We start from the raw sequence: 71,838 nt of genomic DNA, 5'->3' as shown, positions 1-71,838 counted from the left end.
TTACTCTTCTAGTCAGCGCCAGCCTTTGCACAGAGATTGAGCCACAGCCTCCCAGCAGGGAGTAGTCAGTGAACCAGCTCTATCCATCAATCACCGTCCACCGCTGTGTCCATCCAGCAGGAGAGCCCAGTAATCTGGCCTTGGGATGTGAGTACACAGACTGGCAAATGGGCACACCATCTGGCAAATGGGCGCACAGCCTGGCAAATGGGTGCACAGCCTGGGGAATGGGCACACAGACTGGGGTGAGGGTGCTGACACTGGGGAATGGGGACACAGACTGGGGAAAGGGTACACAGACTGAGGTGTGTGTACACATACTGGATAATGGGTACACAGTTTGTGGAATTAGTATACAGACCGGGGAATGTGTACACAGATGGGGTGTGAGTACACAGACTGGAGAATCGTTACACAGATTGAGGAATGGGTACACAGACTGGGGAGTGGGTATACGGACTGGGGGAATGGGTACATGGACTGTGGTGGGTGTCCACTAAGTGGAGAATGAGTACACAGTCTGCCAAGTGGTACACGTTCCAGGCTGTCAAAACACAGGCAGGGAATGGGAACACAGACTAGGGAATGGGTACACAGAATGGCATGCAGGTACACAGACTGGGGGATGGGTGCAAAGACTGGGAAGTGGGTATACAGACTGGGGAGAGGGTACAAAGACTGGGTAGTAGGTATACAGACTGGGGAGAGGGTACAGAGACTGCTGTTTGATACGCAGACTGGGCTATGGATACACAGTCTGTAGAATGGGTACACAGAGTGGGGAATGGGTACAAAGACTGGGAAGTAGGTATACAGACTGGGGAGAACGTACAGAGACTGCTGAATGTGTATGCAGTCTGGGCTGTTTGTACACAGTCTGTGGAATGGGTACAACAGAGTGGGCTGTTGGCACATAGACTGGCAAATGGGTACACAGACTTGGGAGTGGGTTCAGGGACTGGAGAATGGGTACACAGACTGGGGATTGGGTACACAGTCTGCCAAGTGGGTACAGTCTGGGCTGTTGGAACTCAGGCTGATGAGTGGGTCCACAGACTATAGTGAGTGTACACATACTGGGGAATGAGTACACAGACTGCCAAGTGGGTACACAGTCTGGGCTGTCAGAACACAGATGAGATGGTTACACAGGCTGGGGAATGTGTACACAGACTGGGCCATTGGAACACACTGGGGAATGGCTGCACAGAGTGACGAATAGGTATAGGGATTGGGATGTGTGTACACAGACTGAGGAATGAGTTAACAGACTGGGCAATGGGTACATAGATGGGGTGTGTGTACACAGACAGGAAAATGGGTACGCAGTTGAGGTGGGGATTGGGTAGAGAGACTGGGGTACTGAGTACACAGACTGCTGAGTGTGGACACAGATTGGGCTGTCAGAACAGACTGGAGAGTGGGTACAGGGACTGGGGAATCGAAACACTGACTGTGGAATGGCTGTACAGAATGAGGAATGGGTATAGAGATTGAGGTGTGTGTACACAGGCTGGGGAATGTGTACACAGTCTGTGGAATGGGTATCTGGACTGAGGAATGGGTACACAGAATGGGGTGTGGGTACACAGTCTGGAGAATAGGTACACAGATAGGGTCTGTATACAGAATAGGGTGTGTATACACAGGCAGGAGAATGGGTACACAGATAGAGTGTGTATACAGAATAGGGTCTGTATACACAGGCAGGAGAATGGGTACACAGATAGAGTGTGTATACAGAATAGGGTGTGTATACACAGGCAGGAGAATGGGTACACAGATAGAGTGTGTATACAGAATAGGGTGTGTATACACAGGCAGGAGAATGGGTACACAGATGGAGTGTGTATACAGAATAGGGTGTTTATACACAGACAGGAGAATGAGTACACAGATAGTGTGTGTATATAGAATAGGGTGTGTATACACAGGCAGGAGAATGGGTACACAGATAGAGTGTGTATACAGAATAGGGTGTGTATACACAGGCAGGAGAATGGGTACACAGATAGAGTGTGTATACAGAATAGGGTGTGTATACACAGGCAGGAGAATGGGTACACAGATGAGGTATGTGAACACAGACTGACAAATGGGAACACAAACTAGAGTGTGTATACACATACTGGGGAATAGTACACACTCTGAGGAGTGTGTATACAGACTCAGGAGTGGGTACACAGACTGGGGAGTGGATACATAGACTGGGGAATAGCCACAGAAGTTTGGGAATGGGTACACATAGGAAGTGAGGGTACTGAGAATGCGGAATGGATACACAGACTGGGGTGTAGGTACACAGGCCGAGGAACGGATACAGAGGCTGGAGAATGGGTACACTGACTGGGCTGTACGTACACAGAATGACAAATGGGTATGCAGACTTGGAAGTGAGTTCAGGGACTGGAGAATGGGTATATGGACTGGAGAATGAGTATACGGACAGTTGAGCGTTCTGACTCTGGGGAATGCATATACGGACCGGCGAGTGAGTACATAGACTCAGGTGACAGTACCGAGACTGAAATTGGATACAGAGGCTGGGGATTGGGTACACTGACTGGGGTGTGTGTTCACACACTGGATAATGGGTACACAGATTGGGGAATGCATACACAGACTGGGGAATGGGTACACAGATTGGGGAGTGCATACACAGACTGGGCAATGGGTACACAGACTAGGAAGTGGGTACACAGACGGGGGAATAGATACTCAAAAGGGGGAATGGGTACACAGACTGGGGAATGTTACATAGACTGGGGAATCGGTACACAGATTGGGGAATGGGTACACAGATTGAGGAATGCATACACAGACTGGGGAATGTTACATAGACTGGGGAATCGGTACACAGATTGGGGAATGGGTACACAGATTGAGGAATGCATACACAGACTGGGGAATGGGTACACAGATTGGGCAATGCGTACACAGACTGGGGTGAGTGTACCCAAACTAGGGAATGGATACAGAGCCTGTAAAATGGGTGCCTATAAAATGGGTACACTGACTGGGTTGTAGGTACAAACACTGGATAATGGGTACACAGATTGCGGAATTAGTACACAGACTGGTGTGCATGTATAAAGACTGATGAGTGGGTACACAAACTAGGAATGGGTACACAGACTGGGGAATGGGTACTTTATATTTATATATATATATATAGGCATCCATTAGTCTCGTGAGACCATGGATTTGCGCCTTGGAAGGTTTCCAGGACGCAGGCCTGGGCAAGATTGCATGGAAGACCGGCAGTTGTCCATGCTGCAAGTCTCCCCTCTCCATGCCACCGATGATGTCCAAGGGAAGGGCACTAGGGCCGATACAGCTTGGCACCAGCGTTGTTGCAGAGCGATGTGTGGTTAAGTGCCTTGCTCAAGGACACAACACGCTGCCTCAGCTGAGGCTTGAACTAGTGACCTTCAGATCACATGACCGATGCCTTAACCACTTGGCCACGTGCCAACACAGGGTACACAGACTGGAGAATGGGTATACGGACTGGGGAATGAATACACAGACTGAGAAATGAGTACATGGACTGATGAGTGGCTAAATAGACTGTGGCGAGCATACACAGACTTGGGAATGAGTACACAGATTGTGAATGAGTACACAGACTGGGCAGTGGGTACATAGACTGGGGAATGGGTACACAGTCTGCCAAGTGATTACACAGACTGGGGAGTGGGTAGACAGACTGTGGAATGGGTACACAGACTTGGGAGTGTGTACAGGGATTGGAGAATGGATATACGGACTGGGGAATGGGTACACCAACTGGGTTGAGGGTACACAGATTATGAAATTAGTACACAGACTGGGCTGTGTGTACACAGTCTGATGACTGGGTATACAGACTTTGGTGAGTGTACACAGACTTGGGAATCAGTACACAGACTACCGAATGGGTAGACAGACTGGGGATGGTTTCATGGACTGGGGAATGGGAATACAGACTAGGGAATGATTGCACAGACTGCCAAGTAGGTACAGAGATTGGGCTGTCGGAACAGACTGGGGAGTGGGGAATCAGAACACAGACTGTGAAATGGCTGCACAGACTGGGGAATGGGTACAGAGATTGAGGTGTGTGTACACAGACTGGGGAATGGGTAAACAGACTGGGGAGTAGGTACACAGACTGAGGAATAGGTCACAAATGGTGTGTATGTGTACAGAATAGGGTGTGTGTACAGACAGGAGAATGAGTACACCAATGAGGTGTGCGTGCACAGACTGGGGTGAGGGTACGCAGACTGGGGAGTGGTTACACAGACTGCTGAGTGGGTCCACAGACTGGGGAGTGGATGCATGGACTGGGGAATGGTTACACAGCCTGGGGAATGGGTACACAGACTGGCGAATGAGTACACAGATTGGTGAATGGATACACAGATTGGTATGTAGGTACACAGACTTGGGAATGGGTACACAGATTGGTATGTAGGTACACAGACTGGCATGTGGGTACACAGACTGGGGACTGGGTATTGGGTACAAAGACTGGGAAGTGGGTATACAGACTCGGGCGAGGGTGTAGAGACTACTGAGTGTGTACGCAGACTAGGTTATGTATACACAGTCTGTGGAATGGGTAGACAGAGTAGGCTTTTGTTATACAGACTGGCAAATGGGTACACAGACCTGGGAGTGGGTACAGGGACAGGAGAATGGGTTTATGGACTGGCACATCAGTACGCAGACTTGGGAGTTGGTACAGGGACTGAAGAATGGGTATACGGACTGGAGAATGGATACAGAGGCTGGGGAATGGGTATGCTGTCTGGAGACTGGTTACACAGACTGCCAAGTGAGTCTACAGACTAGGCTGTGTGTACACTGACAGGGGAAAGGTTCACAGACTGGGGAGTGGGACACGGACTGGGAAATGGTTACACAGATTTGGGAATGGGTACCCAGACTGTGGAATGAGTACATTGACTGGGGAGTGGGTAGAGAGACAGAGGAATGGGTACACAGTCAGGTAAATGGGTACACAGACTGATGTTGGGGTACCTAGACTGGTGAATGGGTACACAGACTGGAGTGTAGTACACAGACTGGGGCATAGTTACAAAGACTGGGAAGTGGTATACAGACTCAGGAGAGAGTACAGAGACTGCTGAGTGGATACGCAGACTGGGCTGTGGATGCACAGTCTGTGGAATGGGTACACAGACTGACAAATGGGTACGCAGACTTGGGAGTGGGTACAGGGACTGGAGAATGGATATACGGACTGGGGAATGGGTACACTGACTGGGGTGTAGGTACACAGACTGGGGAATTGGTTCACATACTGTGGTGTGTGTACACACACTGAATAATATGTACACAGATTGTGGAATTAGTAAACAGACTGGGCAATGTTTACACAGACTGGGGAATGAGTATACAGTCTGCGAAATGGGTACACAGACTGGGGAATGGGTAAAGAGACTTGGGAATGGGTGCATAGGCTGAGGTGTGTGTACTGAGACTGGGGAATGGGAGCACAGACTACCAAGGGGGTGCACAGACTGGGGAGTGGGTAGAGACACTGGGAGTTGGGTACACAGACTTGGGAGTGGGTACAGGGATTGGAGAATGGGTATACGGACTAGGGAATAGGTATTTTATATATATATAGGCATCTGTTAGTCTCGTACACAGATTGTGGAATTAGTACACAGACTGATGAGTGGGTACACTGGGAATGGTTACTTTATATATATATAGACATCCATTAGTCTCGTGAGACCATGGATTTGCGCCTTGGAAGGTTTCCAGGACGCAGGCCTGGGCAAGATTGCATGGAAGACCGGCAGTTGTCCATGCTGCAAGTCTCCCCTCTCCATGCCACCGATGTTGTCCAAGGGAAGGGCATGAGGACCCATACAGCTTGGCAGCGGTGTTGTTGCAGAGTGATGTGTGGTTAAGTGCCTTGCTCAAGGACACAACACGCTGCCTCAGCTGAGGCTTGAACTAGCGACCTTCAGATCACTAGACCAACGCCTTAACCACTTGGCCACGTGCCAACACAGGGTACACAGACTGGAGAATGGGTATACGGACTGGGGAATGAATACACAGACTGATGAGTGGCTAAATAGACTCTGGTGAGCATACACAGACTTGGGAATGAGTACACAGACTGGGCAGTGGGGACATAGACTGGGGAATGGGTACACAGTCTGCCAAGTGAATACACAGACTGGGGAGTGGGTAGAGAGACTGTGGAATGGGTACACAGACTTGGGAGTGTGTACAGGGATTGGAGAATGGATACACGGACTGGGGAATGGGTACACCAAATGGGTTGAGGGTACACAGATTGTGAAATTAGTGTGCAGACTGGGCTGTGTGTACACAGTCTGATGAGTGGGTATACAGACTTTGGTGAGTGTACACAGACTTGGGAATCAGTACACAGACTACTGAATGGGTAGACAGACTGGGGATGGTTTCATGGACTGGGGAATGGGAATACAGACTAGGGAATGATTACACAGACTGCCAAATGGGTACAGAGATTGGGCTGTCAGAACAGACTGGGGAGTGGGGAATCAGAAAGCAGACTGTGAAATGGTTGCACAGACTGGGGAATGGGTACAGAGATTGGGCTGTGTGTACACAGACTGGGGAATGAGTACACAGACTGAGGAATAGGTCACAAATGGTGTGTATGTATACAGAATAGGGTGTGTGTACAGACAGGAGAATGAATACACCAATGAGGTGTGTGTACACAGACTGGGAAGTGGTTACACAGACTGCCGAGTGGGTCCACAGACTGGGGAGTGCATACGCGGACTGCGGAATGGGTACACAGTCTTCCAAGTGGGTCCACAGACTAGGGAGTGGGTAGAGAGACTGGTGAATGGGTGCACAGACTGAGGTGAGGGTACCGAGACTGGGGGTTAGGTACACAAACTGAGATGTGGGTACATAGACTGGGGAATGGCTACACAGATTTGGGAATGGGTACACAGACAGGCCCGTGGGTACACAGACTGGGGAATGGGTACACAGACTGGGGAGTGGAGAAACAGACTTGCGCGTGTGTATACAGACTGGGGTGTCGGAACACAGAATGGGGTTTAGGTACAAAGACTTGTGTGTAGCTACAGGTACTGGGGAATTGGGAACACAGGCTAGGGTGTGGGTACACAGACTGGCCTTTGGGTACACAGACTTGGGACTGGGTACACAGACGGGGGAGTGGGGAATTAGACTGGGAAGTGGGTACCCAGACTAGGGTGTCGATACACAGAATGGGGTGTTGGTAAACAGACTGGGCTGTGCATGTGTAACAGTGTCTATGTGACCTCCCCCTTGCCCTCTCCACCCTTCTCACCCTCAACTCTGTTCGCAGGACAATGAACTGGATGAACACTACGAACATGACGAAAGACGAGGTCCTCCGCCTCCCCTTCACGGTGGTCTACGCCATCATCATCGTGCTGGGCCTGGTGTTCAACGCGGGCGCCCTGTGGGTCTTCAGCTGCTACATCCGCCTACGCTCGGGCACCACCATTTACATGCGCAACCTGGCCACTGCCGACCTGCTGCTGGTTTGCTTCCTGCCTTTGTACATTGCCTCCTCCTACCAACCGGAACTAAAGAAAATCTGCAAGCTCACCTTCCTCATCTTCCTCATCAACATGTACACCAGTATCTTCTTCCTGGCCTGCATCAGCATGGACCGGTGCATTGCCACCCTGTTCCCCCTCCGCTTGCCCATGCGCCAGCTTCGCCGGGCAGCCACGTGGGTCAGTGCCCTGGTGTGGATCTTTTCCGTCAGTGCCAGCCTCCCTCCTTACCTCACCTGGAAGTTAAACTACTCCAGAAACACCAGCATGGATGGTGATTGCCTCCAGTTAGAGACCATTACCAAGAAAACGGCCGTTGCAGTCACCCTCAGCCTCGGCTTCGCGCTGCCATTCTGCCTTCTGCTGGTCTCCTCTCTGGTGGCACTGTGGGCACTGCAGAAAGGTCAGAAGAATGGTTCGCAGCTACAGAAGGTGCCAAAGGCGCAGGGCATGATCCTGGCCAACCTGCTCATCTTCACCTTCTGCTTCCTGCCCTACCATGCCCTCCTCTGTTTCTACAAGAGACTGCTCAGTCACTCGCCTGAGCTGGCTCTCCAGCTCTTCCGGGCCTCCCAGCTGCTGGCCAGCTCCAACGCTGTGCTGGACCCCGTTCTGTACTACTTCACCACTGAGGCCTTCCGGGAAACGAGGCCAGTTAGCGCTGTGCGCAGCGTGGCGGATTGTGGGTGCTGGAGGGCAGCCGAAACCTCTGAAGGGGATAACAGGATGAGACCTTCAGAGACAGTTACCTTCCTCTCGGTGGCTAAGGTTTCCTGACCTGCCATCCGGTCAATGGCTCATGTTTGTTTATTTATTGATCACACATGGGATGAAAGTGTATGTGTTAATGTCAGAAGCAAAGGAGTACCCAAATGGGCCTGTTATTAAGCAGGGAGAGATGCAAGAGTAAAGCTCTCTCCACACTGTCCCATCACACACTCTCAGGGTCAGACACAGAGTGAAACTCCCTCTACACTGTCCCATCACACACTCCCAGGGTCAGACACAGAGTGAAACTCCTTCCACACTGTCCCATCACACACTCCCAGGGTCAGACACCGAGTGAAGCTCCCTCTACACTGTCCCATCACACACTCCCAGGGTCAGACACAGAATGAAACTCCCTCCACACTGTCCCATCACACACTCCCAGGGTCACACACAGAGTGAAACTCCCTCTACACTGTCCCATCACACACTCCCAGGGTCAGACACAGAGTGAAACTCCCTCCACACTGTCCCATCACACACTCCCAGGGTCAGGCACAGAGTGAAACTCCCTCCACACTGTCCCATCACACACTCTCAGGGTCAGACACAGAGTGAAACTCCCTCCACACTGTCCCATCACACACTCCCAGGGTCAGGCACAGAGTGAAACTCCCTCCACACTGTCCCATCACACACTCCCAGGGTCAGGCACAGAGTGAAACTCCCTCCACACTGTCCCATCACACACTTCTGGAGCATGGATTAGACACAGAGTCATGTTGTGTTCAGTATAGGCTTACCTGGGGGTTCCAGTTTAGATGGAAGAGACAAAAGAACAGACACAGGAGGGGAAGCAGAGGAGGGCCAGTGGGCTTCACTGTATTTACTTGAATGTGCAGAGACGTGTGTAGGGGGAGGAGCTGAGAACATTGCTCAACAAGTGGGATTACAATATTGTCACCATCACAGAAACATGGTTGAGGGGAAATGTGGTTAATAAAGGAAGGCTTGATAAGAAATAAGGAACCATGTGTCAGATACGGGCCTTTGGGTTTTGTGGAGTGAGGTAGCAGAGATGATAGTAGTTTGGAGGGAAAAAAATGGCCTTGAAATGTTCTTTTCAAGAAGGATTAAGGAGAATCCCCAAATCTTGTATAACCTTGTAATGTATCCTGGAATTATATTAGAAGCTTGAGACTGTCTGGGGAATGATTTGTCCTTCAGGGATAGAGGGGTGAACAATATCACAGAGGGGTAACTGATGGGAATGAGTGAAGTTTGAAGTGGACACATTTCGTGACTAACCACCAGGGAGAGGGATAAGGAGCATGGAGAGTTAAGGGAGGAATCCGCTAATATTTTGGGCCAGGAGGGAGGACCTGTTGGAGTGATTAGCACACACTGTTGGACATAACTCCAGCGTTATATATGATAAATGACCGCAAGAGAAGAAATTTATGGGGCTCTGCTGGAGATTTCTGTGCTTTAGCCTAGGGCAAGATGCCAGTAGATTGGATAACTAACCTTGTCTCTTTGCTCAAAAAATGCAAAATAAGCCTAGTAACTACGGTCAGCCTTACGTCCACGCTGTGGAAATTATTGCAAGAAATTCAGACTTATGGTAGTGGACGGCTGTTCATCTGACTGGAATTTTCTAACTGGTGGAATACCACTGGGACCTTTATAAATGGCTTGCATGAGGATTTAGGGGTATGATAAGTAAGTTTGTGGATAGGATGAGAATTGGGGGTTTAGACATAAGGTTGTCTAAGAATACAGCACGACATAGATCAATCAGAGAGCTGAGCAGAGCAGTGGCAGATGAAATTTAACCCAGGCAAGTGTGAGGTGGTGCACCTTGGGACGCCTAACGACAGGACGTGTGCAGTAACTGTTAGGGGTCTCCGGAGCATCGACGTACAGAGGGCCACTGGGTTGCAAGGTCATTGCTCCTTGAAAGTGGTGGCACTGGTGGATAGGATGGGTGAAGTGGTGTTTGGTATGTTTGCCTTTTTACACTGAAGCATTGAATATATGACCTGGAACATCATGATGGTGTCATATAAAATTGTACAAACAGCTGGAGTTTTGTGTGCAGTTGCAGACAGCACACTATAGACCTGATGAAGGGCCTCGCCCCAAAACGTCGGTGGTCCACGGGTTCCTCAAGTGCCTTTGTGCGTTTCTCCAGATTTCCAACCATCTGTAGTCTCTCTTGTGCCTCTAATGGAAAGATGCAGTAGCAATAGGAGGCAGTGCCGGATGTTGCCTGGAATGGAGGCCTTTATAAGGCTAGGCTGGGATTGCCTCTTGGGAGGGTACAAGGCTGAGGGGTGACTTTATAGAGATCTACTGGGGGAGGGGCAGAGATAAAGGTAAGGGGTGAAAGTCATTTTCCTAGGGCAAGGGAGTCTCGAACTCAAGAACACACGTTTGAGGTGTGAGGGAAGGAAAACAGATCTAAGGAGTAAATTTTTCAGACAGTGGATGGTGGGAAGCCTGAGGGAGAGACAGTGACAACTTTTTAAAGCCATTTGGACGGGTTCATGGATAGGAACGTTGTGGAGAGGCATGAGCCAATCTCAGGCAAATATGACTCACACTGATAATAGTGGAGGAGGGGGGAGGAAATACACCAATATCAATACAAGACTTGTTAGATGGGAAGCTGATATCAGCGTACTTGGCTGCAAGAGCTATAGTGTCACCGGCCACTCAGAACCATAAAAAGTCAGATCGGCAGTGCATTGAGAGTCCTTGCTGGATAAACTTAATGTACAGTTGAAGTCAGTAGTTTACATACACCTTAGCCAAATACATTTTAACTTTCCCCACTCACCTTAAAAGGATGTTCTCTGGTATCAGCCTTTGCCCCTGTCCTTCCAGGAAAAAGACACTGGCAGTCCACTCTGTCTTTGCCTGTCTTACTCTCATACATCTCCACCATGTGGCCTCTGATCATCCTTCACTCCAAACAGAAAGCCCCAGCTTGCTCAGTCTTTCCTCATATGACACGCTCCCCATCCAGGTAGTTTTCCGGTAAACCTCCTCTGCACCCTCTGTAAAGTTTCCACATCCTTCTTTCAATGAGGCAAGCAGAACTGAGCACAATATTCCAAGTGTGACGGGGGCAGGAGGGTGCAGGGTGCAGGGCGACGGGTGGGTATACTTACCCTTCCTGGTGGTCCATTTGTAACTGTGTGGCACTGGGTCCTTCAGCTGACTCCCCGCATTCTGGCAGATCCAAGGACAGACAAAGCCTCCGGGCTCCAGTTCCTGAGGGTCGAGAGGGGAAAGGGGAGGTGGGAGGGTAGGGGTGGATGGAAGTGCAAGGGTCAGGGATGGAAGCTAGCTGGAGATAGTGAGGAGGGAAGAGAGGGTGATGATGGAGGGGAGGTGGAGGGAGAGAGTAGGGAGTGGAGGTAGAGGTAGAGTGCAGGAGGGAGGAACAGGACAGGGGGAATAGGGCAGATGGGTCAATGAGATGAGGAAACATCAAAGCAGGAACAAAAACAGGCCCTTCACCCCATCTGACCTGTGGTTCTTATCACTGATCTGGATCTGAGGGATCTTGGAGTCCATGTCCATAGATTCCATCAAAATTGCCACACAAGTTGATAAGCTCGTTCAGAAAGCATATAGTGTGCTGACCTTCATTAGTCAGGGGATTGACTTTAAGTGTTGAGGTATCAAACCCTGTTTAGACCACATTTGGAATATTGTGTTCAGTTCTGGTCGTCTCATCTTTAAAGAGGGTGAAGAGGAGATTTACCAGGATGCTGCCTGGATAAGAGTATCTCTTATGAGGAAAGGTTTAGCAAGCTTGGTTTTCCTATTTGCAGCAAAGGAGGATGATAAAGGTATACAAGATGACAGACAGAGACTTTTTTTCGCGGGTGGATCTTAGATTAACAGGGCAGCACAACATATTGGCTGAAGAGTCTGCACCCTGCTGTGGTGTGTATATTTAATAACCATTTAACTCAGTCACATGCTCCCATACTCTTCTGGTTAACATCCGGTCGACTGTTGCTTTCTGAATAAACCCAGTGACTGAGTCTCCACACCCTTGGTGAAAAGAATTTCAAACAATCACCACCTCCTGAGTGAGGAATGTCTCCTCATCCCATCCTGAACAATCGAACCCTATCCTCAAACTGCGAATTCCCCTATGATAGGCTCCTCAGTTAGTGGAAGCATTCTCCCACATTCTACCTGTCAGACACTTCCAACAATTTTGTATGCTTGAATAAAGGAACAAATATTCTGACTCAATTGCATCTTTGTCTGTGGGTTCTACTGAAATTGTGATTTCAATGGCTCATTTGAATGTAAGCTGCTCTTCAGTTAAGAGCTGTTTTTGAAAGCTTTCTTTTGAGATTCCACAAAGTAAATGATCTCTCAGTGCATCATTAAGCCCATTACTGGACTGACAATGCTCAGGCAATCTCTTAATTCACCCACGTACACTGAGATAGACTCCCCTTCCTTATGATTCCACTATGAAAAACCTAAAACATTCTGTAAACAACAATGGCTTTGGGTCTAACTTCGATGATATCAACAAATCGAATTTCTGATGGTTTGGTTGGAGCAGTCAAACTTCGAAGCAAACTGTATGCCCTTAAACCCAATGAACTCAGCAAAACTGATGCTCACTTTTCATTGGCTATTTCATTTGCTTCAAAATACTTTTCTAATAGCTCAGCATATATGAGCCAATTACCCATTGTGTAATCAAACTTGCCAATCTTTCCGATGTAGCCAGCGATTTCTGATTTTTTTAATAATTATTATCACACAGTACTTTCTCTTTATGAACCCTGAATTCTTCTGCTTACGGCCTTTTTTTAAAACTCAATGTCTCTGCACGTGCTGGGCTGCATTTTTCACTCACCGTGTTTTTTTCAGTTGGAATGCCTTGCTGCCCTTTAACAGGTCAGTACCAGTCTTGGGTTAGTTTTAAAAATATCTCATTGCCAATATTAAACTAATTGAAAGGAAGGCACAGGAGTCTGAAATGTGGGTCGAACTTTGTGTTTTTTTTAAGCGAGGCATGCATGGATCTCGTGGTAGTGTGATAATGTATGTAATTCATGTATTTATACATATAACCTATAACAAATTACTTAAACAGGAATGCTTAATCAACTAATATATATACAAGATTACTCAAATATTACTGAAACTTTAAATACACAACACAAACCAGTTATTCCATCGACCTGCACTGGGTCCATAGCCCTCCATACCCCTACCATCCATGCACCTATCCAAACCTCTCTTAAACATTGAAATCCAGCTCGCATCCACCACTTGCACTGGTAGCTCGTTCCACACTCTCATCACCCACTGAGTGAAGAAGTTTCCCCTCATGTTCCCCTTAAACCTTTCACCTTTCACACTAAATCCATGACCTCTAGCTGTAGTCCCACAAAACTCAATGGAAAAACCCTTCTTGCACTTACCCTACCTATACTCCTCATAATTTTGTATACCTCTATCCAATCACCCTCAATCTTCTACATTCCAAGGAATAAGGTCCTAATCTATTCAATCTTTCCTTATAAGTCAGGTCCTCCAGACCCAGCAACACCTATGTAAATTTTTGTTGGACTCTTTCAACCTTGTTTAGATCCTTCTTGCAGGTAGGTGATCAAAATTGCACACAGTACTCCAAATTAGGCCTTGCCAACATCTTATGAAACTTCAACATAACATCTCATCTGCTGTACTCAATACTTCGATCTACGAAGGCCAGTGTGCCAAAAGCTTTTTTTAACGACCCTATCTACCCATGTCACCATTTTCAATAAATTATGGACCTGTTTTCCCAGATCCTTTTGCTCTACCACACTCCTCAGTGCCCCACCATTCTCTGTGTAAGACCTACCCTGGCTGGTCCTACCGAACTGCAACACTTAGCACTTGTCTGCATTAAGTTCCATCTGCCATTTTTCAGCCTATTTTTCCAGGTGGTCCAGATCCTGCTGCAAACTATGGTAAACACCAGGAAATCTGAAGATGCTGGAAATTCAAGCAACACACACAAAAAATGCTGGTGAACGCTGGTGAATGCTGCTGCGTTCACCAGCATTTTTTGGGTGCGTTGCAAACTATGGTAGTCTTCCTCACTATCCACTATACCCCATTCTTGGCGTCATCCACAAATTAAACACATTATCAAACAGATCATTGATATAGATGACAAACAACAATGGTCCCAGAACCGATCACTCTGGCACACCACTAGTCACAGGTCTCCAGTCGGAGCCAACCATCTACTACCACTCTTTCGCTTCCCCCATAAAGCCAGTGTCTAATCCAATTTACTCCCTTATTTTGAATGTTGAGTGAATGAATCTTCTTGACCAACCTCCCATGTGGGACCGTGTCAAATGCCGTGTCAAAAGTCCATGTAGACAACATCCACTGCCTTACCCACTTTCCTGATAACTTCCTCAAAATACTCTAAAGATTGGTTAGACATGACCTACACACACAAAGCCATGGTGACAACCTGTAACTAGTCCGTCTATCCAAGTACTCATATATCTGGTCCCTTCGTCATCGTCATGCCTATCCCTCGAGGTCAAGGATGATGGTCTTTGTCTGAAGAGGTGGCCCACAGAGTGAAGGCGCCTCTGCCTGTATTTGTTTAACATGTACTTGATGTTGCACTCCAAGAAGCACACGATACTTCACAAACCAACCAAATGATTCCAATGGCATGGAAACCACGACAATTACTATCTAATGACTTTCCCACTACTGATGTCAGGCTGACCAACCTGTAATTTCCTGGTTTATTTTGGAGCCTTTCTTGAACAACAAAACAACATTTGCTGTCCTCCAATACCCCATTACCTCACTTGTCATGAAGGATGATTTAAATATCTCTGCTAGGGCCCTGCAATGTTTGCACTTGCCTCCCATAGGTTCCAAGGGAACCTCTTGTCAGGCCTTGGGGATTTATTAGATTAGATTAGATTCAATTTATTGTCATTGCGCCGAGTACAGATACAAAGCCAATGAAATGCAGTTAGCATCTAACCAGAAATGCAAAGAATAGTGTTATTTACAAAATAACTGCGAATAAAAAGTAAGTGCTACAGCACACAAATATAAAAGTATTGAGACAGTACAATACGGGTGCAATACTGCTTAGCGCTGTGTTGTGAGGTTCAGCAGGGTCACAGCCTCAGGGAAGAAGCTCCTCCTGTGCCTGCTGGTGCGGGAGAAGAGGCTCCTGTGTGCCTACTGGATGGGAGGAGAGTAAAAAGTCTATGGTTAGGGTGAGATGTATCCTTGATAATGCTTTTTGCCCTGCCCAGGCAGCGTTTATGGTAGATGTTCTCAATGGTGGGCAACTGGGTGCCGATAATCCACTGGGCAGTTTTCACCACCCGCTGGAGTGCTTTGCGGTCTGATATGGGATAATTGCCATACCACACTAAGATGCAGTTGGTGAGTATGCTCTCAATGGTACAGTGGTAAAAGTCCGTCAGTATCCTGGGACAGAGGTGAGCTTTCTTGATGCTCCGCAGGAAATAAAGGCGCTATTGCGCCTTTTTAATCAGGATAGAGGAGTTTAGGGACCAGGTGAGATCCTCGGAAATGTGGACACCAAGGAATTTGAAGCTTGATACACGCTCCACTACAGCTCCGTTGATGTAGGTGGGGACGTGAGTGTGGCTCCTAGAATGCCTGAAGTCCACAATGATCTCCTTGGTCTTCTGGGTGTTAAGAGCCAGGTTGTTGTTGGCACACCACGTGGCCAGGTGCTGAACCTCATCCCTGTAGGCCGTCTCGTCATCCCCTCTGACCAGGCCAACCACCGTGGTGTCGTCTGCAAACTTGATTATGGAGTTAGAACCATGTACAGGAACACAGTCATAGGTGAAAAGGGAGTACAGAAGAGGGCTCAGCACACAGCCTTGAGGCACACCAGAGTTCAGGGTGAGAGTGGAGGAGGAGAGGTTGTGTAACTTAACTGATTGGGTCTGTTAGTCAGGAAGTCCAAGGTCCAATTGCAGAGGGATGAGCTGATACCAAGCTGGCGAAGTTTGGCGATCAGCTTGGAGGGGATCACAGTATTGAATGCTGAACTAATGTCAATGAACAGCATTCTAGCGTAAGAGTTGGGGCTGTCCAGGTGGGTCAGGGCAGAGTGAAGTGACGTGGAGATGGCATCCTCTGTTGACGTGTTGGTGCGATAGGCAAATTGATGGGGGTCCAGGGTAGTGGGCAGACAGGATTTCAGATGTGATAGAACCGGTCTCTCAAAGCACTTTGCAATGATGGGGGTGAGTGCAACTGGACAGAAGTCATTCAGGCCCGTGGCAGTGGAATGCTTCGGCACTGGCACGATGGTGGCAATCTTGAAGCTTGTGGGGACAACTGCCTGGGCCAAGGAGACTGAAAATGTCCGTGAAGACCCCGGCCAACTGCCCTGCACAGACTCTGAACACACGGCCAGGTATTCCATCTGGACCAGCTGCCTTCCGTACATTCACCCTGCTCAGGGTGGTGCAAATATCGGAGGTGGAAAGTGAGAGAGACAGTTCACCAGGTGGGAGATCCGCTTTGAGGGTGACCTCCTTGTTCTCTCGGTCAAAGCGAGTGTAGAAGTAATTGAGCTCATCAGGGAGGGAAACAGAGCTGGAAGGGGGCACAGTACTAGGTGGTTTGAAGTCTGTAATGACCTGTATGTCATGCGACATGTGCCGGGGGTCCGAGGAGTTGAAATGCTCCTCGATTCTCTGTTTGTATGTGTGCTTAGCCTGAGAGATTCCCTTCCTCAGGTTGGCCCTGGCTGAGCTGTAAGCCTCCTGGTCTCCAGACCTGAAGGCTGAATCTCTGGCTTTGAGCAGGAGGTGAACCTCTCTGTTCATCCATGGTTTCTGCTTGGGGAAGACTTTTATTTGTTTTTGTGATGTCACTCTATCTACACACTCGCTGATGTGCTCAAAGACAGAGTTGGTATATAAATCAATGTTAATCTGAGAGTCTGTGATGGCATGGGCAGCAAACACGCTCCAGTCTGTGTGCTGGAATTGGTACTGAAGAGCAGAGTCAGCACCCTCCAGCCAGATCTTAATAGTCTTCATTGTGGTTTTCACACATTTAATGAACAGGCTATACTTGGGAAACAGAAACAATGAAAGATGGTCAGCCAGATTTGTGTAGACATGATCTAAGAAGGTATCCACCCTGATTTGCCTAAAGATAGCAAACACTTCCTCCTGAACGGTACAAAAGGGACAGGTTGCACCTTAATAAGCGGGGCACCAGCATTCTGGCAGGCAGGTTTGCCTCTGCAACACGGGTGTGTTTAAACTAGGTAGTGGGGGGGGGGGGAGGGAATGAACTGGAAACATAAGGATGGAGATAAAGGGAAAGTGAGAATAAGAAAAGTTCAGAAAGGCAGCAGAATCAACAGAGCAGAAAGCTCAAGAAGGGATCGTACAGTATGGCCAAGTGAAATAGGAATTGATATGGGAGGTGGGGGGAGTAATGAATTAAAAGTATTGTATATGAATGCACGGAGTATAAGAAATAAAGTGGATGAGCTTGAGGCACAGTTGGAAATTGGTAAGTATGATGTTGTGGGAATAACAGAGACATGGCTTCAAGTGCACAGGGCCTGGGAAATGAATATTCAAGGCTATACGTCCTATCAAAAGGACAGACTGATGGGCAGAGGGGGTGGGGTGGCTCTGTTGCTGAGGAATGATATTCAGTCCCTTGCAAGGGGGGACATAGAATCAGGAGATGTAGAGTCAGTATGGATAGAACTGAGAAATTCTAAGGGTAGAAAGACCCTAATGGGAGTTATCTACAGGCCCCCAAACAGTAGTCTGGATGTAGGGTGTAAGTTGAATCAAGAGTTAAAATTGGCATGTCGCAAAGGTAATGCTACAGTTGTTATGGGGAATTTCAACATGCAGGTAGACTGGAGGAATCAGGTTGGTACTGGACCCCAAGAAAGGGAGTTTGTGGAGTCCCTCCGAGATGGATTCTTAGAACAGCTTGTACTGGAGCCTACCAGAGAGAACACAATTCTAGATTTACTGTTGTGCAATGAACTGGATTTGATCAGGGACCTCGAGGTAAAGGAGCCATTGGGAGGTAGTGACCATAATATGATAAGTTTTAATCTACAATTTGAGAGGGAGAAGGGAAACTCAGAAGTGTCAGTATTACAGTTGAACAAAGGGAACTATGGTGCTATGAGGGAGGAGCTGGTCAAAGTTCAATGGAACAATACCCTAGCAGGGATGACAGTGGAACAGCAATGGCAAGTGTTTTTGGGAATAATGTGGAAGGTGCAGGATCAGTTCATTCCAAAGAGGAAGAAAGATCCTAAGGTGGGTAAGGGGAGGCCGTGTCATGGTCCGGTCCGTGAAGTCCGTATTTCGGTTCACGGTCCGGTCCATTGACCCTTGCTCCAGGTTTTCCTGTTTACCCTGTTTCTGTTCTTGTTGAGCACTAATTGAGGCAGCTGATGCTCACTGGGGCTAGCTGCATAAATACCTTCAGAGTCCAGGACATGGTTGCTGGATTGTTCTTGTCCTTACTCCTTGTATCCCTTCCTCTGCCTTCTGTTTCCTTGCCTGAAGCCCTGCCTTGTCTTGCCGGTAACTTTCACCTCGCCTGAAGTTCTCGTCTCACCTTACTTTGCCAGAAGCCATGTCTTGTCTTGCCGGTAACTCTCGCCTCTCCTGAAGTTCTCGTCTCGCCTTGCCTTGCCTGAAGCCTTGCCTTGTCTTGCTGGTAACTCTCGCCTCGTCTCGCCTCGTCTTGCCTGCAGTCTTGTCCTGGAGCCACCCTGTACCTAGCTCCCTTCCTGTCCCTTGCCTCCACCCAGGTAAGCCAGGCCGTCTTGCCGTTACCTGTGGTTGGTTCTGTCCCTTCCTGTCCCTTGTTTCTGTCGGGTGGTGATCCGCGCCCTGCCCAGGAGGAGCCTGCCTAGCCTCAAGCCTGAAGACTCCAGCCTCCTGCCTAGCCTCAAGCCTGAAGTCTCTAGCCTCTAGCCTCTTGCCAAGCCAAGGCAAGTCTCTAGCCTCTAGCCTCTTGCCTAGCCAAGTCTCTAGCCTCTAGCCTCTTGCCAAGTCAAGCCAAGTCTCTATCCTTTAGCTTCAAGCCCGAAGTCTCCAGCCTCGTCCTCCCTGCCAGCCAAGCCTCATCCTTGCCTAGTTCTGGGGTCCGAGCCATAGGCAAGACCCAGGTACTGGGTCCTTGTCCAGTCTCTGGCTCGGAGTCCAAGCCCAGGCCCCTAGCTCTTTTGTCCAGTCCTGTTCCAGGTTCCTGGTTTTCCTGTCCATGTCCTTGCCATCTCCCAGTATCCTAGTCCCGTCCCTAGTACATCAGTGTCTGTGTCTTGCACTTGGGTCCGTTCCCAGCCCCTGCCTTATGATAGGCCGTGGCTGACAAGGGAAGTAATGGACAGTATAAAAATAAAAGAGAAGTGTAACATAGCAAAGACGAGTGGGAAGCCGGAGGATTGGGAAACTTTTAAAGAGCAACAGAAGGTAACTAAAAAGGCAATACGCGGAGAAAAAATGAGGTACAAAGGTAAACTAGCCGAGAATATAAAGGAGGATAGTAAAAGCTCCTTTAGGTATATGAACAGAAAAAAATAGTTAAGACCAAAATTGGGCCCTTGAAGACAGAAACGGGTGAATTTATTATGGGGAACAAGGAAATGGCAGACGAGTTAAACAGGTACTTTGGATCTGTCTTCACTAGGGGAGACACAAACAATCTCCCAGATGTAATAGTGGCCAAAGGACCTAGGCTAATGGATGAACTGAAGGAAATTTATATTAGGCAGGAAATGGTGTTGGATAGACTGTTGGGTCTGAAGGCTGATAAGTCCCCGGGACCTGATGGTCTGCATCCCAGAGTATTTAAGGAGGTGGCTTTAGAAATCGTGGATGCATTGGTAATCATTTTCCAATGTTCTATAGATTCAGGATCAGTTCCTGTGGATTGGAGGATGGCTAATGTTGTCCCGCTCTTCAAGAAGGGAGGAAGAGAGAAATCGGGGAATTATAGACCGGTTAGCCTGCAATCGGTGGTGGGAAAGAAGCTGGGGTCAATTATAAAAGATGAAATTACGACACATCTGGATAGCAGTAACAGGATCGGTCTGAGTCAGCATGGATTTATGAAGGGGAAATCGTGCTTGACTAATTTTCTGGAATTTTGGACAAGGGAGAGCCAGTGGATGTAGTGTTCCTGGACTTTCAGAAAGCCTTTGATAAAGTCCCACATAGGAGATTAGTGGGCAAAATTAGGGCACATGTTGTTGGGGGAAGAGTACTGACATGGATTGAAAATTGACTGGCTGACAGAAAACGAAGAGTAGCGATTAACGGGTCCCTTTTGGAATGACAGGCGGTAACCAGTGGGGTACCGCAGGGTTCAGTGCTGGGACCACAGCTGTTTACAATATATATTTATGATTTAGATGAGGGAATTAAAAGTAACATTAGCAAATTTGCTGATGACACAAAGCTGGGTGGCAGTGTGAAATGTGAAGAGGATGTTATGAGAATGCAGGGTGACTTGGACGGGCTGGATGAGTGGGCAGATGCAGTTTAATGTGGCTAAATGTGAGGTTATCCACTTTGGTGGTAAGAGCAAGAAAGCAGATTATTATCTAAATGGAGTCAAGTTGGGAAAAGGGGAAGTACAACGAGATCTAGGTGTTCTTGTACATCAGTCAGTGAAAGCAAGCATGCAAGTACAGCAGGCAGTGAAGAAAGCTAATGGCATGCTGGCCTTCATAACAAGGGGAATTGAGTATAAGAGCAAAGAGGTCCTTCTGCAGCTGTACAGGGCCCTGGTGAGATCACACCTGGAGTACTGTGTGCAGTTTTGGTCTCCAAATTTGAGGAAGGACATTCTTGCTATTGAGGGAGTGCAGCGTAGGTTCATAAGGTTAATTCCCGGGATGGCGGGACTATCATATGTCGAAAGATTGGAGCGACTGGGCTTGTGTACTCTGGAATTTAGAAGGCTGAGAGAGGATCTTATTGAAACATATAAGATTATTAAGGGATTGGACACGCTGCAGGCAGGAAGCATGTTCCTGCTGATGGGTGAGTTCAGAACCAGAGGCCACAGTTTAAGAATAAGGGGTAGGCCATTTAGAACAGAGTTGAGGAAAAACTGTTTCACCCAGAGAGTGGTGGATGTATGGAATGCTCTGCCCCAGAAGGCTGTGGAGGCCAAGTCTCTGGATGCTTTCAAGAAAGAGATGGATGGAGCTCTTAAAGATAGCAGAATCAAAGGTTATGGGGATAAGGCAGGAACTGGATACTGATTATGGATGATCAGCCATGATCACAGTGAATGGTGGTGCTGGCTCAAAGGGCTGAATGGCCTACTCCTGCACCTATTGTCTATTGTCTATTTTGTAATCTGTACAGGGTCCATGACCTCATTTCTGTTTTGCCTCACTTCTATAGACTGTCTCCTGAGTAACCACTGATGCAAAAAGTCCACTCAAGATCATCCCCATCTCTTTTGGCTTCATGCATAGATTACCATTCTAAACTTCCAGGAGACCAATTTTGTCCCTTGCAATCCTTACGCTCTCATCATATCTGTAAAATCCCTTAGGATTCTCCCTCACCTTGTCTTCAAGGGCAATGTCATGCCTTCTTTTAGCCCTCCTGATTTCTTTCTAAAGTGTTCTCTTGCATATCTTTTTCTCCATAAGTACTTTCTTTGTTCTTACCTGCCTATGCCTGCTCTACATCTCTTTGATGGGAGTTCCAGTGAATTTGTAAAAAGTTATAAATACAAGAGGACATGGCTTTAGGGTGAAAGGGGAAAGGTTTAGGAGGAATATCTTCACTCAGAGAGCGGTGGGAGTGTGGAACGAGTTGCCATCTGACATGGTAAATGTGGGCTCACTCTTAAGTTTTAAGAATAAATTGGATAGGTACATGGATGGGAGAGATCTGGAGGGTTATGGACTGGATGCAGGTCAATGGGACTAGTGGAGTAATGTTTCAGCACAGACTAGAAGAACCGAATGGCCTGTTTTCTGTGCTGTAGTGTTCTATGGTCCTATGGTTAAAATCACCTACCCTGATATCATTCAGGAAAAACATTTTTATCATTCTTTAATGCATGCATTACTAAATGACAATAAAAGGGGACTGCGTGTCCTCATAATCATAATCATAATAATAATATAACAATCTTATGTGTCTTGCAATAGTCTGTGATCTCTCTACAAATTTGTTGCTCTAAATCCCATGGACTTTTGGTTGGTCTGTAATATTAGATTATAATTATGAGGACACGCAGTCCTCTTTTATTGTCATTTAGTAATGCATGCATTAAGAAATGATACAATGCTTTTACAGAATGATATCACGGAAACACAAGACAAACCGACTTAAAAACTAACAAAAACTACATAATTATAACATATAATTAGAACAGTGCAAAGCAATACTGTAATTTGATAAGAACAGACCATGGCACAGTAAAAGTCTCAGAGTCTCTCGAAAGTCCCATCATCTCACGCAGACGGTAAACCCCCAGCGCCACCAACTTGCCGATGCAGCATACTGGAAGCATCTGACCACAGTCCGACTCCGAATCCGTCCGAAAACTCCGAGCCTCCGACCAGCTCTCTGACACCGAGCACCATCTTTGCTGAGCCCTTCGACCACGGCCCCGGCAACAGGCAATAGGCAAAGCCGAGGATCTGGGGCCTTCCCCTCTGGAGATTCTCGATCGCACAGTAGCAGCGGCAGCGAAGCAGGCATTTCAGAAGTTACTCCAGGTGTTCCTCCGTGCTTCTCACGTCTGTGTCTATCAAATCCAGATTGTGCACTGCCCCATAGTTACACGTACAATATTCATTTGGAACGGCTGTGCGCACTGCGTCGCGCCACCATTTTCTCCTCCCTTTTAATTAGCCCCATTAACATGATCAAACCTTTTTTATTCCTCATTTCCATTCATAATGCCTTACTAGATGAGTTCTCCAGTCTGTCCTGACTGAGCACTGCTGTGACATTTTCCCCGACAAGTAGTAACACCCCTCCCCCTTTAATCCCTCCTGCTCTGTTAGTCCAAAATAGCGTAACTCCGGAATATTGAGCTGCCAATCCTGCCTCTCCTGCAGCTAAATCTCACTAATGGCTAAAATATCATAATTCCATGTGTCGATCAATGCCCTGAACTCACCTGGTCTCTCCTACAATACTCCTTGCATTGAAATATATGCTGCTCAGGATGTTAGTCACACCATGCTCAATCTTTTGATTCCTGATTTTGCCTGAGGTCTCACCAATGTCTGTTTCCACAACTTCTCCACTAACTGTTCTGACACTCTGGTTCCCCTCCCCCTACAACTCTAGTTTAAACCCCACCGTGCTGCACTAGCAAAGCCTCCTGCTAGGGTATTAGTCCTGGTTTAGGCGCAAAGCGTCCTTTCTGTACTGGTCCCACCTTCACTGGAAGAGAGCCCAATGATCCAAAAATCTGACAAGCTCCCCCCTGCACCCAACTACTTAGCCACATGTTAAACTGTATGTTCTTCCTACTTCTGGTCTGACGAGCACGTGGCGTGGGTAGCAATCCTGACATTATAACCCTGGAGTCTTGTCCGTTAACTTCGCACCTGAGCTTATTTTGCAGAACCTCATCACTCTTCCTACCCACATCATTGGTACCTACATGGACCATGACCTCTGGATGCTCACCCTCCCACTTAAGAATGCTGAGGACTTGATCTGGGACGCACTGGAGCCTGGCACCCAGGATGCATCAGACCATCCTGGAATCTCATTCGCACCCATAGAACCTCCTTTCTCTTCCCCTACCTAATGCATCCCCTATCACCACAGGTCACAACTTCTCCCCCTCTTCCCTTCTTGAGTCACAGAGACAGAGATCCTCGGCTAGGTCATCCCCACAGCAGTGCTCTGGCTGAGGAGGATGGTCACAGAAGTACTCTGCCCTGGCTGTATAACCATCCCCCACACCCCCACCGCCTCCCGCACCTTGGGTGCAACAACTTCTCTATATAACCTATCGAACATCCTCTCAGCCTCCTGAATGATCCGGACTTCATCCAGTTCCAGCTCCAACTCCTTAACACAGAACGTTAGAAGCTGCAGCTAGGTGCACTTCTCTTGGGTGAAACTGTCAGGGACACCAGAGGTCTCCCTGTCTTCCCACATCCCGCAAGAGGAGCGTTCAAGTATCCTTCCTAGCATACCTACTGTTCTAACTGTGCAAATATAAAGAAGGAAAACAATAAATAAACTAAGAGAAAAAATATCTGCCTACGGCTTTTTTGCCTTCCCTCACTGAAGCCTTACCTTCCTGAAGCCTTGAAGAGCAAATACCTCAAAATACCCACTCTATCATTGCCTACTCCAACAAAGGCCACTCTGAATACCCCTGTCTTATTGTAATGTGTTCTTGCCAATCAATTCTGATCGCTGATTGGCCACTGTAAGAAATGCAAAACTGCCACAAATCGATGCCTTATGCACTGAGTGAGCTAAGACTACTCATATTTCGGGTCACTGATCCCCGCTGTCAAGGGAGGAGGTGTGGAAGAAAGAGATGTGGAGGGAGGAGGTGTCAAGGGAGGAGGGGAGGTTGGGCATGTCAATGGACAAACAAGGTGTAGAAGGAGGAGGTGAGGAGGGAGGAGATGTTGAGGGAGGAAATGTGGAGGGAAGAGATGAGGTGGGAGGGGGTGTTGAAGGAGGAATTGTGGATGGTGTAGATGTCAAAGGAGGTGAGGGTGGTGGGCATATTGATGGACAGAGGAAGTGTGGAGTGAACAGGTACAGACGGAGGAGATGGAGGGAGGTAATAAGGAGGACTGGAGTGAGTAGATGTGGAGAGAGGAGGTAGTAACAAGGGGATGGAGGGAGGTGATGAAGGGGAGGAGTGGAGTGAGTAGATTTGCACAGAAGAGGTACAGAGAGGGGAGATGGAGGGAGGTAGTGGGGGAGGACTGGGGTGAAGTACAGATGGAGAGGATGGAGGGAGGTAGTGAGGGGAAGGAGTGGAGTGAGTAGATGTGGAGAGAAGGTGAGAAGGAGGGGATAAAGAGAGATGGTGAGTGGGAGGAATGGAGTGAGTAGATGTAGAGAGTGGAGAAACTGACGGAGGAGATTGGAAGGAAGTGGTGGGGAGAGAGGAGTGAGTAGACATGGAGAGAGGAGATTCAGATGGAGCAGATAGTGGGAGGTGCAGAGAGAGGAGTGGAAGAAATCTATGTCGAGAGATGAGGTACTGAAGGAGGGGATGGATGGAGGTGGTAGGGAGAGAGTAAGTAGCCATGGAGAGAGGAGGTTGATACAAAGTGGAAGGAAGAGGGTGGTGGTGGTGGGGACAGGAGTGAGTATCATTAGTGAGAGGAGGTACAGATGGACGGAGTGGAGGGAGGTGGTGGGAGGAGTGGAGTAAGTAGATGTGGAGAGGAGGTACAGATGGAGGGGATAGAGAGAGGTGGTGGGAGGAGTGGAGTGAGTAGATGTGGAGAGGAGGTACAGATGGAGGGGATAGAGGGAGGTGGTGGGAGGAGTGGAGTGAGTAGATGTGGAGAGGAGGTACAGATGGAGGGGATAGAGGGAGGTGGTGGGAGGAGTGGAGTGAGTAGATGTGGAGAGGAGGTACAGATGGAGGGGATAGAGGGAGGTGGTGGGAGGAGTGGAGTGAGTAGATGTGGAGAGGAGGTACAGATGGACGGAGTGGAGGGAGGTGGTGGGAGGAGTGCAGTGAGTAGATGTGGAGAGGAGGTACAGATGGAGGGGATAGAGGGAGGTGGTGGGAGGAGAGGAGTGAGTAGATGTGGAGAGGAGGTACAGATGCAGGGGATAGAGGGAGGTAGTGGGAGGAGTGGAGTGAGCAGATGTGGAGAGGTACAGATGGAGGGGATAGAGGGAGGTGGTGGGAGGAGATGTGGAGAGGTACAGATGGAGGGGATAGAGGGAGGTGGTGGGAGGAGTGGAGTGAGCAGATGTGGAGAGGAGGTACAGATGGAGGGGAAAGAGGGAGGTGGTGGGAGGAGTGGAGTGAGTAGATGTGGAGAGGAGGTACAGATGGAGGGGATAGAGGGAGGTGGTGGGAGGAGTGGAGTGAGTAGATGTGGAGAGGAGGACCAGATGGAGGGGATAGAGAGAGGTGGTGGGAGGAGTGGAGTGAGTAGATGTGGAGAGGAGGTACAGATGGAGGGGATAGAGGGAGGTGGTGGGAGGAGTGGAGTGAGTAGATGTGGAGAGGAGGTACAGATGGAGGGGATAAAGGGAGGTAGTGGGAGGAGTGGAGTGAGTAGATGTGGAGAGGAGGTACAGATGGACAGAGTGGAGGGAGGTGGTGTGAGGAGTGGAGTGAGTAGGTGTGGAGAGGAGGTACAGATGGAGGGGATAGAGGGAGGTGGTGGGAGGAGTGGAGTGAGTAGATGTGGAGAGGAGGTACAGATGGAGGGGATAGAGGGAGGTGGTGGGAGGAGTGGAGTGAGTAGATGTGGAGAGGAGGTACAGATGGAGGGGATAGAGGGAGGTGGTGGGAGGAGTGGGGTGAGTAGATGTGGAGAGGAGGTACAGATGGAGGGGATAGAGGGAGGTGGTGGGAGGAGTGGAGTGAGCAGATGTGGAGAGGAGGTACAGATGGAGGGGATAGAGGGAGGTGGTGGGAGGAGTGGAGTGAATAGATGTGGAGAGAAGGTACAGATGGAGGGGATAGAGGGAGGTGGTGGGAGGAGTGGAGTGAGTAGATGTAGAGAGGAGGTACAGATGGACGGAGTGGAGGGAGGTGGTGGGAGGAGTGGATTGAGTAGATGTGGAGAGGAGGTACAGATGGAGGGGATAGAGGGAGGTGGTGGGAGGAGTGGAGTGAGTAGATGTGGAGAGGAGGTACAGATGGAGGGGACAGAGGGAGGTGGTCGGAGGAGTGGAGTGAGTAGATGTAGAGAGGAGGTGCAGATGGAGGGGATAGAGGGAGGTGGTGGGAGGAGTGGAGTGAGTAGATGTGGAGAGGAGGACCAGATGGAGGGGATAGAGAGAGGTAGTGGGAGGAGTGGAGTGAGTAGATGTGGAGAGAAGGTACAGATGGAGGGGATAGAGGGAGGTGGTGGGAGGAGTGGAGTGAGTAGATGTGGAGAGGAGGTACAGATGGAGGGGATAGAGGGAGGTGGTGGGAGGAGTGGAGTGAGTAGATGTGGAGAGGAGGTACAGATGGAGGGGATAGAGGGAGGTGGTGGGAGGAGTGGAGTGAGTAGATGTGGAGAGGAGGTACAGATGGAGGGGATAGAGGGAGGTAGTGGGAGGAGTGGAGTGAATAGATGTGGAGAGGAGGTACAGATGGAGGGGATAGAGGGAGCTGGTGGGAGTAGTGGAGTGAGTAGATGTGGAGAGGAGGTACAGATGGAGGGGATAGAGGGAGGTGGTGGGAGGAGTGGAGTGAGTAGATGTGGAGAGGAGGTACAGATGGAGGGGATAGAGGGAGGTGGTGGGAGGAGCGGAGTGAGTAGATGTGGAGAGGAGGTACAGATGGAGGGGATAGAGGGAGGTGGTGGGAGGAGTGGAGTGAGTAGATGTGGAGAGGAGGTACAGATGGAGGGGATAGAGGGAGGTGGTGGGAGGAGTGGAGTGAGTAGATGTGGAGAGGAGGTACAGATGGAGGGGATAGAGGGAGGTAGTGGGAGGAGTGGAGTGAATAGATGTGGAGAGGAGGTACAGATGGAGGGGATAGAGGGAGCTGGTGGGAGTAGTGGAGTGAGTAGATGTGGAGAGGAGGTACAGATGGAGGGGATAGAGGGAGGTGGTGGGAGGAGTGGAGTGAGTAGATGTGGAGAGGAGGTACAGATGGAGGGGATAGAGGGAGGTGGTGGGAGGAGCGGAGTGAGTAGATGTGGAGAGGAGGTACAGATGGAGGGGATAGAGGGAGGTTGTGACAGGATTAGCATGAGTAGACATGGAGAGAGGAGGTACAGATGGAGGAATTAGAGGGAGGTGGAGGGAGAGGAGTTGAATGTAGATGTGGAGAATTGTACTGAAGGAGGGCGTGGAGGAAGTTGTCAAGGGGAGGAATGGAGTGGAGGTAAAGAGTGGGTATGGTGGAAGGTTGTCAGGGGGAGTGGCGTATGTAGATGCAGTGAGAAAAGTTACAGATGGAGGGTTGGAGGGTGTTGATGAGGGGAGGAGTCAAATGATTAGGATTGGAGAGATGATGTAAAGAAGAGGTAGTGGAGGGATCTGCTGAGGATAGTGGAGTGAGTGGATGTGGAGGGAGGGAAACAGGCAGAAAAGAGGAGGGTACTGGTGATAGGGAGGAGGGGAGAGAGTATGTTTGGTGAGAGGAGGCTCAGACAGAGGGGATTGAGGGAGGTGGTGGGATGAGTAGATGTCAAGAAATGAGGTACTGATGAGGGAATGGAGGGAGATGGCAAGGGAAGGAGTGGAGTGAGAAAGTGTGGAAAGAAGAGGTACAAATGGAGCAAATGGAGGGGTTGTGAGGGGAGTGGATGTGGAGAGAGGAGGTAAAGATGGAGGGGTTGGAGTGAAGTGGTGAGGGGGATTGAGTGAATAGGTGGGCAGTGAGGAGGTACAAACAGAGGAATGGAGGGAGGTGGGAGCAGAGAAGTAATTCAGAGTGGAGGTACAGACAGAGGGGGAAGGGACGTGGTGGAAAGAGTGGAGGGAGAAGCTGTGGAGAGAGGAGGTACAGGCAAAGGGGATTGAGGGAGGTGGTGGGAGGAGTGGAGTGAGTAAATGTTAAGCTAGGAGATAGAGACAGCAGGTGGAGGGAGATGGCGAGGGGAGGAGTGGAGGGAGTAGGTATAGAGTGAGGTGGTACAGATGGAGCAGATGGAGGGAGATGGCGAGGGGAGGAGTGGAGGGAGTAGGTATAGAGTGAGTTGGTACAGATGGAGGAGATGGAGGGAGATGGCGAGGGGAGGAGTGGAGGGAGTAGGTGTAGAGTGAGGTGGTACAGATGGAGAGAGATGGCGAGGGGAGGAGTGGAGGGAGTAGGTGTAGAGTGAGGTGATACAGATGGAGGGAGTAGGTGTAGAGTGAGGTGGTACAGATGGAGAGGGATGGCGAGGGGAGGAGCGGAGGGAGTAGGTATAGAGTGAAGTGGTACAGATGGAGGAGATGGAGGGAGATGGCGAGGGGAGGAGTGGAGGGAGTAGGTATAGAGTGAGTTGGTACAGATGGAGGAGATGGAGGGAGATGGCGAGGGGAGGTGTGGAGGGAGTAGCTATAGAGTGAGTTGGTACAGATGGAGGAGATGGAGGGAGATGGCGAGGGGAGGAGTGGAGGGAGTAGGTATAGAGTGAGTTGGTACAGATGGAGGAGATGGAGGGAGATGGCGAGGGGAGGAGTGGAGGGAGTAGGTATAGAGTGAGTTGGTACAGATGGAGGAGATGGAGGGAGATGGTGAGGGGAGGAGTGGAGGGAGTAGGTATAGAGTGAGGTGGTACAGATGGAGGAGATGGAGGGAGATGGCGAGGGGAGGAGTGGAGGGAGTTTGTGTAGAGTGAGGTGGTACAGATGGAGGGAGTAGGTGTAGAGTGAGGTGGTACAGATGGAGAGGGATGGCGAGGGGAGGAGCGGAGGGAGTAGGTATAGAGTGAAGTGGTACAGATGGAGGAGATGGAGGGAGATGGCGAGGGGAGGTGTGGAGGGAGTAGGTATAGAGTGAGTTGGTACAGATGGAGGAGATGGAGGGAGATGGTGAGGGGAGGAGTGGAGGGAGTAGGTATAGAGTGAGGTGGTACAGATGGAGGAGATGGAGGGAGATGGCAAGGGGAGGAGTGGAGGGAGTTTGTGTAGAGTGAGGTGGTACAGATGGAGGAGATGGAGGGAGATGGTGAGGGGAGGAGTGGAGGGAGTAGGTATAGAGTGAGTTGGTACAGATGGAGGAGATGGAGGGAGATGGCGAGGGGAGGAGTGGAGGGAGTAGGTATAGAGTGAGTTGGTACAGATGGAGGAGATGGAGGGAGATGGCGAGGGGAGGAGTGGAGGGAGTAGGTATAGAGTGAGTTGGTACAGATGGAGGAGATGGAGGGAGATGGTGAGGGGAGGAGTGGAGGGAGTAGGTATAGAGTGAGTTGGTACAGATGGAGGAGATGGAGGGAGATGGTGAGGGGAGGAGTGGAGGGAGTAGGTATAGAGTGAGTTGGTACAGATGGAGGAGATGGAGGGAGATGGCGAGGGGAGGAGTGGAGGGAGTAGCTGTAGAGTGAGGTGGTACAGATGGAGGGAGTAGCTGTAGAGTGAGGTGGTACAGATGGAGGGAGTAGGTGTAGAGTGAGGTGATACAGATGGAGGGAGTAGGTGTAGAGTGAGTTGGTACAGATGGAGGAGATGGAGGGAGATGGCGAGGGGAGGAGTGGAGGGAGTAGCTGTAGAGTGAGGTGGTACAGATGGAGGGAGTAGCTGTAGAGTGAGGTGGTACAGATGGAGGGAGTAGGTGTAGAGTGAGGTGATACAGATGGAGGGAGTAGGTGTAGAGTGAGGTGGTACAGATGGAGGGAGTAGGTGTAGAGTGAGGTGGTACAGATGGAGGGAGATGGCGAGGGGAGGACTGGAGGGAGTAGGTGTAGAGTGAGGTGATACAGATGGAGGGAGTAGGTGTAGAGTGAGGTGGTACAGATGGAGGGAGTAGGTGTAGAGTGAGGTGGTACAGATGGAGAGAGATGGTGAGGGGAGGAGTGGAGGGAGTAGGTGTAGAGTGAGGTGATACAGATGGAGGGAGTAGCTGTAGAGTGAGGTGGTACAGATGGAGGAGATGGAGGGAGATGGCGAGGGGAGGAGTGGAGGGAGTAGATGTGGAGAGGAGGTACAGATGGAGGGAGCAGTTGTAGAGTGAGGTGGTACAGATGGAGGGAGCAGGTGTAGAGTGAGGTGGTACAGATGGAGGGAGATGGCGAGGGGAGGAGTGGAGGGAGTAGGTATAGAGTGAGGTGATACAGATGGAGGAGATGGAGGGAGATGGCGAGGGGAGGAGTGGAGGGAGTAGCTGTAGAGTGAGGTGATACAGATGGAGGGAGTAGGTGTAGAGTGAGGTGATACAGATGGAGGGAGTAGGTGTAGAGTGAGGTGATACAGATGGAGGGAGTAGGTGTAGAGTGAGGTGGTACAGATGGAGAGAGATGGCGAGGGGAGGAGTGGAGGGAGTAGGTGTAGAGTGAGGTGGTACAGATGGAGGGAGTAGCTATAGAGTGAGGTGGTACAGATGGAGGGAGTAGCTGTAGAGTGAGGTGATACAGATGGAGGGAGTAGGTGTAGAGTGAGGTGATACAGATGGAGGGAGTAGGTGTAGAGTGAGGTGGTACAGATGGAGGAGATGGAGGGAGATGGCGAGGGGAGGAGTGGAGGGAGTAGGTGTAGAGTGAGGTGGTACAGATGGAGAGAGATGGCGAGGGGAGGAGTGGAGGGAGTAGGTGTAGAGTGAGGTGATACAGATGGAGGGAGTAGCTGTAGAGTGAGGTGGTACAGATGGAGGAGATGGAGGGAGATGGCGAGGGGAGGAGTGGAGGGAGTAGATGTGGAGAGGAGGTACAGATGGAGGGAGCAGGTGTAGAGTGAGGTGGTACAGATGGAGGGAGCAGGTGTAGAGTGAGGTGGTACAGATGGAGGGAGTAGCTGTAGAGTGAGGTGGTACAGATGGAGGGAGTAGCTGTAGAGTGAGGTGGTACAGATGGAGGAGATGGAGGGAGATGGCGAGGGGAGGAGTGGAGGGAGTAGATGTGGAGAGGAGGTACAGATGGAGGGAGTAGGTGTAGAGTGAGGTGATACAGATGGAGGGAGCAGGTGTAGAGTGAGGTGGTACAGATGGAGGAGATGGAGGGAGGTTGTGAGGAAATCAGCATGAGTAGATTTTGAGAGATGAGGTATCGGCAGAGGAGGTGGACGGAATGGTTGCGGGGACTGGAATGAGTAGCTGTGAAGAGAGCAGGTACAGAGGGAGATGCTGAGGGAAGAAGAGTGAAATAAGTAGATGTGGCGAGATGAAGGAGAGATGGATTGGGTGGAGGGAGGAGGAGTGGATGGAGTTGATGTGGAGAGAGGGTTACAGCTGGAGGGTATGGAGGGAGTTGGTGAGGGGAGGAGTGGAGTGGGTAGGTTTGGAGAGAGGAGATACTGATGGAGGGGATGGAGAGAGGTTTTGAGATGTGGTAAGAAGAAGTACAGATGGAGGGAGTTGTTGAGGGGAGTGGAATGAATATGTGTAGAGAAGAGGTACAGACAGAGGGGATAGAGGGAGGTGGTGAAGGGGAGGAGTGGAGTGAGTAGGTTTGGAGAGAGGAGACACAGAAGGGATGGAGGGAGGAGTGGAGTGAACAGGTGTTGAGAGATGAGGAAGAAATGGAAAGAGTTGGTGGGGGGAGGAGTGGAGTGAGTATGTGTGGAGAGGAGAGGTACAGAAGAGGGTGGTGGTGAGAACAGTGGACTGAGTAGATGTGGAGAGAGCAGGTACAGGCAGATGAGATGGAGGGAGGTTATGAGGGGAGTGGAATGAGTTGGGTTGGAGGGCTACAGTGTGCATTGTGTACGATCACTGCTGGGACAGTTACCAGTGCCTCACCATGAGGAGGTCAGAGCAGAGTGTCCAGAAGGCCTGAAGTAGTTCAGTGAGGAAGTTAAATAGGAACTATGAAATGCAGGGTGAAATCACGAGTAAACATTGACAGTAAACGGAAATAGAAACTTATTCTGGGTTTATTGACCAAAATGCCAAAAATATACTCCAAGGATGTAAACAGGAAAAGGGCTCATGGGAGGGTGCTGGCTTGTAGGCAGCAGCCATGGCTGATGCAGCAGTAATAGTTCTTTCTGTCATCGTCACCAAGGAGGATGCTGCTGGGCAGTGACGGATGCTGCCGAGAGCCCCTGATCGAGGAGGAGCTGAATGCACAGAGTGGGTCTGTCATTTTATACTGCAAAACTTATCGATAAGCTTCACCGCCTTGTGTAACTGGGTCCTCGAATTTCTCACTTGCAGACCCCAGTCAGTTCAATCAGCAACATCTCCTCCCCAGTCTCCATCAGCACAGGTGCACCCCAAGGCTGTGTGCTTAGCCCCCTGTTCTACTTGCTTTACACTTGTGACTGGGTGGCTAGGCACAGCTCCAATGCCATATTCAAGTTTGCTGATAACACCAATATCACAGGCCAAATCAAAGGATGTGACAAATCAGCATGTAGAAGGGAGATTGGAAATCTGGCTCAGTGGTGCCATATCAATAATGTCTTATGCTATGTCAGCAAAACCAAGCGGCTGAGGAAACCAGATGTCTATGAGTCAGATCTCATTGAGGGATCAGAAGTGGAGAGGGTCAGCAACTTTAAATTCCTCAGCATTATCATTCAGAGGGTCCAGCAAGTCAGTGTCACTACAAAGAAAGCGCAGCACTGCCTCTACTTTCTCAGGAGTTTGCAAAGATTTGGCATGTTAACTAAAACTCTGACAAACTTCTTTCGATGTGTAGTGGAGAGTATATTGACTGGTTGCATCATAGTCTGGTCTAGAAAAACCAATGCCCTTGAACATAAAAGTGTACAAGAAGTAATGGATACAGCCCAATCCATCACAGATAAAGCCCTCCCCACTAATGAGCACGTTTATGAGGTGCACCGTCGCAGGAAAGTAGCATCCATCAACGAGGACCCCCACCACCCAGGCCATGATCTCTTCTTGCTGGTACCATTAGGAAGATGATACAGGAGTCTCAGGACCCACACCACCTGGATCAGGAACAGTTATTGCCCCTCAACCATCAGGCTCCTGACCCAGAATGGATAACTTCACTCACCCATCACTGAACTGTTCCCACAGTCCATGGACTCGTTTTCAAGGACTCTGCATCTCATGTTCCCAATATTTATTGCTTATTTATTAATAATGATTTTTTTGTACTTGTACAGTTTGCTGTCTTTTGAACACTGGATGAGGGAGATCATTCGTTGATGCTATTGTGTTCTTTGCATTTACCTTGAAGGCCTGCAAGGAAATGAAACTCATGATTATATATGGTGACATCTATATGGTTGATAATAAATTTACTTTGAACTTTGTCAGTTGGATGAAATGATTATTGTATGACAGACCTTCCTGTGGAAGTCGAATGAATTTGGGTGAGCTGAGCACCAACAAAGGCCAGGGACCCTCCTCGGAAGCCTCCGCATTCATAGGGAAGAAAACAATTGTCACGCTGTTGGACAAGTCGGGAATTAAGATCTCAGGATTGTGTGTGACTGGAGCTGAGCGGTCATCCTGGAGACATTAGACAGGACAAATATGATCCGCTGTAATAGGGTGCTATGTGAATTCAGTAGATTATTTTGCAGATACAGTGAGGAATGATCTTAAGAGAAGTTAATTTTGGACTGCACTCCGTGCAACGGGAAAGGGTTGGACGATGAGCCTGTTGACAAGAGCCCACTTGGGTTTGCAACGGATGTGGTTTGGTATGAAATTTCTACTTCTCGTGCAACCAGAGGAGACTGTGATAAGAGGAGACTCAAGTGGTTTTGCAGATACTGGATATCTTGATCAGCACACATAAAATGCTGGAGGTTGGGCAGCATCTATGGAGGGGAATAAAGAGTTGACATTTCAGGCCTAGACCCTACAACAGGGCCGCTATGAGGTGACTTGGTTGTGGTCGTTTGGAGGAACACATGGGGAGATTTGATGGTGTCCTCTCGGCTAAATGAAGAATTGATGCATAACTTGGAAAATATATCTCCATAGAGTCACAGAGCACAAAAACAGGTCTTCGGCCCATAGAGGTCATGACAACCATCAACCACACATTGTCAATGACCCCACTCAATTTTCTCCACATTCATAATCAGAATCAGGTTTCTATCACTGACCATTGAGTGTGACTTTTCAGGTGCCGTACTTCCCTCCTGACGGCAGTAATGAGAAGGGGGTATGTCCTGCATGATGAGGGTCCTAAGGGATGGATGCCGTCTTCCTGAGTCATCACATCTTGTCCTTAATGTGCTCGATGGTGGGAGGTTTGTGCCCATGTGTCTACAGCCTCTTGCCATCCATCGGAGCCTCCATGCCAGGCTGTGATGCAAACAGTCAGAATGCTCACCACCGCACTTCTGTAGAAATTTGTAGGAGCCTTTGGTGACAGACCAAATCTCCTCAAGACCCTAACAAAGTAGAACCGCTGCCACGTCTCCTTCATGACGGCGTCAACACGTTAAGCCCAGGACAGAGCGCATCAGCACTCTCCAGGTCCTTCCACTTGCTGGGGGCGGTTGACAACAGCCAATTAGCCTACTGACCAGAGGGCTTCTGGGGCGTGGGAGAAAAGCCAGAGGGTCACGGGGAGAACATGCAGAACTCCACACGCAGGCCAGATCAGGATCAAAGCTGCGCCACTGCAGTGGCTTTCCCAGCTGCTCGTTCTGCTGCAAAGCTCTAAAGGCTCGAGAGGAAGAGGAGTTCATCCATGGCTGACCCGAGAAGTCAAAGGCAACTTTAAGTCAAAGGAGAAAGCTTGTAAAGCCATTAGAATAGGCTGGAGGCCCCAGGATCTGAAGAAATCGGAGCTTACTGAAGATTGTGGAGCAGCAAGTATTGTGTCACAGGTGGGAAGCAGAGCACGGTGGTGTAAGACAGCTTCCTCATCAGTAGGAAGTGGCCAATGGATTTCCTTGGGGTTGTTTTTCTAAACCTTTGCTCATCTTACGAAATATTAATGACTTGGATGTGTTGAGAGAAGACAGTTTCCAAAATGATGCAAAACTGTGAGTAATGGTGTATGGTGGGAGCAACAGAGAGGCAGCAGAGTGGGCAGATGATGTTTAATGTGGACAGTCTGGAGGATGTAGAGGGGCTCTGGAGATAGGGGAGCTGGTGAGAAAATGGGTGCAGCCCCATAGCTCCCTGAATGTGATGTACTAAGCTGGTAAGGAAGGCATGTTTTTGTCAGACAAGTCGTTGAATTCAAGAGTCAGGAAATTGCATTGCAGTATAAAACTCTAGTTAAGCCATATCTAGAATATTGCATTCACTTCCGGTTGGCCCATTACAGGAAGTATGTGCAAACTTTGGACAGGGTCCAGAAGAGGTTTACGAGGATGCTGCCGGGATCAGAAAACGTGCAAGACAGCTTGAACAAAGTTGGGTTTGTTTTCTCTTGGAGTACGAGAGGCCGAGGGGAAACTTGATAGAGGTTCATGTAATTATGAGAGTCATCGATAACTGGGTCGAAATGACTAATATTAGAGGGCATACATTTATGATGACTGCACAAATTTCAAAGGAGATGTGTAGTGCACATTTTTTTTTCCCTATAGTGGTGGTGTCCAGAATGCGCTGCCAGAGTTGCTAATGAGGGCAGACACAATAGAGGAGCTTAAGAAGCTCTTAGCTAGGTGCGTGAATGTGGAAAGAATGGAGGGGTATGGACATTGGGTAGACTGAAGGGATTAGTTTAGTTCAAAGTATATTTATTATCAGAGTATGTACACTAAAAACAACCTTGAGATTTGTCCCCTTACAGGCAGCCACAAAACAAAGAAACCCAATAGAATGCGTTAACAAAAAAGTGTAGAAAAATGCCAGACATGCAAACAATGAAAGTAGGGAAATAGCATTCAGAACTGAAGTTCACGAAAGTGAGTTTCCAGCCACGAAGCCGGTCGTCACTGCAGCCGATCCAGTAGCCTGTTAGTTGCAGGCTACAGCCCCAGTTCAGTGCAGAGATGAGTAAACCTCGTATAGCAGCGAGCTGAACACCAGCCCGTCCCTCACCTTTGTCTCTGACCACCACCCCCCTCCCCCAACCTTTTCAATCTGGCCTAGTGCTTAATTCAGGCAAACTTCACATTGTCCCTTGCTCTTGGACTCAAGCCCTACCAGTTCACTATGCACCCAGGTCCAGGCCCCACCGTATCCAGCCTTTCCGATCTGGTGTGGCACTTAAATCAACCAAACAGCAGGTCATTCCTTGCTCTTGGGCTCGAGTCCCGCTTCCTCGACTCCACCTCACCTTCCCTCAGTTCTGCCACTTCAAATCGCCTCGACGTCCACTCCAGCAACAGCCAAACATTGGCTCATTCTCCACTCTCATGCAAGGGCCAAGCTGCCTCAAATCGGCCTATACATGCCATACCGCAAGCACCCTGCACCTTTGAGATTTCAGTTCACACTGCAAAAGTGCCAGGTTTCAAAGCTACATTTTAATGTCAGAGAAATATATAAATATACATCCTGAAATGCTTTTCCTTTGCAACCGTTCATGAAAAACAGAGGAGTGCCCCAAAGAATGAACAACAGTTAAATGTTAGAACCCCAAAGTCCCCCCCCCCAGCTCCCCTCCCTCCCACGCGTAAATGGCAGCAAGCAACGATCCCCCTCCCCCCACCAGCAAAAAAAAGCGTCGGCACCCGCCACCGAGCACTCAAGTGTGCAGCAAAAACAATAGCGGAGACACAGACTTCAAAGACTATGCGGTCACCCGGTATTCGACATACCACAGGTTCGCTCGCTCCCTAATAAGGAAGAAAGAGATGTCTCCATTTGACAGTGACAGGGGAGACATAACAAACAACTCACTGGTCTACGATGTTAAAAGTCCATTATGTCGCTTTTTCCAAGCTCTGTGCCCAAAGATCTCAGGTCTCTGGGCACACAGCCAAAGATCTGCCAGCTCCTACGACACACCGGTCTGGGATACAAACCTTTGATCTGCCCGTCTCCAGAGCCCTGAGATCCTAGGCCTCCAAAGGCGAGCCGAGCTCGTAGGCCGCACCCTTGGCCTATTGGATAATGGCCAGTCGTGACACCCTGAGAGCGGGTCCCTTTCCCACAAAGAACCGAAGTCAGCGTGCAACTCCAGGTCAGGGTTTTCAAAAGAACCCTGAAAGGGAAAAATAGAGATAATAAAGATGGAAATAGAGCTGTTTCCGAAGATGCAAGCAAAGGAGTCGCCGTTTAGCGCCATCTTGACTAAGCTCCGCCTCCCAGTTGTACAGATGGTTGAAAAGCTCATCTCTGAAGGGGAAGTTACAGGGTTTTGATTGCAGTCCTGGTGAAGGGTCTCTGCCAGAAATGCTGGTTGTTTACTCTTTTCCATCGATGCTGCCTAGCCTGCTGAGCTCCTCCAGCAGTTTGTGTGTGTTGCTTTGGACTTTCAGCAGCTGCAGATTTCCTTGTGTTACTGATAGCAGTGATCACTTTTGAGAAAAAAGTGTGGTCAATAGTGTAACTTATAGCTTTGTTTGCCGCCAGCAAATCGTCACTGTGCTTCACTAGTGCCATCTTAAACCGGAACACTTAATTACTAGGCATTTATTTACTAATTATGTCACTGCTTCACAGCATTGGTGACATTAGCCCCATCTAATCAGTGACACATTAAACCACTTCCCCAAGCATTTTATCGGGTTATCTTCAATGGAAGGGATGATGTCACCCTGAACTTGGAGGCTAAACTTGCTAGTAACTTTGCCCTTTCTGATCACCAAACACCTGGACTCCTTGGCCTTGAAGGACATCCTCGCCCAAGTGGCTACATTACCCAGGGTTTCCAATACCCATCTTGCTTGGACATGTGACACAGTTGTTATAATGATGTCGTCCATGAACCCTCGTAGAGCCAGTTGAACAATACCCGACTCCAGCGTCGGGCCACGGGTTACATCTTCTGCTGCTGATAACAGGAGGTTCATTTTAATAAATGGGTGGGGGAGATGGGGCACCCTGTTGGAATCCCTTTCTAGAGGTCCTGCCAACTAGTTGTGAAATGGGCTGATGTAAATCTGAGTTTGAATCCTCCTAGGTAGCTGGTGATCATGACACCCTTCCTTCGCCATTACATCTGTACACATGGGGGATGAGAGAGGACCCAAACTGTAGGCTCTGTGGTCAAAAGGGGACACTGTCTCATATACGGTCCGGGTGTAAAACAGCTCTAACTCAAGGACGGTATAGGTGGCGCCATGATAAGGTGCTTCTGGCTCTTGCTGACACACTAGAGCGGGAGAGATGCAAGAAGAGGATGGCTGGCACAGATTTGAGGAAGGCCATCACCTTCACCAAAGAGGGAGCCAGGCCTTTTGTAACCAAACAACCAAAGCCCAATCTGCTGCTAACGGCCAGGTCCTGGGGGATGAGGGTCGATGTGGGAAGGAGGTTGCAGTTCCCGGATGTGGTGCACACAACCCTACACCTGGACATTGTACTGTGGTCAACTGAAGACTGGAAAATAATGCTGGTTGAGTTGACTGTGCCGTGGGAGGAGGGATGGGAAGAGGCCCATGAGAGAAAGGCCTTGAAGTACCAGCCCTTAGTGCAGGGGTGTAAAGATGAGGGATGGCAGGCATGGTTGTTCCTTGTGGCGATCAGCTGCAGAGGTTTCCCAGCCAAATCAGCATGGCGGTTGTTGTCAGCTCTGGGCTTGGACGAAAGGAGCAAAAAACAAGCAGCTCGTAGGATGGGGGAAGAGGCAGAACGAGCTCTTGTTGGATTTGAAGTAGGCGAGAGGAGGGAAGCTGGAAGCCAGGAGCGGATGCCACTGCCGGCGCACCAGCTGGAGAGTGTCGTGGTTGAGCGTCGAAACACTCTGTGAAGGTTGGGAACCACCTGATGACATCTGCTCCTGGCTGAAGGCTACGGTTACCTTGTGAGATATCTGGAGAATGCAGCCTAACAGGTGTATGTAACAAGTAATCTCTGGTTTGTATCAGTGGCTTCCAGGAAAGACTGGATGGCAACCAAGGAAGGTCGCTGACACTGGCCTGACCTCCAGGAAAGACTGGCACGGACTCACAAGGCTAGTTGTGGGCAGCACTTGCAAGAGGGCACCACTCAAGCTACAATTGAACACAAAGAGCAATACCCCCAGAGTCTCCCGAGAGGGGGGAAGGATGAGAGACTCAACTGGACGGTCATACTGGCAACGACCAGGACAGGAAACACGACTACGAGGAAGCTAAAGCAAACAACACTGACCAGAGAGGAACTCACGGTAAGGTGTCATTGCATGAAAGGCTGCAAAAACATCAGAGGGCTCAAGATACACCACAACAGGTCTAGATGTGGATCAATGGTGACCCAAGTGCAGCGCACGGACTTAGTGTCCAGTTAAATGAAGGAGAATTCCAGCCAGGAAGCACCCCACAGAGCCAAAGATCTCTCCGCACTTGAGTGACCTCAGCACCAAACAACAGACCAAGTGAGTTCCTCTTTGACTACCCCGATCCATTCATCAAGGAAAGACAGGATCAAATGGCCTAGACCGTCAGACAACGTCGCCTGGATGCAGTTCGATGATGATCTAGACAGCATCCTGGAAGTTGCCTTAGCAGGTCCAGTACACAGAAAGATCGACTCACTCACAATCATAGCGTACAATCTAGCTAAGGAACGATTTGCCCCAATGGAGCAGAGAAACTATCCTGAGTTACCACGGCAACCAAATAGGAGGGAAAGGGAGGTTTGTCGCTTGAGAGGCGAATTAAAGACGCTCAACAAGAGGTTTAAAACCAGCTCACTGGCTGAAAAAGGTATCAAGGACTTAACCAGTATGCTGCGGGAAAAGCTGTGTAAACTCTGGAGGGCAGAACATCTGCGACAGCAAAGAAGGAAGAAAGAGAAGAGGCGAGCGCAGTTTGTGAGAGATCCATTCAGCTTCACCAGGACTCTTCTCGGCGAACAAAGATCTGGTGTACTATCCAGCTCAAAGCCAGAGGGAGAGGAGTTCCTGTGGGAGGCACACAGCCACCCACGGAGGGGTCAGGGACTAGGAACCAACCGGGCTGTGCGTAGACCGTCAATTGAGCTGAATATGAAGGAGCCTACATGGCAGGAAACCCAAGACATCATCCGGAAAGCTAAAGCATCAGGTGCCCCAGGCCCAAGCGGCATACTTTATAATGACTTGGCCCCGTGAAATCATTGGCACAGAAACCTCAAAACAATTATCACCTCCTACCCCCGCCCCCGCCTCTCCCAGCGATGTTAGACCATAAGACACTACTTGGCCCACTGGGCCTGCTGCATTTTCCCCCATTCAAACTCATTCTCCTGCTTCCTCCTGTGTGTTGAACTGTTGCTGGAAGAAGCTCTGAAGACAGCAGAGGGAATGGAGTGCCCTCTGCCTGGAGCCTTCAGAGTGCATTACCAGGACTCACACAGCACAGAAACAAGCCATTCGGCCCAACTCCTCATGTTGACCAAATTGGCCTACTGAGCTAGTCCCATTGCCTGGGTTTCACTCATATCCCTCTAAATCTTTCAAATCCATGTACTTGTGCATGTCTCTTCTGACTGCCAGAATGGTACCCACATCTATCACTTCCTCTGTATCCCTCAGATCCCCTTTAAGCCTCTGTCCTCTCACCCCTGGTTTTCTATCCTGCAAACATCCACTTTCAAGTACCTGGGGGTGCACCTGGATGACAGACCTGAGTGCAGCACCAACACAGAGGCTGTGTACAAGGACCAGAGTTGCCTCTACTTCCTGAGGAGACTGAGATCCTTTGGAGTATGCAGACCTCTCCTTCACATGTTCTACCAGTCTGTTGTAGCCAGTACAGTCTTCTAATTAGTGGTGTGCTGGGGCAATGGCATCAACACAGGCAATGCCAACAGTCTCAACAAACTGATTAGAAAGGCTGGCACGAGGAAATCTGCAGATCCTGGAAATTCAAGCAACACACACAAAACATGCTGGTGAACGCAGCAGGTCAGAAATGTCGACTGCACCTCTTACTAAAGATGCTGCCTGACCTGCTGCGTTCACCAGCATGCTTTGCGTGTGTTGCTGGAAAGGCTGGGTTTGTTATAGGAGTCAATCTGGACACACCGGAGGCTGTGGTAGAACAAAGGACCCTGTGGAAAATCCTGGCAATTCGGGACAATGTTTCTCACCCTCTGCGTGCCACCTTGGCAGAACAGAAGAGCACTTTCAGTAATAGACTAAGACAACTGAATAGCTCCACAGAGCGCTATGTGAAGTAATTCTTACCCTCGGCCATTCAGCTCAATAATGAGCCAACCCATGCCCAAGGAAGTGATGACCTCCTCCTGTTAGACTACTTCTGGGAAGGTATTTCTTATTCTTTCTACTCTTCTTCTAGTATTTATATTTGAGCACTTGTATTGCTACTGTGATACTGTAAATTCCTTTGGCATCAAAGTATTTATCTGCCTTATTTATGCAATCTTGTGATCATATATACCTCTTTCAGGCCACTCCTCAGCACCCCGCGCTGAGGAAAACAGTCCCGACCCATCCTCATAACCGCAGCCCTCCGGGGTCAGTATCACCGCCTTTGGCTCTCTTTTTCCCACCACACCACTGGCGAGGTGGCTGTGTCCCGAAGCAGGGAAGGACGGAGCTGCCTTGACTGGCTTTGTGGTGGCGATGAACGAACCGGCTCTAGGGATACACATTTTTTTTCCAGTCTTGGTAAAGGGTCCCGGCCCGAAACGTCGACTGGTTACTCTTTAGGATGCTTCCAGGCCGGCTGAGGTCCTCCCGCATTTTGGAGCGCATTGCTGAGGGTTCAGCTCCTCGGCGTCACCCTCAGCAGTCTACCTGCGGCGGACGTGTCTGCCCGCGAGAGCAATCACGGCGACCAAATCCGCCTTCCCGCGGAGGCAACCCCCTCCACTCCCCACCCCCACCCTCATGGCGGTAATCGCTGCAGAGACGGTCTCCGAGAGCGCTGACCTCCTCACCCCCGCGATTCTGCTATTAGCATGACAGTTATGATTGCCCGGCCTCTCCCCGCATGGCTTCCTGGACCGAGCGCTACAAATCAGATGTTTCCTGTCTAGGGACACATCAGTGCGGAGCTTGCCGTGCTGCCTCAGGCATCGGACGCCCCGACCCGGCTGCCCCTGCCACTGATGCCTTGGGGCAACGTCCGGGCGGTCTGGAGGGTGGAGCAGGGAGACCGGGAAGATCAGAGCGACTGAGCGAAGGTGAGAGTTTAAACGGTCCTACACCGGTGCGGGAGAACTGTGTTGTTTGGCGCAGTTCGAACTCTTGCAAGCTCATCTCTTTCTGCCCGTCATCTTGGCAGGTACATGAGCACTGTTGCGTTTCTAAATGTCTCCACTTTGCCTTTATTCCAAGAGACATCCCATACTCCCCAGGCACGCAGCCGCTCGACCAATTCCTGAGGAAGGGTTCACTAGCCCTGGCTGCTAGCGAGCTGATTCCCCCGGGAGCTCCGCGGCAAGTTGTCCACCACTCTCCCGGCCGGCTCAGAAGTTCAGCGACCGCTCACTGGGTTTGTGGGCTTCATTGCGGAAACCGTCACCGCACGCAAGGAATGGGGCCGTTCAGCCCGCCGACTCGGTGCGGGACATAGCAGTCTGATGGGGTGGGTAGGAGGGGGAACAGTCTCCCGTTGTTTCGGGGCGTGCGTGGGAGCTTTCGCACAGCGGGAGGGAGAAAGGAGACGTCGGCTGTCAGCTGGTGAGACAGGGGGAGGGGGCTGACGCTGTTATGGAGCTGGTTTCACAGAGGTGAGGAGTGGAGGGAGTGTATGCAGTGAGGGGTGTAGTGGGGGTTGTTCGCACCGGTGGAGAAGCTTTATGCTGCTCACACAGTGTCCGACCTGTCACCGCCTCAGGTCCCTGTCGGTCCTTCTATCCCTCCACCTCTGGTGGACCAGGAAAGCTGACGTCCTGTGCCTCTCGCAATTAACGCGCAGGACCTGAGTGTTGATGAGAAGCTCAGTGTTTATCCCCTACACCGCACCCTCCCTTGAGAAGGTGGGAGTGAGACACCTCCCGCAGTGCTATTAGGTAGAGCGTTCCTGGGTTTAGACCAGCCTTTCTCAAACTTTCTGCCTTGCAGGAATCCTTAAAGTAATCTTCAGGTCTCAGGGAACCCCTGTGTAAACATTATTATATGTAGATAAGTTGTAGATGTGACAATCCAAAAATAATTGTCTATGCTCTTTAGAATAAAGCATGGATTTTTACCCAGCCTTTCTTGAAATTAATCTCTTCCTTTCCCTTTCATAAATTTTTAAAAACTCTAAGGCAAACATAATGCTTTTCCGTTAAATAACTGGCTTGAACCAAAACGAGATTTAATTTTTCTGAAGGTAGGCTTGGTAGACTTAATTTAAGTAAAGCTTGTAAATTGATTTTAATTAATGCTATTTATAACATGATAATTTATTGACAATGTTAAATAATAAAGTTACTAAAAACCATAAGCCAAAGCAATATGAGTAAAAATATAGCCTAAAGCACAATTTATACAAGACTTTGAAAAAAAATGTTTTCTTACTAAGTGATATGATCAGGTTCATGTGAAACCTGTGCTTGTTTTTTTGCTGCACAAATACTCAAATTCTGGGTTGAACTTGAGATAAGCACACGCAGATTTCACCATCAACTGAAATGCAACAATCTCTATCCTTGCTCTTGATGCTTGTTACACCAGAAAAAGCTTGCTCACACATGTAAGAAGTTGAAAACTGCAGCAAAACATTCATTTCTTTCCTATGAATGGCAGAATACTCTTCTTTCACAGAAATCCAGAACTTGTCCAGCGGCAGGTCAGTAAATCTCATCTTGAGTGCATGATCAGACTGCAGCTCACAAAGTTCCTCCTCTTCTCTCAAAGTCAAGTTCTCAGACTAAGCAGAAGATTCAGACAGAGGGTCCCTCCACCCTGTCAAACACTTGTGTCGAAAGGGAGGAAAATGCTCTTGAATCTTGTCCTGCAGTTCTTCCAGGTGGTTTTCAGTAAGACTTGAGACTTCTTCACCCTCAAGCCCAAACAGCAGTGGAAATGTTTCACGATTTCCTTTTGAAAAATAATTTTTCCAAAGATTCAGTTTACTTTCAAGTCCAAGAATCTTATCACTTGAAATCAAAACGTTTTTTCCAGGGCCTTGCAGAGATTTGTTCAACAGGATCATATGATGAGAACTGTCTGTTAAGTAGGCTAGTTACTGCAGCCATTCTTCACCTTTAAAGCACTCGGCAAAATCTGGCCTTCTATTTTCTCGAAAGGACTCCTGCAATTCACCTTTCAGCTCAAACACCCTGTTGAGAATTCTTTCTCTGCTAAGCCACTGGATTTCTGTATGTAGTAGGAGATTGGTGTGCCCTTTGTCCTGGTTTTCGCACATTTTTTTAAACATTCTAGAGTGAAGTGGTCTTTGTTTAACAAAGTTAACCATTTTTGTAGCATCATCCAGAACATTTTTCATTTCATTTCCAATAGTCTCTGACATCAGCACCCCTCTGTGAAGAAAGCAGTGTGTTGTGATAATGTCAGGGTTTTCTATTTTTTGCAACAACAAAGTGACAGGCCAGCAGCTGAGTACTGGCACATAAAAACTCCTTCTTCAGAATGAAAATTTCCCTCCAATTTTCTACTACACCAGTAGAGTTTGTCTGCTCCCATAAGTCAGTCAGTGGTAAGGGAAAGCTGGGGGAGGTAATTCGGGAGGGAGAGGCTGACATCACAGCCCAAGTTGGGCAAGCCTATTCAATGCACCACACTCCACATCAGCCTACCATCCTCCCCTCTGTGCTGTAGCCCTCTGTAGTTTAGACCCAGTGACAGTGAGATGTTTCCAAGTCAAAGCAGTGGGGAAGCTGAAGAGGTTCCCTTCATCTGATGTCCTTGACCTTCTGGGTGGGAGAGGTGGCAATTTTGGGATGGGGCGTCGAAGTGACTTGTTGCAATGCATTTTGTAGATAGTTCACACTGCAGCCACTAGACGCCGGGGCTGGAGGGAAGGGGTGAATGGGGTTACCAATGGAGCAGGCTGCTTTGTCCCAAAGCTTCTTGAGAGGTGTTCAGGGTTGAAATCCTGGCAAGTGGTACCTTCCTGTGAGGGGGTGACTTGGAGTTATCATGAGGTGAGGAGCCCCCAGTCTTCCTGCTGCGGTGTTTACGTGATGGGTCCAGCTGGGTGTCTGGCCAACACACACAAAATGCTGGAGGAACTCAACAGGCCAGGCAGCTTCTATGGAAAAGTGCGGTGAACAGTCGACATTTTCGGCCGGGAACTGAGCCCCGGGCTGATGTGGTGTGGGGTAGTCACATAATCACAGTTTCACACAGAATGGAAACGGGCCCTGCGGCCCATCTCCTCCATTTGACCCATGGCCCTCTGAACCGGATTACAGTACTGGCTCAGCATGCGTAGATAGTCACCACCATGGATGAGCTGTCGTTACACGGCTCGCTCCTGGTTTCCGGATAAGTAGTCCTTGCCTCATCCTGGGGTATCACCTTACGGTTTCAAACTGGAATATCCAATTTCCTCCTCCTCCTCTTTCAGCAACCAGCATCCCACTGGAAGCAATACCCCACCATTAAGTGTCCGTCCTTCCTCATCGATGCTCCAAGCTCCAGCCTTCTCCCTGCCCCTGTCTAAACCTCTTTTACCCACCCCTTCTCAGACTGGGTAGCTTCGCAATTCCCAAACTCCTCTCCTCTGCTAAGTGCCTTGTGGTGGTATTGCCTCACTGTGCGCTCTCCCCTCCCCCCACGCCGAACAGGAGCCGTTTCTCTTACTCTTCACTCGAGGGGCTCCATTCAGCCCATCAGAGAGACAGACCATGCTCTTAGTCCCAACAAGTCAGTGCCGACCATCACACTAATTGCATTTCATCTCCTCTTCCCCCAGACTACACACACACACACATACCTCTCCCCTGTCAGGGGTGGGGATTGAACCCAGGACTCTGGAGTGCTTTTACCTGGTAAGTCACTGTACCAGCCACTCTGCCGATGCAGTGACAGATACACAAGAGTAGATTCCAGCCGCTCATTGTGCCAATGTGCAGGTTATATTTCCCATAGCTGTTTCTCACAACGTCCCACAAGGCCATTCCACAACCCCAGTCCGTGCTACCTCTCAGATCATCCCCATCCTTGCACGTTTCCAGGGAACACACTTTCCCACCGGAAACTGGGTTTGAGCTGATGGCTGGTGCAGTAAATGGAGACCATTTGGCCCTGCATAGTGGATTACCTTAGGTCCCACACCCTGTTCAATCGCCCATCCAACACCCGGTCCGGTAGTTGGGATAAATCAGAGTGGGAGGCAGGAGGGTGGGGTTCAGCATCGATAAAGACCATAAACCCAAGATCCCTGCTTCCCGATCTACCCCTCCATGAGCCCACTTCCCTCTCCCTGTGATTCCAGGAGCACGTTCCACTCCCTGCCCTGGGACAGCAGTCAGGAGCAATTCACATATTTGGTTGCTGGTTGCACCAGAAAGATAACCAGCAGTGCAAGTTATATATCTGCTGGTTACTCACTGACGACTACCGGTTCCCAGTCCTCCTGTTCTCCCAGTTACGCTGTGAACGTTCTCCTGGTTATCTAGAGATGTCTGTGCTGATTACTGAGCATGGGATTATGCTGACTGCACAGTTGCCAGTTCTGCTGGTTAGTCAGTGATGGCTCTGATGATTACTAGTTTCGCTGATTCATAGTGATTATTTTGCTGCTTACTTAGTTGTGATTATGCTGGTTATTAGTTATGGTTACTGAGCATTGGATTGTGCTAGTTACACTGTTCCTAGTTCTGCTGGTTGCAGTGCAAGTTCTGCTGGTTACTCAGTGTCGATGGTAATCAGAATGTGGATTAGAATGTCCCCTCCGAGCAGGAGCTTGTTTGGGTCAAACCCAGGGGTAAGGTCACTGTTTTCAGTGGGGAACCAATCTCGAAGATCCCACTTAACCGGCCACCACACCCCCACCCTTCAACTAGAGGAGCATTTCATTATCAACAGAGTTAAAGCTGGGGGAGTTAATACAGTGCAGCAGGACAACCAGGGGAATAGAGCACATTCGGCCCATCATATCTGTGCTGAACATGATGCTAAATGAAACCAAATCTCTTCAACCTGCACGTGATCCACATCGCTCCAATACCCTGCATATTCATGTGTCTGTCCAACGGCCCCTTAAGAACCTCCACACCACCCCTGGCAGCATATTCCAGGCACCCATCATTCTGTGTCAAAAACCTGACCCATACCTCTCCTTTAAATGTTCCCTCTCTCATTTTAGGGTAGGAAAAAGTTTGCCTACCCTAGCTATGCCTCTCCTAATCATATAAGCCTCCATCTGGGTTTTCCTCAGCCTCTGATAAGGACACCCCAAATTTATCCAACCTTCCCTGAAACCCAGTGGCCAGCTGGTGGCATAGTGGCATCAGTGCTGGACTTCGGAGCGAAGGCTCCTGAGTTCGAATCCAGCCAGCTCTCTTGCACGTTTTCCATCCATGCTGGGTTGAGTGTCAAGCTAGCAACTCTGCCTAGTAAAAATAAGAAAGCCTGCTTTTAAAAAAAAATGCCTCAAAGAGGGCTTTCTTCTTCTTCTTCTGAAACTCAGTAAGCTAGGCCTTAACTGTGATCTGGAGGGAAAGGAGCAAAGAATGTCCCCTTGTACGTTCCATGCACTGCCAGTTTCCTGTAGGACATGAGCTGATTGTCCAATGCCCACATCTCTCCTGCAGAGGTCCACAGTGTACAACATAGAACAATTCATATTGTGCCAATCTCAATACCAACTTATACTAAATGTCCTCCTGTGTAATGCCAATATCGCTTTGTTCTCCTCTTACTCATAGATCCATCTAAGAGCCTCATAGAATCCATCAAACTGCCTGCCTTGCTAACCCATTCCAGGCAGCGATCACTCTCTGTCTTAATAAGACATGCTCCTCTCATTGTCCTTAAACTTACCCTTTCAGCTTGAAAGCACACCCTCCTTGTTTGACATTTCTACCCCCAGGAAAAGATTCTGACTGTGTATATAATCTATTCCTTATAATTAAAGAAAACTCTACCAGGTCTCCCCTCGGCCTATGGTGCTCTATGGCAGGGTTTTTTATGCCATAGACCTCTACCATTAATCAAGGGGTCCATGGACCCTTGTTGGGAACCCCTGCCCAGGAAGAACAAACCAACCGTGTCCAACCTCCTTATAGCTTATGCCTTCTAATCCAGTAATCCATGTCTTCACCTTCTCCACATTATTCCTATAATGGGAATGGCCAGAACTGCATACAGTACTCCTAAGTGTGGTCTAATTAAAGTTTTATATAGATTTCCTGACCTTATACTCAACACTCCTAACAATGGGGGCAAGCACCTTATCCACTCATGTAGTCACTTTCAGTGAACTATGAACTATGGCCTCAAGATCCCCCTGTACCTCAACATTGTTAAGGACTCTACTATTAACTATAAACCTTCTCCTTTCATGTGATCTCCCTTCTGCCGTCTGCGTGAGATGATGAGGCTATCGGGACTTTGAGTCTTTTTTTACCGTGCCCATGGTCTGCTCTTTATCAAATTATGGTATTGCTTTGCACTGTTGTAACCATATATTATAATTATGTGGTTTTGTCAGTTTTAGTCTTGGTTTGTCCTGTGTTTCTTGTGATATCATTCTGGGGGAACGTTGTATTATTTTTTAATGCATGCATTTCTAAATGGCAATAAATGAGGACTGAGTGTTCTCATAATCTAATCTAATCTCCCAAAGTGTAGCATTTGTGTGACATGACAAGTGTAACCCTCAGATTGAATTCCTTCCAGTGTGACACACACAGTGCTGGAAGAGCTCAACAGCTCAGTGTCACGTACCCCATGACAGGGATTAAGAAACCAGCAGAGATGGAAACCACTTTGGAGTCCAGTATTGCTATAAACTACTAATATTTATCAGTAACTACACAATACAGTAATATAAATGCAGATCTATCAAACAGGTTAGCAATGATTATATATAAAAGTAAGTGTGGAATATATATGTATGAAAACCAAGCTTCTTTAAGTCTAGGGGTAAAAAGATACAGTCTTACGATGTTGAGTAAAGTTCAGTTCAGTTCAGTTCGTGATGTAGTTGAGTAGTGATGGGGAGAGCGTGTGAGAGAGAGAGAGAGAGAGTGTGAGCGAGTGAGTGAGTTGAGTCGAGTCCTCAGGTGAGCTGATGCCGTCGATCTTCTCGTCGTCCTCCGAAATCCTTTACAAGTCATCGACTGTGACTTTAACCAGGGGGACCGGTCTTCTGTGGTGGAGCTATCACCAGGGTGAGGGTGGACACATAGACAACTCCCCACCAGTCAACCCCTTCTTCTCAAACTGGAATAGCAATTTAGATCGATCCGCCTGATCGATCCTCCAAAACTCACTTTCTCTGCAGATACAACAATGCTCATTCAGTGTCCAGATCATGTGTCTGAGGTCTGTATCATCTGACCTCTCATTTATTTCACCAGGCTGAGCATCACCTGTCATTCAAAGAGTCCCTCCTTCCTTTGTCTGTGAAGAAATGCACAAGCAGGCAACAAGTCCTTGGAAGTAACATCAACAACCTGCTGTCAGTCACTATAGCAACTTTTGAGCTGCTCGGTGCCGTCTCCCAACCCAACTCAGTCAAAATCCAAAGTTACTACCAGTGCCTTAAAGTGACAGTCCAACTGTCAACCTTCGTCCGTCCGTGTGTGTGTGTGTCTCTCTCTCTCTCTCTTTTCAAAAGCAACACATCGGTGGTAAATAACACTCTCTCTGCCTCACTTCAAACAGTTAATAGGGGTGCTCCTGGATCCCCTCACATCAGACAGCATCTGTGGAAAAGGGTGTTGATATTTTTGGCTGAGATCCTTCTTCAGGGCTGGAAAGGAGAGGGAAAAATTAGAGTAAGAAGGTGGGAGTGGGACAGGAAGAAGTACAAAGTAGAAGGCGATTGGTGAAATCAGGAGAGGAGGAGGGGGTGAAGTAAAAGAGCTGGGAAGTTAATTAATGAAAGAGATAAAGGGCTGGAGGGGAATCTGATAGGAGAGGATATAAGGCTATGGAAATAAGGTAAGCAGGAGCACCAGAAGGAGGTGATGGGCAGGTAAGGAGAGAAGGTGAGAATGGGAAACAGGTATGGGGAATGAAGGAGGTGGGGGTAATTACCAGAAGTTCGAGAAATCAATGTTCATGCCATCAGGTTGGAGATGACCCAGACAGAATACAAGATGTTGCTCCACCAAGCTGAGTGTGGCCTCAATGCAGCAGTAGAAGAGGCCATGGACTGACATGTCAGAATGGAAATTGGAAGTAGAATTGAAATGGATGACCACCAGGAGGTTCCACTTTTTCTGGCAGACAGAGCGTAGGTGGTCGGTGAAGTGGTCTCCCAATCTACCTTGGGTGTCACTAATACACACTGGGAGCACCAGACACAATAGATGATCCCAACAGACTCACAGGTGAAGTGTTGCCTCACCTGGAAGGACTGTTTGGGGCCCTGAATGGTGGTGAGGGAGGAGATGCAGGGGCAGGTGAGGCACTTGTTCTGCTTGCAAGAATAAGTACCAGATTCAGAATCAGGTTTAATATCACCGGCATGTGTCGTGAAGTTTAACTACAGCAGCAGTACAATGAGGTATATGATAAATAAATATAGAGAAGAAATCTGAATTACAGTAAGTACATATATGCCTATTAGATAGTTAAGTTAAAATAAGCAGTGTGAAAAAAAACAAAGAAGTAGAGAGGTGGTGTTCAAGGGTTCAATGTCCATTTAGGAATCGGATGGCAGAAGGGAAGAAGCTGTTCCTGAATCACTGAGTGTGTGCCTTCAGGCTTCTGTACCTCCTCCCTGATGGTAACAGTGAGAAGAGAGCACGTCCTGGGTGGGGGAGGGGGGTCCGTAATGATGGACGCTGCATTCCTAAGGAGGAAGATCAGTGGGGAGGGACGAGTGGACATCCTATGTGATCGGAGACCCCAGGCCCAAGGCATCAGCTGCTGGAATAATTCTCTTCTTTGGACTTTCGTTCCCCACATTTACCCCACCGGTGATGGGACCTCCTGCGTCCTGGTGTGTCCCTTGCAGCATCGGAGTTGCAGGCTTCTTCCTGCTGCATCCGGCACTGGCCCTGACCGCCAGTACAGAGTTTAGTCAGGCACCCCAGATGTGGGCTGTGACACACAAACAACTGTCCACAGCCCCTGGTTTGCTGGTTTCGCTGAGGTTATCTGTTCACAGAAGGGAAAAAGATCGTTATCTGTCACTTTGAGCTACTGACTTCCTCAGTGTTACGTGATCAAGGCTCATTTTACTCGGAACTTATCTGCAGACCAAATATCTGTCAAAATGCTCACTATATCCTGGGACTGCACCTCCACAACTTTCGGTTGGGGGGGGGGAGAAAATCTCAGTGATTCTTGATCTTTTGGCAGAAGAGATTAGAAAGTAGAACATAGAATGCAGAACGTTGCAAGTAAACACAGAACATAAAACATAGGATGGTACATTACAAAAACAAGCCCTTCAGCCCACAATGCATCTGCAGAACACAATACCGGATAAAACTATCGTGATCCACATCTCCACGCATTCTTGTGCCTCTTAAACATATGGGTCACATCTGGTTCCACCACTGGTAGCTCGTTCCAGGTACCCACCACTCTCTTTTTCAAAATTAAGATTAATAAAATTTTTTTATTAAGTTTCAAAATTAAGCATACTAATAGGAATGACACATAGAGATCAGGATTACAATAATAACAGTTAACGTGAACAAGCACAGATTCCAAGTAACAAATATAGTTTAGCCTCCCAATCTCAAGTAACTGACCCACCAATCTCTGTGTAAATATGTAAATTTACAGGAGCATCCAGGGGTACCTCTTTTGCACCTTCTCCAAAGCCTTCATCTCCTTCCTGCAATTAGGTGACCAGAACTACAAACGGATGTTGTAGTGTATAAGACATTGGTGAGGCCTAATTTGGAGTATTGCGTGCAATTTTGGTCACCAACATACTACAGGGAAGATGGAAATAAGGTTGAAAAAATACAGAGAAAATCTATAAGGATGTTGCCGGGTCTGGAAGACCCAAGTTATAACGAAAGATTGAATAGGTTAGGACTTTATTCCTTCCAACATAGAAGATTGAGAGGAGATTTTGATAGAGGTATACAAAATTATGAGGGGTATAGATAAGGTAAATGCAAGCAGGCTTTTTCCACCGAGGTTGGTGGGACTACAACTAGGGTTAAGGGTGAAAGGAGAAAAGTTTAAGGGGAACATGAGGGGAAACATCTTTACTCAGAGGTTCATGAGAGTGTGAAATAACCTGCCAGCACAAGTGGTGCGTGCGAGTTTGCTTTCAATGCTTAAGAGAAGTTTGGATAGGTACATGAATGGTACGGGTTTGGAGGGATATGGTCTGGGTGCAGGTTGATGCAGTCTAAATGATTGGGCATGGACTAGATGGGCCGAAGGGCTTGTTTCTGGGCTGTACTTTCCTATGACTCTATAATGGTACACAGTACCCCTGAAGTTTTATAGAGCTGTGACGTGACTGCTTCTCATCTTTCTCTGAACTAGGTCATCCTTGATTCTGAAATTGTGACCCTGGTTCTAGCTAGTCCCACGGCATTGGGGAACCTCCACTCAGTACCTCCCCACCTCTATTAGCTCTCCCTCTCTGTTTCAATAGGATCACTCATCAGATGCCAATGTGTATAAACTCAAAGTGCTCACCTCTGTTCACACACCCTGGAATCATCCCATGCACCGTTCCTACCCTTTTCCAAGCACGAACTGTCCTTTCCTATTTACGGCCAAACCTGTGTGCTGTAAACCCATTCGGATCTGACCACAACGTATAAGAAGCCAATATGTTTGGCAATGGCGTTAGATCTGCATTGCAATGTAGTCCAGTTGGCAGAACATGATGGTCACTGGTAACCCCTGCATTTCCTACCACCCCCCCCCCCCAAAATGCCCCAGGAGCAAGGCACAGTTGGTTACCCACCCATCCTTCATCACTACATCAGCTCCAACAAAGATCTACTGCTGGATACATCTTCCCCTGTCCTCCCTTTTCAGCATTTCAGGGGGACCATTCACTTCACCTGGTCCACTCCTTCTTTCCTACCAATCACCGCCTTCTCTGAGAACTTCCCTGAACAACCACAGGTGATGCAATCCCCGTCCCTTCACTTCTTCCCACCCCACCAGGGGGTCCATGGATCCCTTGATTATTGGTAGGGGTTCATCACATTAAAAAAGTTGGGAAGCCCGGCTCCCCACCATCCCATGATCCAAACTGCCTCTCCAAGGGAAGCAGTGGTCCACTTCTTCCAATCTAGTGTCCTGCACTCATTGCTTGCAGTGTGGCTTCCTCAACACCAGATAAACCAAACACAGGTTAAATAAGAGCAGCAAACGGTCATCTACCCTGCCAAGCCTGCTCCACCAATTAATAAGATCACGGCTGATCTGGACTCAGATTTAGCCTATAATCCTTAATTTCCTTGCTAACAAAAATCTATCAAACTCTGTCTTAAATATATTTAATGACTAGATTCTATGGCTTCCCTGGGTAGAGAATTCTACAGATTCACTACTCTCTGGGAAAAGCGCTTTTTTCTCTGCCTTAAATCTATTTCCCTAGCGAGTGTAGTCCAAGGTGGACACAATTTTTCCTCATAACCTAACCACCTCTCCGGAATTTCTGGAATCATTCTTCTGAACCTCCTCCAAAACCAGTATATCTTCCCAGAAGTAAGGAGAACAGAACTGCATGTAGCATTCCAGATACAGCTTCACCATTGGTTTGATTGCTTTGTGGAACAATCGCCTAAGTCACAGGGGTGACCCTGAACTTACCAATCCCCTGTCATTTTCATCCCCCATCCCACCCTCACCCCCCACCCCGGTCCATCAGTCTGTGACCTTTACCTCCTGCGATTTTCATACACAACAGTTCCTAGAGCTTACAGAGAAGGGTACGAAAACCAAACAAAAAACAAATCCAGCGAGCAATGGCTCTGTGGGAGAAAACTCTCTGTTAATGAGAGAGGTCAGAGTAGAATGGCCAGACTGGATCAGACTGACAAGGAGGTGACAGTAACTCAAGTAACCACAATTTACAACACTGGTGTGCAGAAGAGCATCTCTGGATGCACAACCTATTGAACCTTGAGGTGGATGTTCTAGAAGATCACAAATATACACTCCGTGGCCACTTTATTAGGTACAGGAGGACATAGGATCAGAAAATATAGAATCCTTGGGGTAGAGTTAAGAAACTGCAAGGGTAAAAAGACCCTGATGGGGTATACTGACTTCCAACAGTAGCCAGGATGTGGGATACAAATTACAATGGGGGAGCGAAAAGGCATGTAAAAAGGGCAATGTTGCGATAATCATGGGGAATTTCAGTATGCAGATAGAGTGGGAAAACCTGGCTTGTCCTAAATCCCAAGAGAAGGAATTTGTAGAAAGCCAATGTGATGCAGCTTTAGAAAAGCCTGTGGTTGAGTTCACTAGGGAAAAGGCAATTCTGGATTTGGTGCTGTGTAATGAACCAAATTTGTTTAGGGAGCTTAAGGTAAAGGAACCCTTAGGGAGCAGTGACCACAATATGAAGAGGATTCACACTGCAGTCTGAGGCGGGGTGGGGAAGGAAGATAAAGTCAGATGTATCAGTATTACAGTGGAGTAAAGGAAATTACAGAAGCATGAGAGAAGAGCTGGGCAAAGTTTATTGGAAGGGCATAAGGGCATACTAGCAGGGATAACGGCAGAACTGCAATGGCTGGAATTTCTAGGGGGCAATTCAGAAGGAGCAGGATAGATACATCCCAAAGATTAGGATAGATCTCATTGAACCCTATCAAATGTTGAATTGCCCTGATGGAGTGGATGTGGAGAGGATGATTCCTATGGTGGGGGAGTCTGTGTCCAGGGGACTCAGCCTCAGAACAGAGGGGTCGTCCTTTTAGAATGGATATGAGGGAGGGTTTTGTTTTTTAGCCAGGGAGTAGTGGATCTATGGAATTCATTGCTACAGGTGGCTGTGGAGGCCAAGTCATTAGGCATATATAAGGCAGAAGTTGATAGATTCTTGATTATTCAGGTCATGAGGGTTACAGGGAGAAAGCAGGAGATTGGGACAGAGAGACAAATGGATCAGCCATGATGAAATGACAGAGCAGACTCGATGGGCCAGATGGCCTAATTCTGTTCTGTATCTTATGGTCTAACAGGAAGATGAAGTATCCATGGCTAACAAGAGAAGTCAACAACAGCATAAAAGCAAAAGAGAGGGGATAGAATATAGCAAAAGTTAGTGGGAAATTAATATATAGAATGAATATATATAGGAATAATGGGGGAATTTAATAAATATTTCACATCAGTCTTCACTATGTAAGATACTAGCAGTATGCCAGAAATGAGAAAGTGTCATGGAGCAGAACTGAGTGTTGTAGCTATTACTAAGGAGAAAGTGCTTTGAAAACTGAAATCCTTTTCTGGTTGGCTGCTGTTGAATAGTGGTGTTCCACTGGGGTTTGTGTTGGGATCGATTCTTTGAACATCTTATGCCAATGGTTTGGAATTGATGGTCTTGTGGCAAAGTTTGCAGACGATATGAAGATAGGTGGAGTGGTGGGTAATATTGAGGAAGCAGAGAGACTACAGAAGGACTTAAACGGATACACTTTGGGAAATGTATGGCATGCACTTTGGTAGAAGAAATAAAATCACGGACTATTTTCCAAGAACTCCCTAAAGGTTAGTTTACAGACTGAGTTGGTAGTGAGGAAAGCAAAGGCAATGTCAAGATTCAATTTTGAGAGGACTAGAATATAAAGGCAAAGGTGTAATGTTGAGGCTTTATAAGGCACTGATGAGGCCTCACATGGAGTATTGTGAGCAGTTTTGGGCCCCTTATCTGAGGAAAGATGTACAGTGTTGGAGATGGCCCAGAGGATATTCACGAGGATGATCTTGGGAATGACAGGGCTGGCACTGAGAAGTGTTTGATGGCTCTGGGCCTGTATTTGCTGAAGTTCAGAAGAACCTCATTGAAACCTATCAAATATCGAAAGGTCCAGAGTGGATGTAGAGCAAATGTTTCCTGTAGTGGGTAAGTCTAGGACTCGAGGGCACATCCTCAGACTAGAGGCAGAGATGAGGAGGAATTTGTTTAGCCAGAGGGTGGTGACCTGTGGAATTCATTGCTGGGATGACTGTGGAGGTTAAGTCACTGGGTATATTTGAAGCAGAGGTGAAAAGTTCTTGATTAGTTGGGGCATCAAGGCAGATGAACAGAGTTGAAAGGGTTAATAAATGAGCCATGATGAAGCGGTGCAGGAGATTCGACGAGCCGATTGGCGTAATTGTGCTCCTGCATCTTATGGTATAACGAAGTGGCCACTGTGTGTACATTTCCTTTTTCCCTCCTCCCTCACAGATGATTTACATGTTCTCCTTGCATCACATGGATATATCCAACTTTGCTTCATCTCTCTCAGGGCCCCAGTGAGGTCTGCTTTCACAAGCATAGCATTGTATTCTCACCAGCCACATTCATTCACACCTAACTCCCATTCTGACCTGACATCAACATGTGGTCATACTCAAATAACACTGTTATATTTCCTTGCATCACAGCTATGCATTTTCTAATAATGCGAGTCTGAAGTGCCAACTCTATAAATACCTTTCTGAGAAGATGCAAGAGTCTCGTCTCAGGGAAGATGGCTGGAATCAGTCGGTGTCACTCATCTCCCTTCTGAGTTCAACCTGAAACCATTCCAGTGACATAGTGAGTCAAGGCCCACAAGTAGGGCAAAACATCTAGATTCTGATCAGCTGCTAGCATACCAGGCTGAAATAAATTCAAAGTAGATTTATTTATCAACGTACAGTGCCTATAAAAAGTATTCACCCCACACCACCCCCCCCCCAGAAGTTTTCATGTTTGATCGTTTGATTACAATGAATCACTGTGGATTTAATTTGACTTTTTGAAACTGATCAACAGAAAAGACTTTTTCCAAGTCAAAATGAAAGCAAGTTTCTACAAATTGGGTCAAAATTTATTACAATTATTAAACACAAAATAATTGATTGCATAATTATTCACCCCCTGGAAGCCAGTATTTAGTAGATGCACCTTTGGCAGCAATTACAGCCTTGAGTCTGTGTGGATAGGTCTCTATCAGCTTTGCACATCTGGACAGTGCAATTTTTCCACCTTCTTCACAAAACTTCTGAAGCTCTGTCAGATTGCATGGGGATTGTGAGTGATTAGCCTTTTTCCAAGTCCAGCCACAAATTCTCAATTGTTTTGAGGTCTGGACTCTGGCTTGGCCACTCCAGGACATTAACTTTTTAAGCCATTCCTATATAGCTTTTGCTTTATGCTTGGGGTCATTGTCTTCCTGGAAAATAAATCTTCTCCCAAGTTGCAGTTTCTTGCAAACTGCATCAGGTTTTCCTCCAGGGTTTCCTTGTATTTTGCTGCATTCATTTCACCCTCTACCTTCACAAGCCTTCCGGGACCGACTGCAGTGAAGCATCCCCATCACATGATGCAGCCACATCATGCTTCTCGGTAGATGGTGTATTTTGATGTGCGGTATTTGGCTTATGCCAAATAAAGCAGTTAGTCTGATGGCCAACAAGCTCAAATAGAACCTTCTTCCAACTGACTTCAGAGTGTCCCACAGACTCGAGCCAAGATTTCATGTGAGTTTCTTTCAGTGGCTTTCTCTCTGTCACTCTCCCATAAAGCTGCAACTGGCGAAGCACCTGGGCAACAGTTGTTGTATGTGCAGTCTCTCCCATATCAGCCACTGAAGCTTAAAACTCCAACAGAGTTGTCATAGGTCTCTTGATGACCTCCCTCACTAGTCCCTCCCTTACATGATCACTCAGTCCTAGAGGACAGCCTCCGCTAGGCAGATTTACAGCTGTATCACACTCCTTCCATTTCTTAATGATTGACTTAACTGTATTCCAAGTGACTTGGAAATTTTCTTGTAACCATCTCGTGACTTGTGCTTTTCAATAACTTTTTGTGGAGTTGCTTGGAGTGTTCTTTTGTCTTCATGGTGTAATTTTTGCCAAGACACCAACTCACCAGCACTTGGACCTTCCAGATATAGGTGTATTTTCATTACAATCAATTGAAACACCTTGACCGCACACAAGTGATCTCCAATTAACTAATTATGTGACTTCTAAAACCAATTGGCTGCACCAGTGATGATTTGTTGTGTCATATTAAAGGGGGTGAATACTTAAGCAATCAATTATTTTGTGTTTTATATTTGTAATTAATTTTAATCACTCTGTAGAGACACAAAAGAGTTTTTTTTTCTGTTGATTATTGTCAAACAAAAGTCAAATTATATTCACTGTGATTCAATGTTGTAAAACAATAAAACGTAAAAACTTCCAAGGGGGTGCGAATACTTTTTATAGGCACTGTATGTATGCAGTATACAACCCAGAGATTTGTCTTCCCACAGACAGCCATGAAACAAAAAAACACCATGGAACCTATTCAAAGAAAAGCATCAAATGCCCAACATGCAACAAGTAAAGATCAAATTGTACTAATGTCAAAAAACGAGGGAAAAACACAGAATATAAAACATCAAACCACAAATATACACAGTAATACAGCAGCAAGCAGCAAGGTACAAACGCTGTGGGGCCTTCTCAGGCAGTGCAAAAAGAAATGCTGGTGAGAATAACACAGAGCGATGGAGTTAAGGGGCAGACACCATCTGCAGGCTGCTTGTGGCTTCATATTCCGGTGTCTGTAGTCTCTAGTGGCTCTGAGAATTAAGAAACCAAAACTTAAATTTACAGACTAACATGCACAAAATACTGAAGGGGCTCAGCAGGTCAGACAGCTTCTTTGGAGGGAAATTAACAGTCACACCAGTGACTGTTACACACCAGCTCACACCAGTGAACCTGTAACCAGCCCTACCTGCAGCTCCCTTGGATGTTGGCAAGGTCTGACTTGAAGATACTTTCCAAATCACACCAGACAATGGTTGATGCAACCAGCACCCCCACCCCTTCATTCAGGGCACTGTCTGTATCCCATCATTCAAAGTTAAGAGTACATTTATTATCAGAGTATGTGTACGATATATAACCTTGAAATTACCCTCCTAACAGGCAGCCACAAAACAAAGAAACCCAACAGAAGCCTTTAAAAGAAGGCCGTCAAACACCCAATGTGCAGAAAAAACAAATTATGCGAACGATAAAAATATGCAAGTAACATACAGAACTGAAGCTCACGAAAGTGAGTTCACAGCCACAAAGCTAGTCATCACTGCAGCCGATCCAGGAGCCTATTAGTTGCAGGCCACAGCCTCGGTCTAGTACAGAGTATACCTCGTAAGCAGTGAGCTGCACGTTGGCCTGTACCTTGCCTCTGATCCCGACTCCCTGGCCTTTTCAATCTGGCCTGGTGCTTAAACTGGCCAAACAGTCCTCGCTCTCGGAACTGGGCCCTGCTGCTTTAATACAGTCTTGGGCCCAGGCCCCGTCACCTCACTTCAGCCTGTACCCAACCTTTCCAATTCAGCTTGGTACTTAAGTCGGAAAAACATTGGCTTGTTCCTTGCTCTCAGGCCCAGGACATGTCGCCTCAACTCAGCCTCGCCTCGGATCCGTCGCTTCAGGTCCACTCTGGCTCATTCCCCACCCTCAGGCCTGGACCCTTCCGGCTCGCCTCACCTTGGTTCTGCCTCTTTGAATGGCCTCTGTGGCCAGATATCAGCTCATTCCCTACTCTCAGGCCTGGGCCCCCACCACCTCAATATGACCCATACACCCCTTGCCCGCAACCATCTTGCACCTTCAGAATTTCAGTTCACTCCGCAAAAATGCCAGGTCGTACAGGCGGTCCAAAAGCTCGGCTCCGAAAGGGAAGTTACGGGCTATTGATTGCAGTAATTATTTCTGAGAAAAAGTGTGATTAATAAAGTATTTAATAGTTGTGTTTGCTGTCAACAAGTCGTCACTGTGCTCCACCAGCGCCATCTGAGATCATTGCAAGTGGATTCGATGAACGGTGGTCACTGAGGGAAAGGCTTGTGAGTGCACATTACCAGTGATTATACTAATTCATCCATGGATCATTGAGAATCAGTCTGGCCCTAGTAAAACTGTGTTGTTAAGTTATAGTATAGTGTCCGAGTAGTTGAGTACAGTGTTCAGTCTGTTGGGACCATAGGGAGCAATCTCACTGGCCCCACTCTGTGTCTCCTTATCTCCTTGAGCCACAGGTTGGAACATACCTGTCGGCTTGTGAGCATGGCTGACAGCTAGGTCACAGCGCTTGCAGCAAGGAAACAGGTAAATTCCCACAGGGTCTATATCCCGTGTGGGCTGGTCATGATATCTAGGTGACTGGATGTGAGATCTGTCCTGTGCATCTCTCTGTACCAACAGTTCCCGTTGTAAATGTGCTTGGGCCGGCAGGACATGCTAAGGAAAGAAAGGTACGTGAAGGCCGCAAAATTATAGGAGAGCTGGCTGATTCCTGTATGGGGCGTGTGCCCACTCCCTGTACAGGACAGGTGCCGATTCTGTTCAGGACAGGTGTCCGATTCTATAAGGTTAGGTGACCACTCTGCACAGGACAGGTATCTGATTCCGGCACAGAACAGGTGTCTAATTCCTGTACACTAGAGGTGACCACTTCCTGCACAGGACAGGTGACCACATTCTGTATGGTGACCGGAGGACCTGAGATGCAAGGGAAGATTGAATAGGTTAGGACTTCGGCAGGACTGAAGGCTTTCAGCCCAAAACATCGACTGAACTTTTTTTCCATAGACATTGCCCGGCCTGCTGAGTTCCTCCAGCATTTTATGCGTGTTGCTCAGATTTCCAGCATCTGCAGATTTTCTGTTATTTATAGGTTAGAACTTTATTCCTTGCAATGTAGAAGATTGAGAGGAGATTTGATGGAGGTATAGAAAATTATGAGGGGTATAGAGAGGGTAAATGCCTGCAGGCTTTTTTCCACTGAGGGTGGGTGGAACTGCAACTAGATGTCATTGGTTAAAGGTGATAGTGAAAAGTTAAGGGGAACATGAGAGGAAACCTCTTCACTCAGAGGACCATGAGAGTGTGGAATGAGCTGCCAGTGCATGTGATTTTGATTTCAATGTTTAAGAGAAGTTTGGATAGGTACATGGATGGTAGGGGTATGGTTCCAATCTAGGTTAATGGGAGTAGGCAGATTAAATGGATTGGCATAGACAAGATGGACCGAAGGGCTTGTTTCTGTGTTTTACTTTTCTGTGACTATGACAAATATCCAAATTATGTGTTGGACAAGTAACCACTTCCTGTAAAGAGAAGTTTCCCATCTCATTTACTTGAAGTAATTGCTTGCTGCAGGTTTGTCAGCAGTTGTTTTTGTTGTTACAGGCTGTTGCAGAGCTCCTCTGCTCCCGTCCATTCTGGTACTCTCTTTGACTGAGCTTGCTCAGTTGAGCCCTGTGACTCATTACTGTACTGCCTGTTGTTGAATCAGTCCAAGTGTCAACGCACTGGTGCCTTTATCATAGTCTTTTCTCCAGCCCGTGTTTATTGTCTGTTTCTGTTTCTGACAGAGGAAGTGTAGATCACTTTGCAATAATCGGAACCATCAACAACCTGGGCTCTGACGGCCACTAAAAACACTACTGCTGCTTCCTTTGGGGAACAGAGCACCAAAGTGTGACCTGTCACAGGACAGTATTTGCAATCGTCACCACTGCCTGAAGGGCTCCCAGTTGTAGACACCAGGGCTGATCTGCTGACCCTAAACACTTCCCAATTGAAAGCGCAGCTGAACCTGTCTGGGAACAAACTGCATTCACACTCATGGATGGCCTCTGCTCCACCACAGCATCTCATGCTGCATGGGTCAGCTGTCGAGTCTCATGCTCCTGCAGCCTCTCCGAGTCATCCTTCCACCCGCAAACTCAGTGCAAAATACGGCCATAAATTGCAATGCAAAACCAGTTTAGTCAATGACACCATGCTAGTACTGGTTGCTTCAACTTTCCTTGAGACTCTGCTTGTAATGAAAGGGAGACCACAGTTTCTCCACTATGTTGCTCAACTGGACAACTTCTCTTGGAGCCTGTCAGCGACCCAGACGCTGAAGGGACACGTTGCTCCTTCACATTTGAGTTCTCACTCTTTGCCTCCTCTGACCTCTGGGACTGCCAGTTCCACAATGAGTTTATCACTGCCACACATCGTGACACATGTCCTTTTGTGGCAGCAGTACAGTGCTCATAGATTGATTCATGGACCATTTATAAATCTGTTCCTTAATTCATTGAGTGTGGGTCTTCAGCCTCCTGTATCTTTACCTTAATGGTAATAATGAGAAGAGGATACGTCCCGGATAGTGAGGGTTCTTTCCATCTTCCTGAGGCACCACCTCTCCACATCTGCTCTGTCAAGGCCCTTCAACATCCGACAGGATTTCAATGAAATCCACCCTCGTTCTTCTAAACTCCGTTCTCCGTTGAATAAAAGACCCATCAACCGCTCCTCATATGTTAAGCCTTTCATTCCCGGACATGACAAAATTTGCAGATGCTGGAAATCTAAGCAACACACCCAAAATGCTGGAGGAACTCAGCAGGCCAGACAGCATTTATGGAAAAGAGTGAACAATCAACATCATTCCCAGAATCATTTTCGTGAACCTCCTTTAAACCCTCCAATGTCAGCACATCCTTTCTTAAACAAGGGGTGCAAAACTGCTCATAGTAAACCAAGGGAGGCCTCACCAGTGCCTTATAAAGGCTCGGCATTACATCCTTGCTTTTATATAGGATTCTAGTCCTCTCAAAGTGAATGTTAACATTGCATTTGCCTACCTCACCACCATCTAAACATGAACAGTAAGTTAAACATGAAAACTCATGAAGTCCCTTGGTACCTCCGATGTTAGAATTTTCTCCTCATTTAGAAAATAGTCCGCACCTTTACTCCTTCTGCCAAAATGCATGACCATATACAGTCGGCCCTCTGTATCCACAGGTTCCGCATCTGCGGATTCAACCAACCGCGGTTTGGGATGGGAAAAAAACCCAGAAGTTCTCTCTCCAGTACTCGTTGTTTGAGCACAGATCCTGACATTAGTACTATTGAGCCTCCTCCAAAGCATCCTTATTCCCTAAACAAAACAGTGTAACAACTATTTACATAGCAGTTCCATTGTATTAGGTATTATAAGTACTGTAATCTAGAGATAATTAAAAGCATTACTCGTTTGAGCATTGTTCGCCTCGCATCTTGTTTGTTGGCTACTTGTGTTGTGAGCGAGAGGAAGGAGTTTAAGGCCAGTAAGGGGTGGCTGGCTAGCTATGTAAAGCACTACAGCCTCAAGAACATAAAGATCACGGGAGAATCGACATCAGCTGATGCCGAGGCCGCATCAGCATTCCCAGAAGGGCTACGATGGTTGTGTCTGTACTGAACAGATATAGACTTTTTTCTTGTCATTATTCCCTAAACAATACAGTATAACTATTTACACAGCATTTACATTGTATCAGGTATTATAAGTAATCCAGAAATGATTTAAAGTATACAGGAGGATGTGCGTAGGTTATATGCAAATACTACGCCATTTTATATACAGGACTTGAGCATCCGTGGAATTTGGTATCCGCGGGGGGTCCCGGAACCAAACCCCCGTGGATACGGAGGGCCGACTGTACGTCCCAACTCTTTATGACATTTGCCGCTTTTTTGCCCAATTTCCTAAACTGTCCATGCCGTTCTGCAGCCTCCCTGTATCCTCAACACTACACCTGCCCCTCAACCTATCTTTGTATATTCTGCAAACTTGACCACAAAGCCATCAATTCTATCATCCAAATCATGGATATACAATGCAAAGAGAAGTGGTCACAACACCAACTCCTGCGGAACACCACCGGTCACTGGAAGCCAATCCCAAAAGGCTCCCTTTAGTCCCACTCTTTGCCACTTAGCAATCAGCCAATGCTCTATTCATGCTAGTATCTTATCTGTAGTACCATGAGCTCTTATCTTGTTAAGCCTCATGTGCAGAACCTTATTAAAGACCTTATGAAAATCCAAGTACACAACATCCATCGATTCTCCTTTATCTATCCTGCTTGTTATTTTCTCAAAGAATTCCAACAGATTTGTCTAGCAAGACTTTCCCTTAAGGAAACCATGTTGACAATGGCCTATTTTATCATGTGACTCTTACTACCCCAAAAGCACATCCTTAACAATCAACTCCAACATCTTCCCAACCACTGAGGTCAGGCTAACTGGCCAATAATTTCCTTTCTTCTGCCTCCCTCTCTGTTTGAAGAGTGGAGTGAAATTTGCAATTTTCCAGTCCTCTGGAATCATGCCAGAACCCAATGATTCTTGGGAGATTGTTACTAATGCCTCCACAATCTCTTCAGCTACCTCATTCAGAACCCTGGGGTGTACACCATCTGGTCCAGGTGACTTACCTACCTTCAGACCTTTCAGTTTCCCAAGCACCTCTGTCCCCTGACACATTCAACTACCAGATGAAGACTGATGCAAAACACTTATTCAGCTTGCCTACCAATCCCCAATTACTACCTCTCCAGTGGTCCAATATCCATTCTCGCCTCTCTTACTCTTTATATATTTGAAGAAACTTTCTACATCCTCTTTGATTTGTTAGTGAGATTATCTTCATATTTCATCTTCCCTCCCCGTGATTTTTTTAGTTAGAGTCATAGAGACGTTCCCCCCTCCCCCATAGAGAAGTACAGCACAGAAACAGGCCCTTCAGCCCATCTAGTCCTTGTTGAAACCATTTAAACTGGCTACTCCCATCGACCTGCCCCCCCCCATATCCCTACTATCCATGTACCTGTCCAAACTTCTCTTAAACTTTGAAAATTGAGCTTGCGTGCGTCACTTGTGCTGGCAGCTCATTCCACACTCTCACAGCCCTCTGAGTGAAGGTTTCCCCTCATGATCCCCTTAAATTTCTCACCTTTCACCCTTAACCCATGACTTTGCTTGTAAAGTCCCACCCAACCTCAGTGGAAAAAACTTGCTTGCATTTACCCTGTCTATTCCCCTCATAATTTTGTATACCTCTGTCAAATCTCCTCTCAATCTTCTACGCTCTAAATAATATAATCCTAACCTATTCAATCTTTCCTGATAAGTCAGGACCTCCAGGCCCGGTAACAAATTTTCCCTGTACTCTTTCAACCTTGTTTACATCTTTCCTGTAGGTAGGTGACCAAAACTGCACACAATACTCCAAATTAGGCCTCCCCAAAATCACATATAACTTCAACATAACATCTCATCATATATAACTTCAACATAACATCCAATCTCCTATACTCAGTATTTTGATTTATGAAGGCCAATGTACCAAAAGCTTTCTTTACAACCCTGTCTACCTGTGACACCACTTCTAATGAATTATGGATCTGTATTCCCAATCCCTTTGTTCTACCACACTCCTCAATGCCCTACCGTTCACTGTGTAAGACCTACCCCGGTTGGTTCTACCGAAGTGCAAAACCTCGCAATTGTCTGCATTAAATTCCATCTGCCATTTTTCAGCCCACTTTTCCAGCTGATGCAGATCCCACTGAAAGCCGTGATAGCCTTCCTCACTGTCCACTACTGCCCCAATCTTGGTGTCATCCACAAGTTGCTTTCTATTGGCTTTTAAAAGTTTCCCAATCCTCTAACTTCCCACTAATTTTGCTATCAAAATTTATTATCAGAGCACATACATGTCACCACATACAACCCTGAGATTCTTTCTCTGCAGGCATACTTAGTAAATCTATAGAGCAGGAACTGTAAACAGGATCTGTAAACTGTAAACATCACAAACATAACTGTAAATGAACTGTGCAAGTGCAGAAAATAAATAAATAGCCATAAAGTTTGAGAATGAAATAATAGGATAAAAGAGTCCTTAAACGAGTGTAGTTATCCCCTTTTTGTTCAAAAGCCTGATGGTTGAGGGGTGGTAACTGTTATTGACCTCCGTGAACTGAATCAACACATTGATGTGATGTGGAGGCTTGTGTGCTTCAAGGGCTCCATCAGGCGATACCATCTCAGGGCCACCCATGTTGGAATAGCTGTGGACGAGATGCCAGATGAAGATCGATCCAACCCCAGCGCCCAAACGGACAGATTCACCTCTGTCCCACCCGGGCCACACGTCATGACAAAAAAACAATTATAAGTGTGAAGAGAAAAACACCTACCACATGAAACAACAACTGTTGTTGAACCTGAGACACTTGTACCTTCCACCTGATGACAGCAGTGAGAAAAGAACAGTGGTGAGGGTCTTTGATGATGGACCTCTTTTGCTTTTATGTTGGCTTTGACTTCCTTTGTCAGCCATGGCTGGGTCATCCTGCCTTTAGAGTACTTCTTCTTTGGGCTCTATCTGTCCTGTGTCTTCTGAATTGCTTCCAGAAACTCCAGCATTGTTGCTCTGACATCATACTTGTTAGTGTCCCTTTCCAATTAACTCCTCTCTCATGCCACTGTAATTCTCTTCATTGTAATATTGATATATCTAACTTTATCTTCTCCCTCTCAAATTGCAGGGAGAATTATATCATATTATGATCATTACCTCCTAAGTTACACCCCGCCTGCCTTCCTGCAGGGTGTGGATACTTCAGTGATGCCTGCCCTCTGTTATCTCCTCTCATCCTTTTTCGCTCCCACTCCCACCTGAGTATGCAATGACTCTCGAGAGACTCTTGCCTATGTGCTGCCACTGGGTCGGTAGGAGGAGCCTGGCATGAGCATGGTCACTGGTTAGTGAGTTGCTCATGGTGGGAGAAATCAAAAGCAAAGTCATTTATGTCATCTGAACAAACTTAGGTGTAGAGCAAGAAGGCTTTTTCTACCTAGGTTGGGTAGAGGTCATGGGTTGAGGGTGAAAGGTGAAATGTTTAAGGGGAAAATGAAGGTAAATGTATTTACTCAGAGCGTGGTAAGAGTGTGGAATGAGCTGCCAGCACAGATGGTGGTGCATGCGACTTTGATTTCAACATTTAAGAGAAATATGGTTAAGAAAATGGATGGCAGGATTATGGAGGGCATTTCAACTGGGCTGCTGAAATGGTTTGGCATGAACTAGATGGGCTGAAGGACCTGTTTCTGTGCTGTACTTTTCTCTGATTCTATGTGTGCAAAGGTGTGAAAAACATACTTGCAGCGGCATTGCTGGCACATTGAATCATATAAATGGCTTCACAACATGCATTATAGAAAATTATACAAGAAAGAACTTTCATCCAGGAAAAAAAACTTTTTTCCTGTCTATAGATGTCGTCTGACCTGCTGAGTTCCTTCAGCATTTTGCGGGTGTGGGAATTCGGGCTTCCATAGCCCCTGTCCGATGGTAACTGCAAGAAGATGGCATGGGGATGGTGGGAACCTTTGATGATGGATGCAGCCTTCGTGAGCTGCTGGAAATCCAAAGCAACACACACAAAATGTTGGAGGAACTCAGCAGGCCAGGCAGCATCTATGGAATAGAGTAAACAGTCAATATTTCGGGTTGAGACCCTTTATCAGGACTGGAAAGAAGGGGGGAAGGAATCAGAATGCTATCCATCCTAATTCTGTGGAAATTTGTGACAGTCTTTGGTGACATACAAATCTCTTCAAACTCCTAATGATGTACAGCCACCGGCATACTTCAAGACTCCATCAATGTGTAGGGCCCAGGATGAGAGAGAGCTAGCTAGGTAATAAGTGCTCCTGAATATTAGCTAGCAAGACAGGTGGGGGTCAGGTGTGGGCTGGATTGGTGATTGTGGAGAGCTGGGGGTGGAGATGGAGGAAATTGGAACTAGAACTGGATGGGGGATGATTAGAGATGGTTGTAAGGGGTGGGGGTATATCAGGGGTGAAGGGTGGATAGGTTGAAATTGTGTGTGGGGAAGGTTAGATTTGAGGTGGGAGGGTTGATGGGAGTGGGGAAATTTGTAGTTCCGGGTGGGAGTTTGATGTTTGGGGTGGAGATCTTCGAGATGGAAAAAGGTTGAGTTGATGTTGCCGGTGGAAAGATTGGGAGGGGAGTTGGAGTTGGTGGGGAAGGTTGATGTTGGGATGGAGATTTTGAGATGGAAGGAGGTTTGAGTTGGTGGGGAAGGTTGATGTTGAGGGGTGGAAAGGTTTGGGGGTTTGGAGTTGGTTGGGGGGAGGTTGATGTTGGGGTGGAGATTTGGAGATGGAAGGTGGTTGTTGTTGGGGGTAGTTGATTTTCGGGTGGAGATTTGGAGATGGAAGGCAGTTGGAATTGGTAGGGGAGGATGATGTTGGGGGTGGAAATGTTGGGGGGGTAGGAATTGCTGCGGGAAGTTGATGTTGGGGTGAAGATTTGGAGGAGGAAGGCAGTTGGAAATGGTGGGGGAGGTTGATGTTGGGGTGGAAAAGTTGGGAGGAGTTTGGAGGTGGTATGGGAGGAAAGGTTGGGAGGAGGTTGATTTTGGGGTGGAAATATTGGGAGGGGGTTGGAGTTGCTGTGGGAAGTTGATGTTGGGGTGGAGATTTTGGAGATGGTAGGGGGTTTGAGTTGGTGGGGGAGATTGATGTTGGGGTTGGAAAGATTGGGAGGCGGTTTGAGTTGGTGAGTGGGTTGATATTGGAGTGGAGATTTGGAGATGAAAAGCAGATTTGGATGTGGTGGGGGAGGAAAGGTTGGGAGAGGGAGGTTGACGTTGGGGGTAGAAATGTTGGAAGGGGCTTGATGTTGGTGGGGTAAGTTGATGTTGGGGTGGAGATTTTGGAGGTGGGCGGCGGTGGGGGAGGTTGATGTTGGGGGTGGGAAGATTGGGAGGGGGTTGGAGTTGAGACTTGGATATAAGTGGGGTCGAAAGTGTGAAGTTGTCCTGGGAATGGGACGGTTGCTGACTCTCCTCTCTCCTTTCTAATCCCTCCATCCTCAGCTCCTCCCGACCAGCCAGGATGAACCACAACTGTAGTGGGATCAGGAAGTGGAGTGACCCACTATATGCGGCCGCCTTCAGCTTCATCTTTATCATCGGCCTCCTGCTCAACACGCTGGCCCTGATCTTCTTCTTCCGCTTCACCAAGATCCGCTCGCAGACCACTGTCTATATGAAGAACCTGGCATGCGCCGACCTGCTGTTGCTGATCTCACTGCCCATGCGCTTCACCTTCTACTTCACCCGCCCGTACTTCTCGCCGCTCGTCTGCGAGCTCAACGGCATAGTCTTCCTGGTCAACATGTACGCCAGCATCTTCTTCCTCACCTGCATCAGTCTGGACCGCTGTGTCGCCATATGCTTCCCCATGAAGTCGCGACTGAACAGCCTGCGGAACTGCGCCACCTGCTACAGTGTGGGGGTCTGGCTGCTGGTGGTGGGTGCCAGCCTGCCACCCTACCTGCACCTCAAGCTAAAAAATATGTCGAACGCCTCCTCCTGCTCCTCCAACTTCTCATGCTTTGAGCAGCAGCCTAAGTTCATCACACAGCCAGCCACAATGGCCATCACCCTGCTGCTGGGATGCGGGGTGCCACTCACCACCATTGTGATCTGCTCGCTGGCACTGATCCGGGCGCTGCAGCGCAGCCCCGCCAGCCGCATGGACTGCGTGGACTGGCGCAGGATCCGCAACATGGTACTGGCCAACGTGCTAATCTTCGCTGTCTGCTTCGTGCCCTACCACGTGGTGCTACTACTATTGGGGCTTGCTGGTGACAAACGTACGCTGATAAACGCCTACCTAGCCACCATCCCGCTCGCCTGCCTCAACACCGTGCTCGACCCGCTCTGCTACTACTTTGCCACCGAGACCTTCCAGAAGAGCTTGGGCGTCCGGGCGCTCAGGGGTGTGCTGACCTCCAATACCGAGAGCGAGGGCCAACACCACCGCTCCAGGGTCAAAACCTGAGCCCATCAGGGGATGGGCTGTTAGGGGTGGGTAATGAAGGGCCAGAGACTGGGGCATAACCAACGGCATTGGGTGAATTCTATCTCATCAGGCATATGGGAGGAGTGCAATCTTGTATCTCCAGGGATGGGAGATCTTGTCTCTCCAAGAGTCACCTCTCATCAGGGGAGGTGGCATATCTGCTGTCAGGATGGGTTTCTTTCTCCCAGAGAGATCTGTTCTCCTCGGGGTGGAGTAGGTTAATCCTATCTTCTCAGCAAGGGCAATAGGGTGTGACCACATGGAAGATGAGAAAGCTCTCCCAAGTACCATGGATGGTGGGTGAGGGTGCCCAACAAATGCTCCCTTCCCTGAGGAACGCCACTCAAGAGCAAGAAGCAATTACACTTTAACTTTGTGGAAGTCTTGTTTCTGGCTACTTGCCATCAAACGGACAGTAGTCTGCACTCTTTCTAAGACCAGTGTGTATGTTTGTAAATTCATGTACATTAAATTGTGTGTTGGATACCTGACTTCAATTAAATGGCTTGTTTCATTGCTCTGCTGCTGTTGTGTGTCTCCGGATATTCTTCATGATATTGTTGTCAACCGAAGATTCCCGAAGGACCTAGCTACAGGGACTAGCCGAGGAAATAGATGGAGGTCAAGCAATTGCCTGCACTTGGTCCAGCAAGGGGTAACCCTCAGCTCCCAAGCGCCTGTCCCCACTGCCAGTCTGACCTTTATGTCTGCCCCATCAGAGCTCAGTCTGAGCTGAAGGGCCAGCACCTCAGT

General features: G+C 48.0%; 2 protein-coding genes across 5 annotated transcripts in view; both read left to right on the top strand.

Annotated features, from left to right (window-relative positions):
• LOC140197790 (lysophosphatidic acid receptor 5-like) overlaps positions 1-12,569 on the top strand; it is a 21,209-nt gene extending 8,640 nt beyond the window's left edge. For 2 of the 3 annotated variants that reach the window (XM_072258235.1, XM_072258236.1), the window contains 2 exons: positions 1-147; positions 7,367-12,569. The exon at positions 1-147 is cut by the window's left edge and continues 33 nt beyond it. In XM_072258235.1, the coding sequence (XP_072114336.1) occupies positions 146-147; positions 7,367-8,360 (996 nt within the window). In that variant the 5' untranslated portion in view covers positions 1-145 and the 3' untranslated portion in view covers positions 8,361-12,569. The remainder of the gene's footprint in view (positions 148-7,366) is intronic. The other variant, XM_072258237.1, reaches the window with a different exon arrangement.
• A 30,477-nt stretch (positions 12,570-43,046) lies between these two features.
• On the top strand, positions 43,047-71,601 carry LOC140197274 (lysophosphatidic acid receptor 6). 2 transcript variants are annotated; one of them, XM_072257197.1, is made up of 2 exons: positions 43,047-43,256; positions 70,094-71,601. In XM_072257197.1, exons 1-2 carry the CDS (start codon positions 43,067-43,069, stop codon positions 71,062-71,064), a joined length of 1,161 nt encoding a protein of 386 aa, XP_072113298.1. In that variant the 5' UTR covers positions 43,047-43,066; the 3' UTR covers positions 71,065-71,601. The 2 variants fall into 2 exon arrangements, with proteins under 2 accessions (XP_072113298.1, XP_072113297.1); XM_072257196.1 differs by having other exon boundaries at positions 43,169-43,259; positions 70,095-71,601.
• The last annotated feature ends 237 nt before the right edge of the window (positions 71,602-71,838 follow it).

Source organism: Mobula birostris, chromosome 5 (genome assembly GCF_030028105.1).
Source record: "Mobula birostris isolate sMobBir1 chromosome 5, sMobBir1.hap1, whole genome shotgun sequence".
Classification (NCBI taxonomy): Eukaryota; Metazoa; Chordata; class Chondrichthyes; order Myliobatiformes; family Myliobatidae; genus Mobula; species Mobula birostris.
This window is presented reverse-complemented; position numbering and strand designations above follow the sequence as displayed.

Excerpts from the sequence above, each read along its gene's own strand:
- LOC140197274 (XM_072257197.1), top strand. The coding sequence starts at position 43,067 with ATGGCTTCCTGGACCGAGCGCTACAAATCAGATGTTTCCTGTCTAGGG. Across the intron at positions 43,257-70,093 it reads AAGATCAGAGCGACTGAGCG|GCTCCTCCCGACCAGCCAGG; the intron begins AAGGTGAGAGTT and ends CCTCCATCCTCA.